Below are 71,536 nucleotides of genomic sequence, written 5' to 3'. Positions count from 1 at the left end.
ACCATAATACTCAGCTGGTGAAACATTGGGATATGAACAAGTCCAGAAGGAAAAGATAACATGGGAAGTGAGGAAAGTATATAAATGGAAAACAGTTGGTACCTATATTGCAGCAGTGCCTTTTATGTGGAATGTCTTAATGGTGTGGCTGTCTTTTATATGCTTATTCTGTGTGTTCCTTTGCAGTGTATATTCATTTCTGCAAATGGAGAAGTGTGCCTAACTAAACACAACCTTAGGCTATGGTTTTGTTGTTCAAAGTTATATACCATAACTCACTGTCTTCCTTAATTTTAAAGAAATTGAGGTTGTATTATTTCTTAAGCCAGTTCACTCTGTATTCATAGCTGGCCTGGAACTTGGTATGTAGAACCAGGTTCCCTGCAACTTGCAGAAGTCTTCCAGCCTCTGCCTCTACCTCCTGAGTACTAGCATTAGAGGTGTGGATCATTGTGCCTGGGCTTTTTCACTTTATTTGCTTTTTATTGTATTCTTTGTTAAGGCTCAAAACTACTTGAGTGAAGGAGGCTAGAGAGATCGCGCAAAGGTTAAGAGCGCATTCTGCTCTTCAGAGGACTTTGGTTTAGCACTATATCTGGCAACTTCGACAGTTGTAACTGTGGCTGCAGGGGGACCTGTTACCTCTCTCCTCTCAGGGCATCTATGCCCCTAACCCCTCCCACCCAAGAGAGCCAGTTTTCAATTTTCTGTTGTGAATATATATTTTGACATTTGCTTGAACCACTTACTCATAGACACCTAGGCAGATTCTGTGTCTTGGTCAATGTGAAAAGTGCATCAGGAAGCATGAAGTTCCTATGTCTCCTTGACATACTTGTTTTCTTTCCTTGGTTCTATTTGTAGGTTTTTGAGGAACCTTTTATATTGTGTTTTGGCTATACAAATAATCTACATCTTTGGTATGACAGTTACCTTTCTCTTCATCCTTCCTAAAATTTGTTTTTGTGAAAATAGCTCTAAGAGATTTAAATTTCGTGTGCGTGTATGTGTGTATGTATATATTCTTGTGGGGGCATAGATGCCAGACATGGGTGCCAAACCAAAGCCAAGTCCTCTGAAGAGCAGAATGCGCTCTTAACCTTTGTGCGATCTCTCCAGCCTCCTTCACTGAAGTAGTTTTGAGCCATAACAAAGAATAAAATAAAAAGCAAATAAAAGTGAAGAAGGTCCGGCACAGTGATGCATATATTTGTGAAGGCCAGACCTCAGCACCAGGTGTCTTCATTTAGTCTCCATGTTTGTTTGTTTGGAGACAGGGCCCTGTTGGTCTGGAACTTGATGATTCAGTTAGACCAAGTGAATTACTAAGTTTAATGTATTCATCTCAATTTACTTGTTCTGCAGAGTGAACCAGAAGAAATGCCTCCAGAAGCAAAGATGAGGATGAAGAATATCGGAAGGTACCACAGATTTTCATAATTACTACAGAGCTATAGGGAAATGAAGGGAAGAGTACATTGCACACGTTACATGAATCTATACTCTCCCACCTGAGCCCACAAAGATTTAAATCTATCCATGATTTACATAGGAGCAGTCCCGGTGGCTGCAAGCCTGTCATCTTTACTAGAGCTTACAGTAAGGACGATATCCGATCCTGTTACCAGGTCCAGGCGAAGGACACACAGTTTTTATTGTTCTATTTATTTAGCTTTAGCTCGATATATAGACTGGGCTTGACTTGAACTCCCAGAGCGACATCTGTCTCTGCCTCCAGAGTGCTGGGATTAAAGGTGTGCACCATGACATTCAGTATACACACGGTGAAAGTGAAACACAAGTTCACATAGAACGTAGCACTGCACGTTTCTGTGTTTGACACATCTTTGGATTTATGTTTCGTTTTTACATATGCTGGTGATAAGCCACCCAGTTAACTTTTTAACCTTGTTTGTGGGCTTTAGGTCACTTACTGTGCTACAGATTAGTTTGTTTGTTTGCTGCAGTGCTGGGAATTGAACCCAGGGTCTGGTCATCTGGAAAAGTACTGTACAACTGAGTTTATACCTCCAGCTCTCTGGCAGCAGTTTTAGAGCTAACTGTGTATTGGCATTACCTTAAATGTGTGTTAAAATCCACACATTTGGTTATGGAATGGAGCTCTTGGCCAAGATGCACTAGGCCCTAGGCTTTCCACAAAAGGAAAAAAATATGAGGGTGGGCCTAGAGTTGCCTGCCTTTCATCCTCACACTCAGAAGGCAGAGCTAACAGGTACGGTCTTGAAAAGTCAGAACAGTACAAAACACCAGTCTCCCCTTTCCACTCCTGTCCTTGCTGCAGACATACTGAATATAGAGAGGACATTTAAAATCTCTGCAGGAGTTTCTGATAGTCTGTATTTATAACAAATGTCAAGCAAATATATATTAATAAGTTTAAAACAAACCAGGACAACAATTTGAATGAATTGCATTTCTTTTTAACACAGGGACACACCAACATCGGCTGGACCAAACTCCTTTAATAAAGGGAAGCATGGCTTTTCCGATAATCAGAAGCTGTGGGAGCGAAATATAAAATCTCATCTTGGAAATGTACATGACCAAGACAATTAAATGAAGTGTTTTGAGATTGGGGTGTGGGTGGGTGCAGTTAGAAGGAACAGTCTCCTTTTGTAAAGAATGGTGTAAGACTAGCTTTGGAGCCGGTTTTTCTTTTCTTTTTTTTTTTTTCTTTTTCTTTTTTTTAAGATTGAGTGGTACACTAATAAATGAGAGTTTGAAATTAGAGGTAATTTATGTTTTATATACAGATTTCAAGACATTTGCTAATTTTGTAGTTTCATGTGATTAGTTTCCAAAGGTTACAGATAATAAAGAAATCAGAAGTGGTACCTTTCTAAGAATTGCATATTTTTTTAGACACAACTATTAGCACATTAAGAGGGAAGCCAAAAGTTATTGTCTACTTAAACTGAGCAGTTCCTCTCCTGACTCCACTCCCTCATTACCTGGACTGTCTGGCTCCCAGGAGCAGCCTCGTAGATAGCATTGGATTGAGAAGACGATGTTACTGGACTATCGCCTGAAGTAAATTTAGATAAAATTAAAATAAACCTTTTCCTATGGGCATTTCATTGTTCTGAGTTATCATATACTAGTATTGCATTGCTATCAGTGGGTACGGACGCTTTGCTCTTTAAAAAAAAATATTTTTTTTGTCAAAAATTCTAATGTGAAGTATTAAAAATAGCCCACTTGACTTTAATGGAGGTTGTCTCCGTTCAGGAGTCTTCAAAGAACACTATTTGCTACCAAAGTAAATCAGTATTTTGAATGTGCTTCTCTTGGTTTTTATTCTAGTTCCTATACGCATTTCCACCAGAACTTGAGGCGAATCGTAAGGAAGCGGTTTCTTTTAAAGTAAAAACCCCACCAAAAACATCAGTGTACATACTGCTTTAAGTATTTAAAAGGTTAAATACCAAAAAAGGAAAAAGAAAAAGTTATAACATTGTATGAAGACAGATAAGGCAATGCACTTTCTGTGACTTTTGAAGCATTTGAGTTACTAACTTATTAGATCCAATTTGAATTGAACTCACAAGATTGATTTGTACAACTCCATGGCTTATTTTAAGTATACACTTGCTGACCAGTGATTTCAAAAGCACACTTTAATGACTGAAAGAGGACAGAAAATGCTTCTTCAGACACATTTTCATTAGGAAGTCTCTCACCACATCTACTCTTAGATTTGTGTATTGCAGGGTGTTTGTTTTGTATTTTTGTATTGTATATGGACTTTTTTAATGTGACAGTTAATGCATCTTTAATAGTCACAGACAAAAGAAATGGTAAGATTTCCTTGAAAATTACAATGTTAAATTGGGAGGCAGCTTCAGTGAGTTTCATTGGTGGTAATTATTCACTAGGCATTTTTTAATGTAATAACTTCCAAGAAGCAGCCTGCGGATATTCCTAACACTTTGTTCACTACATTTAAGTTTACTTAATAAGCCCCAAGGAAAACAATGGAAATGTACATAGCACTGTTAGTTCTTACATGATTTAAGTATATCAAGATACATAAATTTAACTCTTATGTAGGCAAACTGTTCATTTGTCCATTTTACTGTTTGTTGAAATAACATCTCTCCGACATATTCTTTACTTGACTCAAATGGCATATTAACCTGAGGTCAAGATGAGGAGAGAGAGACGACTGAGCTGAATGTCTTTACTAAAATTACAATAAATTTTGTCAAACTTGGAAGTGGTCTTATTTTCTATTTTATTTAACAATTTCTTACTGCGTCTTTGAAAAACATTTTTAAAATATTTTGTGTGTATGGCATACTGGCATGGTTGGGGAAGTGAAAATATTACCTTTATAGATGCTCATTAGACAGTTGTCAGGATGGTCTATTAATTACTCTGCCTTACACTGTTCTACAGATCTTCACACTCCATTTACAACACTACTATACCCCCAGTGCAAGAGACACTTCATTGTCAGTTCCTGAGTAGCCTCTGTTTACTCTTATTTCCACATGTATTTATTGTGGGTGCCTGGAGCCTTAACTAATAAATAAAAGAAGTCAGATATTGGGGTAAGAACCTGAAAGATCAGAGAAGCAGGGGAGCAGCCAACAGTGACTTCCTACCCTTTCGTTCCTTCCTCCAAAAAGGATCAAGATCCTCTCTCAACCAAGCCTTACAACTTCCTGTCGCCTGTCTACAGTCCTCCAAACCTCTATGGTTAATTTTGGGCAGCTAGCTCCCCCCTAACTCCAAGCAAGCTTGTCAGACAAAATCAAAATATCACATAACAGATGCCCATGCGCATGTGCTACTGTATACATGTCGAAGGTCAGAGGACGGCTTGCAGGAGTCTGTTCTCCTAGCCTGTGGATTTCAAGTCAATACTTGAGCCATCGGGCTTAGCTGCAAGCACCCTTTCCTGTTCTTGCCAGCCCCTAGATTCTTGGTTTTTTATTTTTTCCGAGATGGTTTCCCCTGTGTAGCCTTGGCTGTCCTGGAGCTCACTCTGTAGACCAGGCTGGCCTCAAACTCTGAGAGATCTACTTGCCTTTGCCTCTCACATGCTGCCAAGGGATTAAAGGCATGCGTGCACCACCACTGACCGGCTTCCCTAGATTCTTCAGTAGAACATACAAAAATGCTCATCTTTTTTGTTTTCAATTTTACTCCGACTAGACTCAAAGTTGCCTCAGCCTCTCAAGATGCAGGGTTGACATTTATCTTCTATGCCCTTGTGGAAAAGTGTTGGCCAGTTATATACCATAGATCCCTCCATTAGAGGAGTGCATAATATATCCTTATTAAATTCACTTAGTGTGCTTTGGGTAACACCACTGATCCCTGTCTTCTTAGCAAGTGCATAGTGTCAGTTGGTTCTGTTGCTGTTTGGTTTTGGTTGGGCTAAGGATTGAACCTAGGTGCTCATGCACATGAACTGTGTCGTCAACCTCGTCAGCAGTGTTCACTTGTAAAATGGTGGTATCCTGTGATAGATTTCTCCATGAAAGTACAGTAGTTGTACCCTTGCCGAATTCTTTCTCGTTGCCTTTTATACTGAGGTTAAAGATAAACTCACCCCTAGTTTTTCAGTGTTTCCATTTTTCAGAGTTTACACAGACTTTTATTTTGAGTATATGATGCAATTTGATAGGGGTATTAAGCAAAAGTGGCTTTTATGTCTTTCAGGAATGAATGTTTTCAATTACTATAGTAATAAGCATTTTGTCATGCTGAAATTGCTACCTGATCCTAATAAATGCTTTTGTCAGGAGTGAATGTTGAATTCTGTTAAAGGCTTCTTAAGAAGTGATTTAATTAAAGGACCCAACCTAAGAAACCCCTGGGGTAGCAAAGGTATCAAATGTAGGAAGAGACAACTATCCTTGGGTTAGGAAAAGAGGCAACTGAATTAGAGAATAAGAGAAAATGTATAATCTTAGGGCAGAGGCTGAGAGCTTCATTGGGAGAGTGCCTAGTACGCAAAGAGCTCTGGGGTTGATCCTCAGTACAGCAAGACCCGGGCGCTGCCAGTGATTCATACCTGGAATCCAGAACTTGGGAGGTGGGAGCTGGCGTGTTGAAAGTTCAGCGTTATCCTTGACTAGATAGACATTGAGGCCAGCCTGGGTCACAGGGACCCATCTTGGTCAGGAGGTTGTGGTGGTGGTAGTGGTCAAAACTGAGAAAGGGTGCTGCAGGGAAGAGCTGTCCATCACAATGAAAACAGACTCTGGAAATGCGGTCCAAGCTCTGTGTAAGATCTCTGGTGGTATGTAGCTCTCCGCCCTCTGGGTGGAGGGGCAGGGTGTCCATCATTAATTAGGAATAGTACTGTTGTTACAGCTCTTTCTGTATAATCCTGTTCTATGTTGGCCCCGCATTATTGGGTAACTGGGAGACATGAGAGGAGTTGTCTGTAAAGTGAATTAGATCAGCCGTGAACTAGGGTTCACTTAAAGAGAGTTGACAACTTTGAGCAATGGCTTTGAGGCACACCATAGTAGCCATCCACCTAATTATCACACAACTCCACATTTTAAAAATATCTTAAACAGCTCCCATGTCACAATGTTGGTCTTCTAGCTAGATAGCTGACAGTGACCTTGAACTCCTGAGCTTCCTGCCTCTGCCTGCTCAATGCTGTGATCACAGTGCATTGGTTTTAGTCTGTGGTAGGGACTGCCCGGGACTTCATGCACACTAGGAAAGCACTCTACTCACTGAACAGCCAGTGCTCTTTGTTTGTTTTGTCCTTTGAGACATAGTCTCTGTGTAGCCGTGGCCGACTTGCAACTTGCTGTGTAGACTAGTCTGGCCTCCAGCTTAGAGATTCCCCTGCCTCTGCCTCCCAAGTACTAGGATTAAGTGTAGGGCCTGTGTACATTTCTTATGTAATAATACTAATGTACCTTGGGTTTCTGTTTTTCAGAGATCATGTCCACTTTGGGGACATTTTTGAGGCAGGTTTTCTCTGTGTGACCCCTCTAGCTGTCCTGTAACCCCTCTAGCTGTCCTGGAACTCGCTCTAGAGATCAGGCTGGCCTCAAACTCATAGAGATCCACCTGCCTCTGCCTCCTGAGTGCTGCGATTAAAGGTGTGCACCACTGCCCAGCTGGGGACATTTTATTTACAATATCCATTGAACTCACATTATTTGTAAAAATGACTTCGGAGAGGAACTAAAGGTAGTTCAGATAGAGATATGGCAGTTAACAGGTTCAGAAAATAAAAAATTCAATTTTGGTAGGCCTGGTGGTGCACACCTTTAATCCTAGTAAGGAGGGAGAGGCAGGCGGATCTTTGTGAGTTCAAGGCCAGCCAGGAAGACAAAACTCCTGTCATCGTTCCCCCCGCCCCCCCCCCCAAAAAAAGAAAATGGAGCTAGAGAGATGACTTAGTAGTTAAGAGCACTGGCTGCTCTTCTATGGGCCTGGGTTTGAATCCCAGCACCCACATGGAGACTCACAACTGTCTAGAACTTCCAAGGGGGTCTGATGTGCTCCTCTGGCCTGTGCCAGCACCAGCTATGCATGAGATAAAACAGACATACATTCAGGCAAAACATTCATACATGCAAAAGAATGACATTTTTTTAAAAATTCAATTAAAAAAGATCCCAATTTTCTCCAATCTTATTTATACTCAAAAATTTTAAGTTTAGGTAAAATACAAAGAAGTTTTTTATTACAGATTGAGAAGATAATTTTAAAATTCAAGGCAAAATGAAATAAAGGGGTAACCAAGCATGGTGGTATAGGCTTTTAATCCCAGCACTTAGGAGGCAGAGACAGATCTCTGAGTTCAAGGCCAGAGAGGTCTATCTGCATGGTGAGTTCCAGGACAGTTATAGAGAGGGCTATGTAGTGTCTCAAGAACACCGCCCCCCTCAAAAAAAAAAAAAAAGCTAGGCTTATTCTACCAGATGTCAAAATTACCATAACACTATAAGACTATGTTATTGAGGATCAGAGATGGAAAAAGAGCAAAGCTGAATAACGAGTAAAAGCCTACCCTTGTATGAGTATCTCTACAGCTATGGCACACACACAATTAAAAACTTCAAAGAAACAAGCTGAGTATAATAGTGCTGCACACCTTTAATCCCAGCATTTGAGAGGTAGAGGCAGATGGATCTCAGTGAGTTCAAGGCCAGCCTGTTTTACAGAGTGAGTTCTAGGACAGCCAGGGATACACAGTAAAACCCTGTCTTGAAAAACCAAACAATAACAACAGCAAAAAACAGTACTTGGAATCAGCAAGCCCTGGCTGTCCTGGAACTCACTACGTAGACCACACTGGCCTCAAACTCACAGAGATCTACCTGCCTCTACCTCCCAGTGAGGGGACTAAAGGTACGTGCCACTATGCCTGGGTGAGATTATTGGACTTAAAGGCTTTTAACAAATTATGAAGATGACTTGGGCCCATACAAGCCAGTGAACAACACTCCTTCTCTCAAAGTGTAAACCAGCTTAAAACATTCACCAACATTAGAATGGCATTAAAGTGGGCCTGTTCTCATATTGCTGAAGAATTCAAATTGCGGTTGCTCACTAGGGAGGTCACATGCTGCAGAGTTCATGTAAAATAGTCTCTTGAGCAACCCAGCAGAAACAAGCCAACTGACCAGGAAGGACCAGTCCTGGACATCGGGGTAACGGCTCCCAAAGGTAAGGCTTTGTGCTGCTAGGGCAAAATACCAGAATGGTAATTTATAGATAAGAATATAGGTCATTCTCTCCTAACGGTGGAGGCGGAAGTCCATGATCTAGGAACTTGCGCCTCTGCATCTGCAAGATGGCACTTGCTGTTACTAGGCTGAAGTCAGAAGGGCCAAAACCACCTAGGCCTGTTAGAGCACTAATTTACTTGGCGGAGGTGGAGCCTTCCTGACCTAATGATCACCTTCCAAAGGCTACTACTTTTTATTTCCTTTTCATAGATGGGCGTTTGGCCTCCATATGTGTCTGTGCACCTGACAGCCACAGAAGCCTCTGGAAGACACTGGATCCTCTGGAACTGATGGGACAGATGCTTGTAAGCTGCCTTGTGGTTGCTTGGAACATGAATGCTGAATAACAGAGAAACATTCAAAATAGAGCAGACCCTGCTAGAGCAGAGCTCATATCCCTTGAGAAAAGTCCAACAAAGTAGCAACAACCTCCAAAACTTGAGAAAAAAGTACATTGAAAATCATTACTTAAATACCTTCACACCACACATTTCAATAGATTTACTAATAAATCTATTGAAGGCTAACATTTATTTTTTATATTTATTTATTTTTATTTTGTTTTTGTTTTTGTTTTTCGAGACAGGGTTTCTCTATGTAGCCTTGCACCTTTCCTGAAACTCACGCTGTAGTCCAGGTTGGCCTCGGACTCATAGAGATCCGCCTCCCTCTGCCTCCTGAGCACTGGGATTAAAGGTATGCGCCACCACCGCCCAGCACACTGGCTATTCTTATAGAGGACCCAAGTTCAATTTCCCAGCACCCACACGGCAGTTCACAATTATCTTTAACTCCAGTTCCAGAAAATCCAACACCCTCTTCTGGCCTTCATGGGCACCAGGTACCCAAGTGGTGCACAGACACATACAGGCAAAATACCCTTATACATTACATGAAATAAAATCCCAATCAGTAAACCCTGGAGATGTAAGTTAGCTTCACATCCAGAAGTTTAACCTGGAAGTTACCTGTAGTAACCTAGAGAAATTCTGCAAACAATCACCGCCCTTTGTAATAAGTAGACAGAGAAAGATAGATGTTATGGTGACTCCTATAATCCCAACAAGCAGGAGACTGAGGCAAAAATGTGAGTGCAAGACCAGCCTGGGCTATAAAGACACACACACACACACACACACACACACACACACACACACGTTAGAGGATTAGTTTCTACTAACAATAGAAGCATTACTTCACTAAGACCAGTGATACAAACTGCTGTGGCAGCAGGAGCAGTAACAGAAAGGCTGGGGATGTGTAGCTTGGTTGGTAGAATGGCCTGGAATGTGTCTGTAATCCCAGTACTGGTGATGTGGTAGGAACATCAGAAGTTCAAGCTCATCCTTAGCTACACATTTGAGTCCAAGACCACAATGGGCTACAGAAGACCCTGTCTCAAAAACAAAAACTAAAGATGTTTCTTCGGGTACTCAGATTTGGTCAGGAGACAATGCATCTGACAACCAGGTCATGTTTCTGAACAGAATCACTATAGATAAAATACAGACTTTTCCATATGCTATCATTACAGCTGTACTGGGCTGGTCATGTTGGCACACACCTGTAATCCCAGTACCCCAGAGACAAAATCAGAACGGATGCTACAGGTTTGACACCAGTCTGCCTGGTCTGCATAGCCAGTTCCAGGCCACTGGAGGCTACCTCGTGACACCTGCCTCAAAAACGAAACACGAACCACAGGGATGGTTAAGTGTTTCAGAGCACTTTGGAAGTTGGGTTCCCAGAACCCAGGCTGGACAGCTCATAACCACTTAATTACAGGGGGTGCGACATCCTCTGGCTCCCACAGGCACATGCACACACATTCAAAGTAAATAAATCTACAAAAGTCACAAAACAAACTCTGCTTAAGTTTGGGAAGCTTCTTAATTTGTTTTGATGTACATATGTGTCGTTATGGGTTTGTGCATGGTCATGCAGTTTCCCCAGGAGACAAGAGTGATCAGGTTTCTTGGGAACTATAGTTACATGTCATGAGCAGGTCCTTTGCAAGAGCGGTATGAGCTCTTAACCGATAGATCATATTTCCAGCCCCTAATTGTACTTCCCCCTCCCTCGCCCTCCATTTGTTTTTTTGAGGCAGTGTTTCTCCATGTAGTGCTGGCTGTCCTGGAACTTGCTCTGTAGACCAGGCTAGCCTCAAACTCAGAGATTCTCCTGCCTCTGCCTCCTAAGAGCTGGGACTAAAGGTGTGTGCCACCAATGCCCCACCCCTAACTATAAATTTAACATATCTAAACTTGGCAGTTATTTGCTCTCCCATTAACTTTGTCATAAGAGTCAACTTCTGAGTAAGAAGTTTTTTTTTTTTTTTTTTTTTTTTGGTTTTTCAAGACAGGGTTTCTCTGTGTAGCTTTGCGCCTTTCCTGGAACTCACTTGGTAGCCCAGGCTGGCCTCGAACTCACAGAGATCCGCCTGCCTCTGTCTCCCGAGTGCTGGGATTAAAGGCGTGCGCCACCACTGCCCGGCTCTGAGTAAGAAGTTTTAATCAATTGTTTTCCCCTAACGGCTACTTGTAACATGAATTACTAAACAGTCTTATTAAAAAACCTGGAGCAAGATATTGGGGTGAAAGCTGAAAGATCAAAGGGATAGAACAGACCAGCCACGAGCTCTTACCACTAGGAAATCTTCAGCCCAACAGAGAGCTACTTCCTGTATACTCACGCCTTATATCTTTCTGTGCCCTGCCATCTTACTTCCTCTCTCCGCCCAGCTACATCACTTCCTCTTTCCACCCAGCTCTATCACTTCCTGTCTGTCTGTACAGACCTCCAGACCTCTATGGTTAACTAGCACTTAGATTAAAGGTGTGTACCACACGTGGCTCTATTCCCAGTGTGACCTTGAACTCACAGAGATCAGATGAATCTTTGCCTCCCAAATGCTAGGATTAAAGGCTTTTGCTATCACTGCCTGACCTCTATATTTAATATAGTGGCTGGCTTTTTCCTTTGATCTCTAGGCAAGTTTTATTTATTAGAGCACAAAAAAATGCCACAATTACTTTTAATACATGTTTATTTTTTTTTTAAGATTTATTTATTTATTATGTATACAGAAGAGGTGCCAGATCTCATTACAGATGGTTGTGAGCCACCATGTGGTTGCTGGGAATTGAACTCAGGACCTCTGGGAGAGCAGTCGGTGCTCTTAACCTCTGAGCCATCTCTCCAGCCCAAATATGTGTTTAATTTCCTTATTCTAGAGACTGAGAAGATTGCTGGGGGGCAGTGGGGGAGACATTTAAAATGCAGCTGTGTGAGCAGGAAGACCTGGGTTTAGATTCCCAGAGCACACTTAAAATCTGGGCATGGTAATGTGTTGTTTAATTTTTTTGGCTCTTTTGGGGGTCCCGCCACCCAGCTCCAAAGAAAATCACACATGGAGGCTTATACTTACTTATGAATGCTTGGCCTTAGCTTGGCTTATTTCTTGCCTACTTTTCTTAATTTTAAATTATTTCATCTACCTTCTGCCTCTGGGCTTTTCCCGTTCCCTTACTTCTGTAAATCTTAACTCTTACTCCCTGGCTTGGCTATGTAGCTGGGTGGCTGACCCTTGGTGTCCTCCTCTTTCTCTGGTTACTTCTCCTTTCTCCCAGATTTCTCCTTCTATATATCCTCTCTGCCTGCCAGCCCCAACCTATCCTTTCTCCTGCCTACCTATTGGCTATTCAGTTCTTTATTAGACCATCAGGTGTTTTAGACAGGCAAAGTAACACAGCTTCACAGAGTTAAACAAATGCAACAAAAGCACAAGTAACACATGTTAAAATAATATACTACAACAGTAATGTACATCTGTTGTTGTATCAGTGCTACGGGGTGAGGCATGAGCATCTACGCAGATTCCAGGTCAGGCAGTCTAGCCAAAGCAGCAAGCTCCAGGTTTAGTGATACACTTTCAAGAAAATAAGGTGGAGGGCCAACAAGATGCATTTTTTTTTTCCTCGAGACAGGGTTTCTCTGTGTAGCTTTGGAACCTGTCCTGGGACTGGGATTAAAGGCGTGTGCCACCACCGCCCGACACAAGATGACTCTTTCGTAAAGGCACATGCCACAAAGACTAATGGACTGAATTCAATCTTTGGGACCCACATGGTGAGAGGAAGAGAACACTCCCACAAGTTGTCCTCAGATCTCCACACGTGTGCCCTGGCATGTGTATCCACACACACACAGACACACCACAAATTTAAAAGTGAAAGTAAAAAATAAACAAATAAGTAGAGAACAATAAAGGAAGACACCAGATAAGGTTGACCCCTGGCTTCCACACTTGCACGAATAGGTAAGTGCATTGCACAGACCACACCCACAAAAATAATTTCTGTACCCTTTATAACATGTTAGACTATATTATCTGGCATAGATTGAAAATGATGTCAAGGTCAACTCCAAAGTTGCTTTTAACAAGACTGAACCTCTTTTATTTACATATTTCTGACATACATGAATGATCTTATATGTTTAACCAAATCTAACAATAGTGAAAATGGAACATTAAAGACAATTTCAAACTTTAATTACATTGAAATACTTTTTCACTAACTGATGGACATGACCAGTGAATAGCCTACATGAAGTTGTAGGCTGTATATAGATTCACTTTTAAAACTGAAAGCCACACAGCTATTAAAGCAACAAATTTGCAAATGCACACATTACATATGCAAGAAAATGCATGCAGGGCTATTATATTTACTCCTTAACCTTAAAGCCATTTTGAAAGTAAACTGGAGTAAGCATCTTAATATTATATATGTACATCAAGGCACATTCATTTCTTGTGCTTTAGGAATGATTTACATATGATTGTTTATTATCTTAATTTTATACTTTAAGAAAGCTTCTATAACCTAAAAGCTTAATTTTAACAATTATAGCTTGAATGATATTTATCTAGAGAGAAATGGCCATCTCCCCATAGTTATTTTCAAAATCTGAATCTGACAACTCAGAAAGGTGAGAAATTTAAAAAAAAAAAAAAAATCGAACACATGAATATAATTTAGTCTTAAGGTAACTTTCAAAATACTTTCAGCAAATAGTATCATAATCAATTTTTTATGTAACATAGTATAATGAGGGCTGCAATAAGAATTTTCAACATTCTGAAATTATCTAACAATTATATAGCATCCATATTGTCACAATAGATGTAGTTTTTCAACAAATTTAAACAAACATGATACAAAAGCTAAAACATACCAAACTTAACTTCTTCGTTAACTTGTTCATTCTTCAGCAAAAGAATCAGTTTTTTTTGTTTCCATTTATAGTCCAATGTTATCAAGCAGAAACTTCCCATCAACAGTGTTTAATAACAGTACTCTTTTCTCATGGCCAATTACTTGCCTTAAAGAGATAGTATAGTAAGGCTTTAATAGGCATCTCATGCATTTTAATGGTATTTTAAAATTAGCTTTGCATTTGTGGGTCCCATACAGACAAATAAATTATGCAAACTTGATTACAACACATAACTAATTAAGTGCTTCAAGACAGACTAGACTCTCTGACTTAGAAGCAGTTCAAATAAATAGTAAGTCAAGAATCACAGATCTAAAGCATTTTTAAAATGTAATATACTTATGCATCTTAAGGATATGCTTTATATTAGAATTTTTTAAATCCACAAACAACTAGTCACAGAACCTCTGTATTTTGAGAATAAAACACAAGAAAAGCCAACCGCGCAGCCTTTTAAATTCAAAATATGTAATAAAATAATGTCAAAATATAAACGAAACTGCACATCTTTAAATTTTGTACAGTTATTTATAAACATTAATTCATAAAAGGCATACCATGATCAACAACTTCCATCCAACAGGTTTTTGTTTTCAATTTCTTTACAGAAAGTGGACTTTCCTACAGAACTCACTGGCCAGACAAGAAGTTAGGAATGTCACCACAGCCCAGTTCCACGTGAGTGGTCTAGTGGCTGGTGACACACACTGTAAACACGTGCTCTGTGAGCTCAAGGGGCAGTCGTCTCTCTGCGGCTGCAGTACTCACTCTGCTTCCGGCATATGTGCAACTTCAACTTCAACAGTCTGAATGGCTTCTGCAACTTCAGACAGCTTCTGTCCTTGCTGCTGCGCCAACACGTAGTTAACGACTTGCATAATACTTTGGTCAGAAAGGGTGGATACTGATGGACACTCTTCAGTAGCGGCAACGGCTTCCAGAACTTCCATTGTTTCTCCTGTCACCACCACAGTCTCAAGTTCTTGAGGCCCACTGCTTTCCTGTTCCTGCATGTCTGCAGTTAAGATGCTGACAGCATGCTCCACTTGAGTTCCCTGGTTATGAAACTGCAGAGTGTCTTTTTCCAGCATAATTTTGCAAGGCACATAGTCTCTGTGGAATTTAGTCATATGCTTACGAAGGGTGCGCGCGTCTATGTACGCCTCACTGCACACGGGACACACATAGGGCCGCTCACCAGTATGTGTTCGGACGTGACGTTTCAGTGATCTGGCATCGGCCCACGCTACTCCACATGTTAAGCACTCAAAGGGCTTAACACCTATCAAAAAAAAAAAAAGGAAAGAAAAGAGGGTTTGTGAGGTAAGGGTCCAAATTCCAATATATATAAAAATCATCTTGGAAATGTTTTTAAAGTACAGTAGTCCACACCCATTTCACTTTTAGTACTATAATCTTTTAGTTAGCATCTAACAGTTTTCAATGGACTAACCAAGGTTTTGCGCTATAATTCCTCTAAAGTGTTCTCTCATAATAAAGTTACTTATGAACTGTGAGTTTGCCGTGATCTTATCCTTTAACTGCAATCTGATATTCTTAGGATAAGTCTCCAAATCAGTTTCAGACTCAGTATCACATAAATAAATCTTTCAAGATACTGGATTTATCTACCAAGTGAGAAGAAAACAGGTAAAAGAGCCGACAAAATAAGAATGCTCCTCTCTCTCCTAGCAGGACAATACACTACCTTCATGGTTGTTCATGTGTCTTCTGTACTCTCGCAGCTGGGTGAATTTTCTTCCACACTGATCGCACACACGCTCCAGGTTCTGCTTTGCCCGTCCTTTCTTCCCATGGGTGGCTTTCTTGACATGTCTTCTGAATAAGGCTTTCTCATAAAATTCTTTGCCACATATATTACACCTAAAATAGAAAAGTCCCAAACTGTTTTCCTCCGAAGAAGAAACGGCCATAAGAATCAGCTCAAAGAGGCTGGATTTCTTGCTGGGGTCAGCTCCCCGCAGATGGACTCACCTGTACGGCTCGGTGACGGAGTGCGACTTCACATGGGAGTACCAGTCCTTCTTCCAGCTGTAACACTTATCACAAAACTGGCACTGAAAAGGCTTCACCCCGAGATGCTTGTTCATGTGTTGGCGCAGGTCTCTGGCTTCAAAGAAACTCTTTTCACATCTGTAATAAAGGTGAAGTACCCAATTGGACCACCTTTAAAACAAGTCTCCAAGAATTCACTATATTAATTTTTTGAAGCTTCATAAAATTATTCCAAATTTCCAACATTAGAGAGAGAGAGAGATCTAATTTTTCAGTCTTGCATCAAGGATGCAAGGTTTAAATTCTTTTTAGAATATTCAAAATGCTTGAGAAGGCATCATGCAGAGTTCCCAAAACTTGCCAAAGTGAATTTAAGGTTCACCTCTCTTTCTCCCTCTTTTTGCATCCCCTTCATCCCCTTCTCTTTCGTCCATGTTAGGAAGGTCAGTTTCATCATTGACACTGGGAATGAAGCAATGATTCAGGCCTAATCAATTATAGTAACAGCATTCCCTGGGGAGCAGCAGTCAGCTCAGGGATGCCAAATGACTTAACTTGATCCAATCAGAGTGAAACTCGGGACTTTTACAGGAACTACCAGAAAAGAATCTTGACAATTTGGAAGTTGAGAGGATGAGAAGCTGAAACCACTGCCAGACTTTGTCCATACGGAGCCTGAGAGAAACCAGATACTAATCAATCTGAATCCAACTTAGACCAACCACTCAGACCTCCAGACTTGACTTTCATTCAAGGCAGTTAGGCTGGATTTTCTTTCACAGATGATAACAACCAAAAAGTACTGACAAAAAACTGTACCTGGGGCCAGGTGCTGGTGGCACATGTCTTTAGTCCCAGCACTTCAGGGACAAAGGCAGGCAGATCTTTGTGAGTTCAAGGCCAGCCTGGTCAACATAGCAAGTTTGAGAATAGTCAAGGCTATTATTATGACTGTGTCTCAAAAAAAAAAGTCCACCATATATTTGCTGAATTATTATTATTTTATTATTACTATTGGTCATTTGAGACAGTTTCACTTTGTAGCCCAAGCATATCTCAAGCATGCAATTTTCCTGCAACATATGACACAATGGCTAACTCTACTTTAAAATAAGAAACCAGCAAATACAGCAGAGTAGGACATGGAAAAACCCATTTATCCATGAAAGTTTTAGATCAATTGGCTTCGGAAGTCTAGGAACTTATCAAAAGTATATACTGAATCTGGGTGTGGTAGCATATGCCTTTAATCCCATCATCCTGGAAGCAAGCAGTTCCAGGTCAGCCAAGGAGTTACCCAAGCAAGCCAGAGCTTACACATTGAAACCCTGTCCCAAAAAACAATGACACGGAATGGCCAGAACTAAATAGAAAGACCCTATTTTAAAAAACAAACAAAAAAGAAAAACTCAAAGACGAAAAAGCTTATAATGGCCAGCAAATGGTCAATCAAGAAGAACAATTCCTAGGGCTGCATAGACAGCTCGGCAGTAAAGACCCTTTGCTCCTGCAGAGGACTCGGATTCGATTCTCAACATCCACACAGCAGCTCACAACCATCTGTAACTCCAGTTCCAGGAGATCCAACATCTTTTTCTGGCCTCTGCATGAACAAGGCACAGTCATGGTACACATACACACATGCAGACAAACACACATACACACACAATAAAAATAAATACGTCTCTAGGAAAAACAATGACTGTATACCTAAGGTTTCAGGGCATTTTAAATTTATCCTAGTTCCCTAGAGCTTAGCAGCAGCCTTGAAAACAGCCTGCATTCCTAATGAGGGTTCCTAGTACTACACGGACCTATAGTTAAAAAACTATGACTTGTTTTGTTTTGTTTGTTTTTTGGAAACAGGGTCCCAATATGTAGTTCTGGCTGTCCTAAAACTCACTATGTAGACCTGCAGGCTGGCCTCCAACTCACAGAGATCTACTACCTAACTCTGCCTCCTGATTGTTGGGACTAAAGGCGTGCACTACCAGGCCTGTCCTAGAACTATGACTGTTTAAAACTATTGGCTAGCTCTCTGAAGGAGCCCATCTTTGCCTTTTACTTATATCCCGACCCTCCCATAACTGTGTGGTTGGAGTAGAGTTGTTTGTTGAGAACATTTAAAACCAAATACAGTGGCCGGTGTCTCTTGGAGACAAGGAATACATGTTGTAGAAACCCAAATATCCCAAGCATGAGAGTGAGGTGCTTGGGGAATAAGAACTTTGAAAATTCTTTCTCTCTTTCTGGAATCAAGCTGCAGGATGCATACACTGGAAACATGCCGTGACACATCTGCACAGGCGCTGTGCTGTCGCTGGCTGACCTGAAGCTGCACAACCTGCCAGTGAATGCTAAGAGAGATGGCAAATTGTTAGGCTGACTACTGGAAGGATTCTAGAATTAGTAATCCTCTTTGTACAAAACTATGAATGTATTAAAAACTCCCTTTAAGGTGGTTACTTTCCTTTGGTTGTTTGTTTGTTTTTCGAGATAGGAGTTTCTCTGTGTAGTTTTGGTGTCTGTCCTGGATTTCACTCTGTAGCCCAGGCTGGCCTCGAACTCAGAGATCTGCCTGGCTCTGCCTCCTGAGTGCTGGGATTAAAGGTGTGCGCCGCCACCATCCGGCTACTTTTTTTTTTTTTTTTTTAAAGACAGGTCAAACACTAGATTTATTCTCACTGTGAATTGAAAACATAGTAGTGTTCCTTGCCAGCTGTCCGAAAACCAGTGGGTACTTAGTGATACCTAGATGAACGGGATGACCCCCAGATGCTGGCAGGTGCATCTGCAGCCTACTCAATGTGACATAATGTGATCACGTTTTGATTTTATGAATTTAACTTCAATTGAAAAACAGGTAATTTTGGAAAGTGAATAGAGAAGATTCATAAGGAAGGAGAAACAGGATACAGTGCCTCAAGGAACCCTACAAAGGAGCCTAGCTAGTTGTACACCTCTCCCTACTGTCTCCACCCCAGGTAGGAAGGACCTTGGAAAGTTTCTTTCAATCACTCTTTAAAAAACTCTGAAAACAAATAGTAAGAGCTAGGCAGACTGATCACTCAGTATGCTGAAATTACAATTAAATGTTATCTTATAAAAAAAAAAAAAGCAATATTCAAATAAGCCAGCCGAGATAAGTGAAATGAATTTCACATATTAAACACTTACTGAGTACAATGATAGCCTCGAACTTCAGGCTTTGGCTGGTGTTTCTTAAGGTGCTTGCTAAGTCCGGAGCCCCTGTGAAAAGACTTTCCACAAACTGAGCAAAAGTACTTGGACTCTCCTGTGAGAAAATGAAAAGCCATGTTATAAATCGTGTAAGTAGGCCCTCTTTTCAACATAATTTAGTTATATTTCAGAAGTTCAAATTTTATCAAGATAAGAGAACACAGAAACAGTGTCATTTTACAAAAACTTGGAAAAAAACTTCATTAAATTTTCTATTTCCTTTCAAAACTATAGCATCATCAAGAAACTTAACATATTGTGATAGTACTGTGTCCCTGACACAAAACCTTTGCAGGTGAGAGGTGAGTCACAGCCCTGAAACATTCCTAGGAGAGGAAGGAGGAAAGAGGACAGGAGCCCTCGATGGAGAAGTGGTGAACAGAGTGGTGAAAGGAAAAGCCATTCAAAGGAAGTGGAGAGGGGAACCTCCAGGCTAAGAGGGGTGCTACCTACCAAGCTATTACTGCCCCCTTCATCTCTGCCCAGCCTCCCATCCTCCAACCCCACACAGAATGGGAATCCCATACTTGTGGCAGCTCGGCTCTCCCTGACCCAGACTATCTGTCACTGCTATGAACAGGTTGACAGAAACAGATTTGGAACCAAGACTAGGGTCACTGCCATGACTACCTGATGATGTGCTTTAGACATTTTGGGAGGCATAATGGCACATGCCTTTAATCCAAGGACATAAGAAGCAGAGGCAGGAGGATCTGAGTTCTAGGCCAACCTGATCTACAGTTCAAGTTCCAGGACAGCCAGGATGATGAATGACTATACTAGTAAAGGCCACTGTGTAAGAATATACCATGTCTGAGTAATTTATGAACTGTAATAGTAATTGGGTTAAACAGAAGTTCAGCAGCATTGGCCATTCCTACACTCTTGCTAATTAACAGCACACTGAACATAAGTATGGGAGGCTTGGTGGGTAAAGCACTTGTTGCTAACCCTTTCCACTTCTCTTCAATTCCTGGTACCCACATGATGGAGGAAGTGAACTGACTCCTCAGAGTTGTCCTCTGACCTCGACAAACATATGCTATATATAGTACCCAATTGCCACACACACACACACACACACACACACACACACACACACACTAATTAAGTGAATTTTTAAAAAAGATCATTTCTAAAAACTGTATTTAAGAAAGTTTTAAAATTTTATTACTAACTAAAAGATTGCACATATTAACTTATGAGCATCTTAATACAATTACTTTTACTTGGGGGTTAAGAGAAATTGGAGACAAAGCCCAGCTATGTAGAGCAGACTAGCCTAGAACTTTTACGAAGCCCAAGCTGGCCTTGAACTCATCATCCTCCTGCCTCATGGTCCCAAGTGCTGGAATACAATGTTCCGATGTAATTACAGTATAACCAATTAACATAATACTAAATTAGAAATATAAAATATGTCAATAGTTTTATAATTACCTGTGTGAATACTCATATGTTCCTGAAGACTCCGTTTGGTAACAAATGACTTGACACACAGTTCACACTGGAACTGCTTTTGTGACTGATGGAGACTTTGATGTAATTTCAGACCATGCTTATAGATAAAAGTTTTTCCACAGACCTAACAAAGAAATGTGTAAGGCAGTGAAACAGAAAAGAATTTATTTTTGAAGATTGTATACAAAAAATGCTAATATTACTGTAAACAGAAATGTTAAATAACTAACTATAATTTATTATGTTAAAGTTAGCAAAAAGACAATGTCAAAGATAAAGCCACAAATACCAAAAATCTTAGCTAGCTGATTCCTTTTCTTATTCAGTACAAAAGTGCACACAATAGTAGGAAAAACCATTGTGTTATCCTTGCCAGCCTGACAAGGTACACACCTTAAGGAGGCATGAAAGCTTAAGAACTCTTCTTGTCTCCCAAGACACCATATAAAATAGTTCTTCTCAGACTCTGGATGAAGAACAAATTATTTTCAATTTGCCCAATCCCTTGGGAAATTTTCTTGTTAAGTACAACAAATGTAGCAATGTCAACAGCTCCGAGAGCTTTCCTACTCTTATTTCTGTGTTTATTTTCCATGGAATACACATTGAGTAGTGTTACACTCAAGAACAGATGCTAAAACTAACGCTCAGTGTTTAAACTGATGAATGAGCAACTTTAGAGCTTAATCTGAAAAATAATTGCAACAGTGAAGAAAAAAATAGTGAGTGATAATAAAAATAAAACAGACTGCCCAGGAGCTGGTAAATACTAAATATTGATGAAAGGTTCTCTCTCTCTCTCTCTCTCTCTCTCTCTCTCTCTCTCTCTCTCTCTCTCTCTCTCTCTCTCTCTCTCTTTTTGGGGGGGGGGGGTCGAGACAGGGTTTCTCTGTGTAGCTTTGCGCGTTTCCTGGAACTCACTTGGTAGCCCAGGACGGCCTTGAACTCACAGAGATCCGCCTGCCTCTGCCTCCCGAGTGCTGGGATTAAAGGCGTGCACCACCACCGCCCTGCGAAAAGTTCTCTTATAAGGCATTTTATTTTCATGTAGTAAGATGCTTAAAAAGAGACCTGTGGCTGGAGAGGTCATAGAGCTCAGAGACCCTTCTACTGCCATTTTCCTAAACGAGTATATTTTCTAACTATTCTAAAATACTTATTTTTATTCCTACAGATAAGTGTAGCTCCTTTCTACATTAGATGGAAACTATTATAGAGATCCAAAAGAGGTCAAAATGAAGTGTAGCTGGAGAGTTTCTCTCCAGCTCCCAGCTCCCACCAAACCCGCCAGTCTCGGAGCCTACTTATAAAATAAATAGAGACTCTTATATTATTTAAACTGTTTGGCCTAATGGCTCAGACTTCTTGCTATCTAGTTCTTTTATCTTAAATTAACCCATTTTTATTAATCTATACGTTGCCACGTGGCTCTTGGCTCACCGGTACCTTACATCTGGCTTGTCATGGCGGCAGCTAGCAGCGTCTCTCTGACTCAGCCTTCCACTTCCCAGAACTCTCCTCTCTCCTTGTCCCGCCTATACTTCCTGCCTGGCCAATCAGTGTTTTATTTACTAACCAATCAGAGCAATACATTTGTCATACAGACCGTCCCACAGCAATGAAGAGGGTAAATAACTATGATTTCCCAACTCCAATCAATATAACTCGGGGAAAATCTCAGAAAGGTGGGGGACTGGATCTGTGAAAACCAGAAGACTAGGATGGTGTCTTCTCCATCTGTCAGGGAAGCTACACCCACTGACTCGCAACAATACAGTTAGCTCCGCAACGACAACATCAACTGACAAGCCAAAAATAGACAGGTACAATTCCACGTGGTCCCACCCCTATACGAAGAGCTATGGATGGGGTGAGGGGGTAATGGCTGCTGAGAGAGGGAGAGTCAGTCTCCTCCAGGGACAAATTCCCACATAAGATGTCCAATCCCAAGTAGTCAGCCTTAGACACATGTATGTACATATGAGCAAAGCTAAGTGGACCCAGGTTATATGTATGCACACGTGTGTGCATACATACAAATATAACAACACACACACACATATAATAGTAATTAAAGACTCAATCATAGATGAAGGGGGCACAGGAAGAGTTGAAGACAGGAGGAGCGGCAGAAGCAATGCAGATGCAGCGCTCATGTATGAAGTTCTTAAAAAAATTCAACAATAGCCGGGCGGTGCTGGCGCACGCCTTTAATCCCAGCACTCGGGAGGCAGAGCCAGGCGGATCTCTGTGAGTTCGAGGCCAGCCTGGGCTACCAAGTGAGTCCCAGGAAAGGCGCAAAGCTACACAGAGAAACCCTGTCTCGAAAAACCAAAAAAAAAAAAAAAAAAAAAAAGGAAAAAAAATCAACAATAACAAAACTATATTGGTTATGCAATTGTTTGATAATAAAAACAGATCGCCATGTTTAAATGTAAGGCTATCGGTGTTGCTTAAAACTGTTCCATGTTCCAAACAGCCCAAAGCTGGATAATCACAGGATTCTTTAACCCAGAGTTTTGGCTTTTACTTCCCCTCAATCCTCAGCAACAACAAAACGATAGCTTAGGAAGGACTTTTCCTGAGCTGTATTTGCTTATGCCGTACATTTTTTTTTTTTCACTCCAGGTAATTTCTACTAAAGGCTAAGTGATGGTATGGGTGATAAACAGCTATTCTCACTCAGTAGAATACTCTGGACACCAAAAATTTTTAAATATAACTTCAAATTAAAGACGACAACAGGGAATCACATTTAATGTAGGCAACAAACCAAAGATAAATTTCCCTAACATTTTAGAAGAGTAAAGATAACTTCAGAGAATACATATCAACCCATGTCATCACTACAGTTATCTCCAATCTTCTTTAAGTAGTGAAAGAAACAGGCCTTTACCTGGCATGCATGTGGCTTTACCCCTGTGTGCTTCAGCATATGTATTCGGAGAGAGTATAATTTAGGTAATGTCCTTCCACATATGGAACATATAAATTCTCTTTTGGTTCTTCCCTTCTCAGATGATGCTCCTGACGCCTCATTCGATGTGGAATTGGATGAAGATGAATTGGGTGAATCCTTTCTCGTATGTCGTATAAGGTGTGCTCGCAATGAGGCACTATACTGAAACTGTTTTTTACATAACTAAAAAAGAAAAATGAAAGTTCTTCCTATATAAAATGTTAAGTGAAAATTCACATTTCTGTTTGCCAATTCTGGTTATAATTATAAAAATAAATAAACAAATACACGGCTTAAAAGTTAATATATATGGAATTGGGGAGATGTCTCAGGGGGTTAAGTACTTGACACACAACTCTGATGCTGGGTGGCACACAATCACCTACAAATACACACAAAAGATAGCCTAGGCCATATGAGACCCTGCCTCAAAATAAATAAATAAATAAATAAATAAATAAATAAATAAATAAATAAATAAATAAATAAATAAATAAAAAGTACTAGGTACCAGATTATAAACACGAGAAGGATAAGACTCTGGAGAGAATTAAGTATTTAAGAGGGCATAATCAGAGTAGATTTGAGTTGGGTCTTAAAGGAATAGCAGAGTTTTTATGTTACTTGGGATACAGGGCTTGCTTAATCTGTGTGAGGTCCTGAGTTTGAATCCTGGCACAATCACCAAGAGACTACCCCAGAACACATGCAGAAAGTATTATCAATATATAAACACCAAGAGTTTTCGGTGGAAATGAAACAGGGACTAGAAAAAGTAGAAAAGTTAAGACTATGAAAGTCTTCAGATTTTATCTTATAGTTACTGGGGTTCAGGAAAGCTCTTATGTGCTCATAAATTGAGGATATATATGCTCACCATATTAAAAATTTATTTAAAAAAAATTTTATTTAAAAAAAAAAAAAAAACCAAATCTCCTGACTCATCATTTCTGTATTGGCCTCTAGAATTAATTTTTACTGTCTCTTAATGTTTATTTTCTAATACCAAGTAGAGTGCATTTAGATTCGTCCTATGCACACTGTGTTATTGATTCCCATCATCTCACTTTAATAATCCAGTTATGTCACATTAATTACAGTTAGTTCATATAAAATCAGTTTTGTTTTGTTTTGTTTGTTTGTGTGAGACAGGTTCTCTCAGTCTGCCTATAACTTACCTTAAAGTCCAGGCCAGCCTGACTCTTCTCCTGCCTCAACCTCTGAATGCTGGAATTAGAGAGCCACTATACTTGGTTATTGGTTATGAATGCTATCAATACTTTGCTGCATTATATACTTTGATCCTTTCACTTTTTATTTTCTGTTTTGCTTATGTCTCTTTATATTACCAACTGACCACTAAAAATCTTCACCACTATAAATTTAAACAAACTGTCCCCTTGTCTTCTAATTTTAATTTTTGTCTTTCTGAATTTCACTGTTCATCCATGTCCCCAGATACAAACTTCATAGTAATAATCTTTTCATATAGGTTTCTTCTTGCTATCCAATGTCTTAGGCACAACCTTTTTGTGTGTCTTTTTTTTTTTTTTTTTTTTTTTTTTTGAGACAGAAGGTGGGGATCTGTGAAAACCAGAGGACTAGGATGATGTCTTCTCTTTTTTTAGTCCCTCTGTGTAGCTCTGGCTTGCCTCCATTTCACAGAAACCCATCTGCTGCTGTTTCTGAATGTTGGGATCTAAGGCAGGCGCCAACATGCCTTGCTCTAGATTTAATATTTTACGATGAAAACATCTGGCTTTTTCTCCCCTTCTTTCTATCCATACTCTAGAAACATTTCTTTAAAACTTCAAAACAATCTAATCTTCCTATTTATTTTCACTCCTGTTTTCTGATTCTCTTGCTCTATTTTCTGGGACATTTATTCAACTGTACACACCAACTTTTCTGAGGTATTTGTTACTATCTAGATGTTCTTCCATTTACAGTGGGGTCACATCATAATAAAGTTAAAAGTCTTCCAGTCAGATCTGTTTGTTGGAGACATGGGTATTTTATTTAAAAGCTGCTGTTTTCCTCAGTGTGCCTTTGCCCCTGGGTGTACATCTGACACTCTCTTGACTGCTCTTCCTGGTGCTGTGACAAAGGACAGGACAGGTGATGAAGGGGGAAAGTGCTGAGCAGCAGCCCTTCTTCAGAGTGCTCTGCTTCCTGACTGTGGACCTGATGGGACCAACACTTACTTCAAGCTCTTGCAGCCAGAATAAAGCCTTTCCCCTTCAATTCCTTTGGTAAGAGTATTTTATCGCCAGGCGGTGGTGGTGGCGCATACCTTTAATCCCAGCACTCGGGAGGCAGAGCCAGGCAGATCTCTGTGAGTTCGAGGCCAGCCGGGTCTACAAAGTGAGTTCCAGGACCACCAGGACTATTACACAGAGAAACCCTGTCTCAAAAAAAACAAAACCAAAAAAAAGTTCTAAGGAAGAATAATGAAAAGACCTGTACATGTTTAGTATAGGAAAAAAATTGTAAACATTTTAAAAGTTGTGTTTATGTGAGGAGGATTTTGTCTACATGTCTGTATGTACAAACACCACGTTCATACCTGGCGCCTGCAAAAGTCAGAAGAGAGTCAGCTCCTCTGGGGTTACAAATGGTTGTTAGGTATCGCGTGGGTGCAGGAAACCAAACGTGAGTCCTCTGCAAGAGCAATAAGTGCTCTTGCGGGCTGAACTATCCCTCTAGCCCTGCAAATATTTTTAACATGCACTGTTTGAATCTGTGGGTATGGAGTCTATCAATACAGGGGGCTTGACTGTATTTGGGTGTTTCACAGATGCAACTTATTTTTTACATAAATCATATTTTGTGGACTTTATTTCTTTTGGGGGACAGTTTCTCATTTATCTAATCAAGGTTTTCCTTGAACTCACACTCTTCCTGCCTCAGCCTCTATATGCTATGATTACAAGAATATACCACCACTCCTTCTTGCTTGGGAGAGGGTTGTTTTTTTTTTCATTATCAAGATCTTGGATTCCTCAACCTTTCTTGGAATCTTTTGTCCTAAGATTTGTGTATAATTGGGCAGAAAACGAAACAAAAACAAAAACAAAAACAAAAACCTAAAAATTTGTGTATAATTGTTTTTGTATAATTGGGCAGAAAACGAAACAAAAACAAAAAACCAACTAACTGTGGTGCAGTATGTAACTAGCATGTGCAAGGCCCTGGATGCTATCCCCAGCACCAATCAACACTGAAGTAGAGGCAGGATTTCTCAGTATCAACCCAAGGCTCTGGAGAGCAATACCATTAGGTCTTTTGTTATTAACCTTCAGATTTCTCTATTTGCAGAGAAAACATTTTGTTTTAAGGTTAAGGGTTTGAGTCCTAACATCATGGGACTTGAGTAAGGAAAGAACTTGAAAGGTTTCAATTTTCAGTAAGTAAACTCCTTTTTCTGGTTTGGGGTAGATAACTACCCTCACTGTACACTGTCCTCCCCAGGGCAGTTATAAAATTCAAATTCACAGAATCACTTTAAACATTTATTGGCAGACAGAATTTAGTTGCCTAGGTCTCCTCTTCTGCTACCTTACCTTTTAATGTTTTTTTAAATTTAGATTAATTTTTATGTGTGTGACTGTTTTGCCTGCCTGTATGTATGTGCATCAAACATGTGCCTACAGATGGTTGTGAGCTACCATGAGGGTGCTGGGAACCACAATTGGGTCCTCTGCAAGAAAAACAAATGTTTTAAACTGCTGAGCCATCTCGGTAGCCCCAAGTTTACTGTTTGTAAATTACAGATGGTTGTCAGCCACCATGTGGTTGCTGGGAATTGAACTCAGGACCTCTGGAAGAGAGCAGCCAGTACCCTTAACCTCTGAGCCGTCTCTCAGCCCCACTGTCCTCTTCTTGAGGATGCACAGAAGAAAGAGTATTCGGGTGGGGCAAATAATAACACGAATCAGAATCTTTTAGCAATATAATAAATGGTTAGGGGTGTGGTTAGGCATGCCTGTTATCCCAGTACTTGAAAGCCTGAATTAGGAGGACTGCCTCAAATCTGAGGCTAGCCTGAGTCACAGTGTAAGAGTTCATCTTCTATTTAGCTACACAGAGAAACCCTGTCTCGAAAACAAACAAACAAAACAAAACAAAAACTGTAGTCGGGATAACAGAGCAGATGAATTCCATTTATGAATGTAGGGTCATTTTCAGTTAGCTTTCCAGGTACTTACCGGGCATTTGTAATCTCTAGCTCTTTCATGTTTCAATGTGTGCATTATAAAGGCATATCGTCTTTGAAAAACCATTCCACATTCCCCACATTTATGAGACGTTTCTTCAGTGTTCTCCTTAGCATCCCTTTTGGGTTGTTTCATCTTTTTCCCTCTTTGAACTAATTTCTGGGCCACCTGAGCAGACAGAAAACACAATCTAAGAAAATACACTCATTATTTTTCAAGACGTGGTCTTGGTAGCAGTCCAGGCTGGCCTGGTATTATGCAGCCTAGATTGGCCTCCAACTCACAGCAATCCTCTTGCCTCACATGCAACACCATGTCTAGGCTCAGTATCATTTTTAAAGTCATGGGATTTGTAATACAATACTTCAAGCAGTAAACTGCTTCCCCCTTCCCTGCACATCCCCCTCCTACAATTCTTTCTGTAGGCACGAGTTCGTTACTAGAATGCCCTCAGCTAGAGGGACAAAAACCACCTATTTCACATCATACCTGCTGAACTGCCGACTTAGAAATGGCTTTCCGCTTCTGTAACTTTTTCTCCATGCCCTTGTGTAGCCGGATGTAGCCCCCTTCATTAACAGACCGCTGCCTGAGCCTACTTCTGTAAGTATCATCCTCTGGGCCTGAGTCTGTCTTTTCTGTGGTCTCAGTCGGAGCTTCCTGATCTTTTAGAGGCTGGTCGGGGCTCTTACTACCATCGGGAAAGTCTTTGGCACTGATGTCCCCAGGCGATGTGTCACTTCCTGGATCACTGTCCTCTTGAGAAATATCGACTACATTCTCTTTTGAAACGTTAGGATGAACATTATCAACTGTGCCCTCCTCTCTGATGACTGCAGTCTCTATTTCTGTTTGGTTGGTATTTGTTTCTAAGCTAGCAGTCCCTATTTCAGAATGGGGATTAGTTATACACTCTACAGGGGACACACTAGCTTCAGCCTCTGGAGAAACCTGCGGCAGAGGCTGCTGTCCTGGCTCCCCACTCTGTTCGGTTTCTGGCAATTCTCCATTTACCAGCAGTACAATTTCACAATGTCCAAGTTCACTTGACAAAGCTGTGGTTGCTTCATTCCTAATCACAGGTGCTGCTGTAGTTCCATTGTGTGCTGGCAAGTCCTGAGTAGATGCGACCGTTTGTACTTCACCTTTCTTATACACTGTTAGCTGCTTTTCTTCCATTAGTTTATGCACACTTTCACAAATTTCTAAAACTTCTGACATAAAAAGATGGCGAGCTAAGATAGCTACATCAGCCATGCTGCAGAAGTCAAAACTTAGTACAGAGGTATAGGCAAATTCCAGCAAAGGAAGGAAGCTTGCTTTACAAAAACCTGTATGAAACAAGAAAAAGCAAAGAACAAAAAAGTCAAATCATTACAAAACTACTTTCTATGAATAATATAGACTTGTAACAAGAATATAGTGAAAAGCCAATTGCTACCATTACTCTACAATTAGTTATCAGTGGATTTTCTCTAATTTCTGGTTGCTATTAAACAACCTTGACTAACTCACATCCATGAGCTGAGTTTCTAAACCACTATAAAGAAGAAAATAATAACAGACTTATACCTCAAGAGTTGTTATAAGGCAGCCATTTTCAAACTGTACTCCTTAGAACCCTGGGGGTTCCACAATGCCCTTCAAGAAACAGTTGCTGGAGAATAGAGGGTAAAAAAGGGGAGGGGGTAGGAAAGTGAATAGACAGGGACCAACCAACCTGTCCCTCTCTTCACTTATTATAGATAGCTATATTTTCTAATAGTAGTAATCCATATAAAAATGTAATTGAACAAAGTGTTTTTCCTGTGCACATTAAAAACTGAGATTTGGAGCCAGTGAGAAGACTCTGGTAAAGGCACTTGATAACTTGAGATCAATCCCTAGAACCCACATGATGAAGGAGAGAACCAATTTCCACAAGTTGTCTTCAGACCTCTACAACTGTGCCTTGCCTGGCACACAAATGCCCCCACACCTACACCCATACTAAACAAGTGTATTAAAAAACAACAACCTAAATTTTGAGCCCAGGGATGTAGATATAGCTCAGTTGCTAGAATTCTCGACTAGCAGGAGCCAGTGGGTTTGATCTCCTTAACACATAAAACCAGGTGTGTGTGGTGTATCCCTGTAATTCTAGCACTCAAATTGGAGCAAGGAAGGTCAAAGTTCCAAGTCATCTCTTGGGCTACGTAAGGTTCAAGGCCAGCCTGGGATATATAAAAATCTTACCTCCAAAATAACAAAAACAAAAACTACAATTTAAAGCAAGGGGTACTAAATACTTTCTGCAATGAATCAGGGGATAAATACTGTAGGTCATAAGGTATCTGTCAGAACCACTCTGCTTTGAAACTGTAGCTGAAAAACAGATTAAATGGGTATAGATGCCCAACTTTCATTACAAAAAGAGAAAGGAGGATAGATAACTGGGTTAGATGGTTTATCCTAGATTCAAGGAATAAAATAATTATTGTATAATCATTAGTTAATACTATGAAATATTGAATTATTTTCTTGTAACAGGGTAAGTTCAATTTGCTTCTCAGTGCTTTACTTTCAGTAGTCATTTTAAATTCACACACACACACACACACACACACACACACACCCTAAAAGGTAAGAGAAAAGCACTCTGCAGTGATGACTGTAGTTCTATTTTCACAGATGGTGAAGAAGCTGTACAAGACAGCAGGTGAAAGTCAGCGCACAGCACACCTGCGCAGTCCTAGACCCAACACCGCTTTTCTCTTTCCCTTGTCCTAAATCCAACACCACTTTTTCTTTCCCTTGTCCAAAAAAAGGTGCTTATCTTTCTGGAGTTTGGCTTTAGGTTAACAAGCCAAGTTAGGGGTTTCATGTTGACTACTCTCTATGCATGCTTATACTTCATTCTTTCACTGTGGTCTCTACTAAACACCTCCCTCTTCAGACAGATGATTCCCTTCCTCCTCCCAAAGCCCCCTTGCAGTCATATGATACTACTCTATTTCCCATCTCCTTTAAAATGCCTTCCTTTCCTCTTCCTTTCTATTTTATGATCATCAAGCATACATACTTTAAATGTAGGGGATGAATGAGAAAAAACATGTATTTTGTTGTTGTTCTAACTTTTTTTTTTTGGAGACAGGGTTTCTCTGTGTAGTTTTGTTGCCTGTCCTGGATCTTGCTCTGTAGATCAATCAGTCTGGCCTCGAACTCAGAGATTCGCCTAGCTCTGCCTCCCGAGTGCTGGTATTAAAGGCGTGCGCCACCACCGCCCGGCAGAATTTCTTACTTTCTTTACAATACTTTAAACACACCACTTATTTTAGACACTTAGTCATTTGGAATTCCTTCTAAGAGGAATTTTTATGACTAAATTTTCCCCTTGCCTTTTAGATCTTTGAACTTAGAAATTAAAAAGACATTAGGTAAAAAGTCAAAATGGATTATTGTTAGTATATGATTTAATGACTTGTCTGTCTATGTATATAAAAGCCCCACAGTTTATATAGTTTGGATAAAAACACTTGCTTTGTCTCTATGTATTAAATCGGTCTAACAGTTTATCTCCGTGTTTTAGGAGGATATACTGTTTTATGAAAGAGCAGAGTGTAGACAGTGTGTATAGGGGGTGGAGAGGGGATAAGAATACCTGGATGACATAAAGAAACTTGACAAGACAGGAGATTGAAAGACCTGCCATACAAAGGGATTAGCAGAATGAATTTTACAAAATTGGCTACATTCTCAAATCTACAGATTCAACATAATTTTCATCATAATTCAAGAAACCCATGGAATCTATTTAATGAACAAAGGAATTTGTTTAAGGGTTAACTCACTACGATGGGAGATTTATCATAAGGTCCCGCTGATTTGCCTAGTCCAATATCTCAGCATCCAATATCACCAGGAGGCAAAGAGAGGCGCCTATGCATCCCAGGTCTTGAGGGTCTCCCTGAGCAGCCACGCCCCAGGGACATGTACTTCAAGGTCATAGGCAGGAGTAACAGTTACCTGCTACCTCACTAGGGGCGGTGCTTCAAGGCTAGAACAGCTATGCACTACACCATCAAAATCCATGACATTCTTCACAGAACTTGGGGAAAAAACAAAACCAAACTAAAATTCATATGGAAACAAAACAATGCAAGCAGCAAAAGCCATTCTAAGCAGAAAGAGCAGTGCTGGAGATCCAGAGTACCGAGCCTGGGTTACATATATTACAGAACCAACGTGACAGAGGACATTGGGGACAATGGAATTCAATAGCAATGCACCCATATAGTTAGAACTTTATTTTGACAAACAGACTTTGGAGAAAAACAGCTACTTTAACACAGTGTTGGGCAACTGGGTTTGCTCAAGAAAAATGGCACTAGATCCATATCTTGGCAAGGACTCTTTGACAGAATTGAAGAGTGAGATTTCTTGAAATTGAAAAGCAAAGGGAAAGGCCAGGTGGTGGTGGTGGCGGCGGCGGCGGCGGCGGCGGCGGCGGCGGCGTATGCCTTTAATCCCAGCACTCGGGAGGCAGAGCCAGGCGGATCTCTATGAGTTCGAGGCCAGCCTGGTCTACCAAGTGAGTTCCAGGAAAGGCGCAAAGCTACACAGAGAAACCCTGTCTTGGAGAAAAAAAAAAAAAAAGAAAAAGAAAGAAAGAAAGAAAAAAATGTGAGACAGCATACAGAGTGGGGAGAAAGTCTGGCAATTATATATCAGACTGAGATTAATAACCAAAATACATGAAGAACTACAAAAATCAAACACCCTTGATATACAGAGAGAGAGAGAGAGAGAGACAGAGACAGAGACAGAGAGAGAGAGAGAGAGAGAGAGAGAGAGAGAGAAAGCTCCTCCCAAATCTTTCAGCCAATTAATGGATAAATGAATTGAATACAGTTCTCAAAAGAAGAAATACAAAGGCTTGAGCCTTTGTACGAGATAATTGATGACTCCACTTTATTTTTACCTTCAGCTTGTTTACACACACACACACACACACACACACACACACACACACACAAACACACACACACACACATTCATCCTTCCCTCTCCTCTCACCCCTCTCTCCAGAACATTTTAATCAAAATCAAGTAGCTAGAACTACTAGGGCAAGCTAGCAGGCCAGAAATAACTTCTCCGTGACCTAGTGTGTGTGTGTGTGTGTGTGTGTGTGTGTGTGTGTGTGTGTGTGTGTGTGTGTGTGTGTAAGAAAAAAAAAAGGTTGAATAGTGGTGACTGCCTTTAATCCCATCAGGCACTCAGGGGCTGTGAGTTTGAAGCCAGAGCTGTTACACAGAAAACCCTATATTGAAAAACAAAAACAGGGAGCTGGAGAGATGGCTCAGAGGTTAAGAGCACTGGCTGCTCTTCCAGAGGTCCTGAGTTCAATTCCCAGCAACCACATGGTGGCTCACAGCCACCTGTAATGAGATCTGGTGCCCTCTTCTGGCCTGCAGGCGTACAAGCAGGCAGAACACTGTATACATAATAAATAAATCTTTAAAACAACAACGACTCAAGTACAAAGAGAATGAGAACTTCTAAATCCACAAAATCAACACAGTTCAGCCATGCAGCTCCTTGTGGGGTGGGCAGGGAAGCACTTTCAAAAGGTAAGCTAGGTAAGGGATGGGCAGCCTGCTCTCAGTGCACACCTCTAGCAGAGAAAAGAAATCATTCCACATTGTCCCTGAATAACTCAGAAAGCAGCAGCTGGGCACCATCTTGACAGAGAGCTTGTTATTAAACCCTGAGCTCCCATGGATGCCTAAGAACAAGAACGACTGAAGGCAGGAAGCTTCAAGCTGACCAGATCCTAGCTAATCCCAACATTCCTCAAAATGTTTATAAAACAGAAAGGAAGAGACACTACGCCAAGCTCATTCTAAGAAACCACCATTACCCTGGTATAAAATTGGATAAGAACATGAAACAAATGAACTAATAAATAATAAAATAAAAAGTGAGAGATGACTACAAACTAATTATCCCGGTGAACACAGACAAAAATTCTGAGCCAGGCACAATGATGCATGTTTTTAATCACAGCACTTGGGAGGCAGAGGCAGGCAGATCTCTATGGGTTCAATGTCAGCCTGGTCTACATAGTGAGTTCCAGGACAGCCAGAGCTGCCCCTGCCTCCAAAACAAAACAAAACAAAAAAGAAAAGAATTCTGAACAGTATTGTTGTAAATTGAACACATTAAGGCACCAGGTGTAGACAAATACTTTGATCCCAGCACTCAGGAGGGAGAGGCAGGGAAATCTCTTTGAATTTGAGACGAACCTGGTCTTCACAATGAGTTCCAGGACAGCCAGAACTACATGGTAAGACACTATCCCCCACTCCATTCCCAAGTGGTTTCATCCAGGGACCCAAGATTGATTCATCAAATGCAAACCAATAAAGCATACGTAATACAGCACATAGACTTAAGAATAGAAACAACAGGAGAGCAGGGCATGGCAGCCCATGACTTTACACACAGGAGGCAATGGCATGTAAATCTCTGTGAATTACAGTTAGCATGGTCAATTTAACAAGTTTCAGCAAAGCTTTGTAGATACACCTTGTCTAAAAAAAGAAAGAAAAAAGTAAGTAACCCAACCACTTTATAATCTCAATTGATAGCAGGAGGACCTTCAACAAAGCTCAACATGCCTTCAGGACAAAAAAGCCCCAAATAAACTAGGAATAAAAGGAACATACCTCAACATAATAAAGACTATCCATCTACAACAAACCTATAGCCAACATCGTACAAAAGGGAGACTTTCTAGAATGAGACCAGACTGGTGTCTACTCTCTCCATTTTTTTTTTCCCCGAGACAGGGTTTCTCTGTGTAGTTTTGGTGCATGTCCTGGATCTCCCTCTGTAGACTAGGCTGGCCTTGAACTCATAGAGATCCACCTAGTTCTGCCTCCTGAGTGCTGGGGTGGTGCCTGGCTTCACTCTCTCCATTCTTAATGAATATTGCTTGAAGTCTTAGATAAACAATAAAGCAAGAGAAAAGAAATTACAAATCAGAAAGGGGAGAATGAAAAAAAAAAAACCTATCCTCATCTACAATGATGTGATTCTTTACTTAAAAGACTCTAGAGCCTGGAGAGATGGCTCAGTGGTTAAGAGCACTAATTGCTCTTCCAGAGGACCCAGGTTCAATTCCCAGCATCCACATAGCAGTTTAGCTGTCTATAACTTCAGTTCTAGGGGACCCAACACCCTCACCCAGGCAAACATGAAACAAAATACCAATGCACATGCCAAAAAAAAAAAGACTTTAAAAACATTAGAAACTCTTAGAAAAACATTTTCAGACAAGTAGCAGGACATACACACTATTAAAGTCAGTAGGTTTTCTATATACCAATGACAAATCTGCCAAGAAATTAGAGGGAAACCTCATTAATAATAGTTTTCCAAGCAAAAACAAAACAAAAACTAGACCTCTACAATTAAAAACTTCAAGACAGTGAAGGGGGATAAAAACTGAAGACACTATTTAACCGCACTATTAACATGGAAGCCCTGTTCCTGTTCATAGACTGGCAGAACTAATACTATCAAAATAGCTGTTAACTGAAAGCAGTACACAGATTTGACACACTCACAAGGACAGTCCTCATATAACTAGAAAGACAATCCTAAATCTATGTAGAAACACACAACACCTCATGATAACCCAAGGTATACTAAGTGGGAAGGACAATGCTGCAGGGATCTTAAAATCTGACCTGAAATTCTGTTAGAGAGCCATAGTAACAAGAGCTACAACAAAACCCACGGTTCTGGCACAGGAACAGAGCTGGCAACCTCAGTGGTGTTTGGGGGAGTTGGGGAGAGAATGGAAACAGAATGGCCCTGCAATTCATTGGCCAAGCAACCTGGCCCAAATGATGAGCTTCAGGTATGGTGACTGGCGTGAGACTTGGTCTCAAAAAATAAATATGGGGGGCTGGAGAGATGGCTCAGAGGTTAAGAGCACCGACTGCTCTTTCAGAGGTGCTGAGTTCAATTCCCAGCACCCATATGGTGGCTCATAGCCATCTGTAATGAGATCTGGCACCCTCTTCTGTGTACATAATAAATAAATAAAAATTAATTAATTAATTTAAAAAAAATAAAAAAATAAAAAAATAAATAAATAAATATGGAGAGCAATAGAGAAAAAACACCTGTTGTAGCCCACTATACATGCTAACAAATACATTCACCACACACACAAAATTATAATCACACACAAGTACAATATCTAAAGTCCCATTTTTCAGAACACAAGATATTAAGCAGGCAATTTTTAAATTATTATTTTCATTCAATGTAATAATACTAAGTTGTAGATCTCTCTGTTTCATTCCAATTCCAGAAATAACTCTACTACAATTCCCTGACCTTAAGAGGCAGTGCTAAGAAATGATAGCCTTTCTGCCAGGCGTGGTTGCACACACCTTGAATATCAGTGATTGGGAGGCAAAGTGAGATGGATCTGAGTTCAGAGGCCAGCCTGGTATATAGAGTGGGTTCAAGGACAGACAGGGCTACACAGAGAAACCTTTGGAGGTGGAGGGGGGACACAACACCCCCAAAACAAAACAAAAAATAACAGTCTTTCCACAATCATCTTAGAAGCCTTGCTTTAAAAGGACCTTTCCCATTGAGAAAACAGACCTACATTTTGACATACATCTATTTGTTTGAAAGATACATATGTATTTCTTTTCTAGAGTATGCTTATTAATAAACAGCAAAGGGTATTAGAAAAATCTTACCAGAAAGATCCACGACCGCCTCATGACTAGAAACAGCTCCCTTTTCAATAAAAAGATCTCGAAAATATTCACTATTTGCTGACAGAACAGACTTATGAGCTTTGTATTCTTCTCCTTCAATTAACAATGTAACATCACAGAACTGGTTGGAAAGCCTCTGTTCGTTCAGCTGTTTCAAAACTGCCTGGCAATGTTTTGGAGAAGAACGTTTTACCACTCCTTTGGTGTCAACCTGTCAAGATATGTTTGAGATCAAGAGATATATTATATATCACCTGTATATATATATATTATATATATACACCCCTAACAAAAATCCATTACTAATACATTACTATTTTCTGTCTTTTTTAAAGACAGGGTCTCTCTACGTAGTTTGGCTAACCTAGAACTCACTATGTAGACCAGGCTGGCCTAGAACTCTCAGAGTTCCTCCTGCCTCTGCCTCCCAGTGTTGGGATTTAAGGTGTGCGCCACCACACCCAGCCACGCTGCTTTACTTGATGCTAGCAAAAACCTATCCTACTCCTTGTTTCCTCTTCTTTCTGGTCAAAAATGTGATAATGTGGGATACTGATTTAGCCTGAAACAAAACCAATCAACAAGTAAGCAAACACAACCAAAACCTAGCCACGAATTAAGGTATGGTGGGACACACCTTTAATTTGGGGAAGCAGAGGCAGGAGGATGTCTGTGAGTTCTGGGCCATCCTAGTTTACACAGAAAGTTCAAGAACTGCCAGGGATACAATAGAGACCCTATCTCAAAAAGAACACAACAAATACCTAGCAAGGGCCAGGGGGTGGTGGCAGCGGCGGGGCCTGCCTCTGATCCCAGAGCGAGTTCCAGGACAGCCAAGGCTACACAGAGAAACCCTGCCTCAGAAAAACACAACCTAGCAAGGAAGACAGTGTTTCCTAGCATGTATGAAGGCCTAGGTTTCATCCCAGCACCTCACAAAGCACAACATGTCTGTGATGCCAGCACTGAAGCAGGAATATCACAACTTCAAGGTCACCCTCGCTTATGTCACTATTTCAAGGCCAGCCTTGACTACATGAGACCCTGTCTCAAAAACACCAAACAAGCAGAAGTCCTAATTCAGAAAAATATTCTGTAAACCTGGGCCAGTGTATCATTAAAAAAAGGAGGAGTTGCCAGGCGGTAGTAGTGCACGCCTTTAATCCCAGCACTCAGGAGGCAGAGGCAGGTGGATCTCTGCGAGTTTGGGGCCAGCCTGGTCTACAGAGTGAGATCCAGGACAGGAACCAAAACTACAGAGAAACCCTGGCTCAAAAAAGAAAAAAAAAAAATTAGGATCCTAATTAAGAACAAATAGGATACTACTAGTATACACTTAGCTCATATCACATAGTAGACAATCAACATGACTTAAATAAGCTTTACTTTAGACCAGTGGTTCTAAACCTGTAGTCTTGACCCACTTGGGGGTCAAAAAACCCTTACACAGGGGTCTCATCTCAGATATCCTGCACGTCCAATATTTACATTACTATTTATAGCAGAAGCAAAATTATAAAGTAGCCACAAAAACAATTTTATGGTTGGGGTCACCAGAGTATGAGGAAGTATATTAAAGGGTCTCAGCATTAGAAGTTTGAGACCACTGCTTTAGACAAATACATCCCCTCAGTCTCAGCACACTCATAAGTCAAACAATATTATAGAGACTTGGAAAAACAAACAACCACAAAATCCTTTAAGATAAAAGTTGGCTAGAAAGCACACTTACAAATACAAGTTCATGTTTCGATACTGGCTTCTTTTTTGAAGACTTGGAGGCTGTGGTTGGAGGTGAAGTGAAATTGCTCAGGTCATCCTCTGATTCATTACTTTCTTCTCCAGATTCAAGGTCCAATCCCAATTCTTCCAACATTTCTGAAGCATCTGATATTGGACGGGAGCGATCAAGCTTCTCCTGGCATTTGCTACACTGTTTTATGTAATCTTTAACTTGCTTTAGAATACCTTCAGTCCAGAAAACAATAACAACAACAACAAAATTAACATCAAATGTAAGTGTTCCTACTTGAAAGTTGAAGAATGTTATCATTTTATGTATACACTAATTTATGTCCAGATGCATATAAGCAGACTCACACCCATAAAGAATGTAGAGTGAATTCTTCAGAAAGTGAGACATATTGTCTCAAAAATATAAGTATATGATTATAATTTGCTTCTACATTGAGACAGACTTTTCTTAATTATTATCAGGTATTCAGTTTCCCCTAGCATGAGATGATTATATATCCTTGCCCATTTCTTTGTGCATTACAAGGCATCCATGCAATAAAAGTTCTATTTTGCAGAATGATGTTTCTGTCAGCTATGGACCAAATATATGACAATGCTACTGTAATATAGCCCATACCATCCAGATTCACAGAAGTACATTCTACGTTCATAAGACCACAAAATCACATTCCTCAGTATCTACAATATACCCGATGCTAAACACACGAAACCAGTACTCAACTGCCTTGACCTACACAGACAGTTAATATGGCTGAAGCCACAATGAGAAGTAATTTTTCCAAACTGTTTTTAAAATTGCCACTATACCTCATGCAGAAATAACTATATTGGTCTGGAGAGATAGCTCAGCAGTTAATTATGCTCACTGCTCATCCAGAGGACCTGAGTTCAGTTCCCAGCCAGTCAGGCAGTTCACAACTGCCTGTAACACCAACTTTAGCAGCTCTCTTATGGCCTCTGTGGCATCCACACGTGGCATACATGTACACATACTCACACATATACACACAATTAGATCTTCTTTAGAAAGAGAGAGAGAGAGAGAGAGAGAGAGAGAGAGAGAGAGAGAAAGAAAGAAAGAAAGAAAGAAAGAAAGAAAGAAAGAAAGAAAGAAAGAAAGAAAGAAAGAAAATCTTGACTTTAAGCTTCTCAGACACTAGCACACAACTCTGTTGGTCTCTAAGTCTATGCCTTTGTAAATGTTTTTGAGTAGTTATACTAAACCTCAACCCATATATTTGTGTGTGTGCTAGTTTGTTTAGCACTGCTTTATAACAGAGCATCAAACACTGAGTCATTCCTAATTTGAATTTATTTGGTCAGTTCTTGAAGCTGGGAATTCAAGACTGAAAGCCAACATCTGATGAAGACTGGCCTGATACTTCATAACAGCAGAAGACATGTGGCAATAAGCAGCTAGAGAGGCTGACCCCTCTGTCATTCCTAACCTACTCTCCATAATGAACCCTACTCTTGTTATGATGGCAGAAATTACTTAAGGATATTGCTATTAACAATACTGCATAGAGGGGGCTGGAGAGATGGCTCAGAGGTTAAGAGCACTGGCCCTTCTTCCAGAGGTCCTGGGTTCAATTCCCAGCACCCACATGGTGGCTCATAACCATCTATAATGAGATCTGGTGCCCTCTCCTGGCATACAGGCATATATGCAGGCAGAATACTATATACATAAATAAATAAATCTTAAAAAATTTCTAACACATGAATTTTGGGTTGATAGATTCAAACCATAGCAATTTAGTCTACTGTGAGCCAACAGATATGGCAAATTCCTAGGTTCAGTAGATCACTGCAGACGCAAGAGTTTTTAATATATCTATTATGTATCTGTAAAATGAAAACCTATGGGTGCTGGAGAGATGGCTCAGAGGTTAAAAGCACTGGCTACTCTTCCAGAGGACCCAGGTTCAATTACCAGCACCCACATGGTAGCTCACAACTGTCTATATCTCCAGTTCCAGGGGATCCAGCACCCTCACAAAGACATACATGTAGGAAAACAGCAATTCACTTAAAGTAAATAAATAAAAAGAAAACCTATTTCAGAATTTATTAGAACAGTGACAACATTAATTTTTTCTTATAAAATGTATTTATTTTACTATGTATGTGCTTGATCACGCCACAGCACATGTGTAAAAGTCAGAGGACAGCTTTCACGAGTTAGTTCTCCTCTTTCCTGTGGGTTCCAGGGACTGAACTCATGCTGTCAGGTTGGCAGCAAATGCTTTTATCTGAGAAGCCTTCTGCCCAGCCTTATGCAGTGACTACTTAAGAAAATTTGTCAAAGACCACTCCTTAAAAAAAAAAAAAAAAAAAAAAAAAAAGATTTATTTATATTTTACGTGTATGAGTGGTTGGTTGTGAAGGGCTCTAGCAAACAAAGATTACATCCCTAAAACTAGCCACCAAGGTCTGTTCCCTTATTTGGATACTTTCTTATGCTAGACTCATTCTTAAGGCTGATCACCAAGGTCCAACAATCAAAGTAATAAAGTTGAGCAATCAAAAGCCCCCTTTATGCTACCCCAATTAACATGCTCAATCAAAATATACCACCAAATCCTGATCCATTCTAACATAAACCATCCTCTTTTTCCTCTTAAAAATTCCCACCTGCCGGATCTCTGTGAGTTCGAGGCCAGCCTGGGCTACCAAGTGAGTTCCAGGAAAGGCGCAAAGCTATACAGAGAAACCCTGTCTCGAAAAACAAAACAAAAAAAAAAAACAAAAAAAAAAATTCCCACCTGCAAGGTCATTTGCTGCTGTTTTCTGTCTGAGTCTGAAATCAGCCATTTTACTTTTCTTCCCTGGTTAATAAAAAATCTGTGAAAATGGGTGTTTGGGGATGATTTGTGCTTAATCCGGGGTCTGGGAGGCAGCACCCCGTTGTGTGTGGGTCCCTTCAGGTTGCATGTATGTATGTACATCACATGTGCCTGGTGCCCATGGAAGGCATAACAAGAGTGTAGAATCTCAAGAACTGGAGTCACAGATGACTGTAAGCTAACATACAGGTGCTGGGAACTAAATCCTAGTCTTCAAGATCAGCAAGTGTTTGTAACTTCTGTGCCATCTCTCCAGGCCCTCAGTAAATACTTTTAAGTATAGGGTATAACACAGTTGGTGAAGGTTGAAAATATAATGAATTTGGGGCTGGAGAGATGGCTCAGGTGTTAAGAGCTCTTATTACTGCTGTACAATAGTCAACATAGAAATGCATAGTTAGTGTTTGGGGAGAGACACTGGAAGAAGGGAAGGGAGCTCTTAGCAACCTGTCGCTCTCTTTACTAACAGATTCCAAACTCCACTTTTCATCTGAAAATGAAAACCAGATAAACTGATACCGTGTCTTTTGTTTGTCTGAGACATCTTGGCTAGCTCAGGTTAGCCTCAAACTCACTATGTAATAGAAGCTGGTCTTTAACTCCTGATCCACTTCCCTCTCAAGCCACAGGATCACAGGCATGCACCATCATCCTAGTCAGGAATCCCCACCTTATTTAAAGAGTTCCACTCTAACTGGTGAGTATAGATATTATTACTCTCCAAATCGACTCCAGCCCAGAATTGTATTAAAATGTACATTGCTATAGCCAGGCGTGGGGGAATATATGATTATATTCATTGTGTATACATGTACACAAAATCCTTATAAAGTGGTGGTGCACACCTTTAATCCCAGCACTTGGGAGGCAGTCAGGCGGATTTCCATGAGTTCAAGGCCAGCCTGGGCTACAGAGTGAGTTCCAGGAAAGGTGCAAAGCTACACAGAGAAACCCTGTCTCGAAAAACAATAAATAAATAAATAAATAAATAAATAAATAAATAAATAAATAAATGGAAAAAAATAATTTAAAAAGGAGTGGGGTGGGGGAGGTTTGAAAGGATGGCTCAGTAGTTAAGAGCATATTTGTAGCTAGAGTTTTCCTGCTTTGCCCACAGTCAGGACAAATCTTTGTCACCCGCCAGTCCCACAGCCGCTCAGACCCACCCAACCAAGTAGACACAGAGACTTATATTGCTTACAAACTGTATGGCCGTGGCAGGCTTCTTGCTAACTGTTCTTATAGCTTAAATTAATCCATTTCCATAAATCTATACCTTGCCACGTGGCTGGTGGCTTACTGGTGTCTTCACATGCTGGTCGTGTCGGCGGCTGGCAGTGTCTCTCCACCTCAGCCTTCCGCTTCCCAGAATTCTCCTCTCTCCTTGTCCCACCTACTTCCTGCCTGGCCACTGTTCTTGCAGAGGACCCAGATTGGTTCCCAGCACCCATATGGTGTCACACAACCATGTGTTACAGAATCCAATGCCCTCTTCTGACCTCTGTATCAAGCATGCACATATACACATGCAGATAAAACACTCATACATATAAATAGATCATAAAACACACACACACACACACACAAAGGTATTAGCTGACTGAATTCAAGTAGCACTAGAGAAACTTCATCAAAAGCATCGAATAAGGATGAAAATGGTAAGAAAAACTACATCCCTATCTACTACAAGACCTGGGAACTATATTACAACTCAACCCTTAGGCCCAGCTCCTAAGAGAGAAGGACAAGGAGATGGAAGAGCAGCTCCGCCAATGGGGAATTGAGAAGCCAGATGCAAAATCAGGTGAAATCTACTTAGATTTGCCTACCTAGTATTTTCTTAAGTTAGTTCACTATAAGAACTTTCTCTAAAAATTTCTTTTAAGCTGGGTGGTGGTGGCGCACACCTTTGATCCCAGCATTTGGGAGGCAGAGGCAGGCGGATCTCTGTGAGTTAGAAGCCATCGTGGTCTACAGAGTGAGTTCCAGTACAGGTTCCAAAGCTACACAGAGAAACCCTGTTTCAACCCCCACCCCCCACCCCATCCCACCCCCAAAACCAAAACAAAACATTTGAATTAGAAAACAGCCTGGCTTGGGGCTGGAGAGATGGCTCAGAGGTTAAGAGCACCTACTGCTCTTCCAGAGGTCCTGAGTTCAATTCCCAGCACCCACATGGTGGCTCACAACCACCTGTAAGGAGATCTGGCACCCTCTTCTGTATAGATAATAAATAAATAATTCTTTAAAAAAAGAAAGAAAAGAAAACAGCCTGGCAAAGAAAGTCCCTTGTCTGAAACAATCAAACAAACAAAACTATTCCTAAGCACTTCCGTCAAGCATGGAGTGGGTACTCATCTAACAAAACAGCAAGAAACAGTTTCTTGCTCTAGAACAGGATTTTTGTTTGTTTTTGAGACAGGTTCTCATTATGTAGTTCTGGCTATCCTGGAACTCACAGAGAACTGCTTTGCCTCCCAAGTGCTGGGATTAAAAGTGTGCACTACTATGCCTGGTCAGGGTTTCTGAACCCTAGTAATATAAATGCTTGAATTTATGATGGGATTATAATCCCAATAATCTCATTGTGAATTGAAAATAACCTTAAGTGTAATACATGTTTAATTCACCTAATCTATCAACCATCATAGTTTTGTAGTGCATTGTAAAGTATTGGATGTTTATTAGTTTTCACCTGCTGACTAAGAATTTTGAATCAAGCTGCATGCATAAGAAGGTTATATTAACATATTCCTACCCTGGGGGGGGGGACAAAATTCATACAGCAGAGGCAAGTAGTACATGAAATTAGTGAAGTAAGACATTGATAGCCTTCTTTTATTTAGAGAGGGTCTTATTGGGTAGCTCTGGCTAGCCTCAAACTCAGAATATAGATCAGGTTGCCTCTGCCTCTCAAGTGGTAGGATCTGTTACCTTTAGAATTCCCTTTAATACACCGTAGGTATTTGTTCAATAATGTCTGTCCAAACCAATCTGTACAAAATGCAGCTATGACTAGTTTTACTCTTCACAACTCTATCCCTTTGGAAACTTAATTCCAAATATTTCTTGGGGAATGGAGTTGAGACAAGTTCTCCCTACGTAGTCCTGGCACTAAGTATGTGGGTCAGATTGGCCTCAACTTTGCAGTGATCCTCGGGACTCTGCCTCTGTAACAATGGGATTGCTGGGATCATAGGCATGGCTTAATTCAGATTTTTTTTTTTTTAAATTCCATTCATTTATTTCATTGTTGTTGTTTTTAGAGACAAGGTTTCTCTGTGTAGCCCTGGCTGTCCTGGAGCTTGCTCTGTAGACAGGGCTGGTACCATACTCAGTGTCTGCTTCTGCCTTTCCAAGTGCTGGGATTAAAGGCGTACACCACCATATCCCACTTAATTCCAATGTTTTTTAAAATATAAAACAAAGGCTGGAGAGATGGCTAGCAGTTCAGAGCACTTGTTCTTGCAGAAGACAAAGTTTGATTCCCAGCACCCACAGGGTAGCTCAACCATTCCTAATTCCAGTTCCAAGAGATCCACTTATACCTTTTTACCTCTATGGGCACCAGTGGGCACACAGACATACAAGCAAAACACCCATACACATAAAATAAATAATCTAAAAAAATGAAATGTAAAGAAAATCTGTATGAGATTAAGATAAATCTGGACTGTTATCCACAAAGGAATTCTCTAAGGAACAAACGGACTACCAAAAGTTTTTAAAATAGGCGTGATGACAAAGTTAATAAACCTACCAAAAATTAGAATCTAGAATAAATGAGTTAACTGAACAAATAAAGGTCCTTGCTGCTCATTCAGACCACACAGTACAAAAGTATAACCTGCCTGTGCCCTGCATGTACACACACATTTAAAAATCGTGCACATACATATATACAGGGAAAAATATTCACATACCTAATTATTTTAAAATTAAAAAAAAAAAAACCAACAAGCTTTTCTGCTCTCCTGTGCTTCCCAGGGGATCAAGAAATGTTAGGGTTATTATTTTCTGGCTCCCAAATAATTACTTAAGTCAGGTCAGGTAGCACAGGTTTTTGTTTGTTTTTTCCAGACAGGGTTTCTCTGTGTAGCTTTGCACCTTTCCTGGAACTCACTCTGTAGACCAGGCTGGCCTCAAACTCAGAGATCCGCCCGCCCAGCTCTACCTCCTAGTGCTGGGATTAAAGGAGGTAGAACAGGTTTTTAATCCATCCAGGCTACTAAGACATTCAGATACTTACATTCAAGGACAGCCTAAATAACAAAGTGAGATCTTTCCTCAGATAATCAGTCAATGAATCACAGTAACCTTATATTTTTCTCAAAATATATAGTGTCTCATAGTTCCCGGGGCCATTTTGACAAAATCAAAAGAATGTAAGATAGGCTGGGTGTGGTGGCATATTAATTTAATCTCAGCACTCAGGAGGCAGAGGCAGGCAGATCTCTGCGAAGTTCAAGGCCAGCCTGGTCTGCAGAATGAGTTCCAGGATAGCCAGGACTGTCGTACTGCGAAACCCTGTTTTGAAACACACACAGAGAATATTAGGGAACAGGATCTGATATCACCGTGATTGGTGAGCCAGGGCTGTAATCTCAACACTTGAGAGGCTGAGGTGGGAAGACTGTCATACTCAAAACAAGAAAAAACAAAACAAACAAAACAAAAACAAATGCCCAAAGAGGCATAATTCTGACTAATAAAAATCTCTTATGATGATGTGTCCATCTTGTCCCGTCTCCCAAGAAAAAGAAGTCTCTGACAGTCTCTAAGGCTACCTAATGCTCTAAAAAAGGGACTCAAGACCACTGCTAACAATTATTCCTAATAACCGCGCTATTCCATTTTTATGTCGCAGGGGCAGAATCGGAGAAATGCGGGCAAGGGGATCCAGACATTCCCAAGCCCTCTGGCCAAACCGAGCGGCCCTCACTGCAGATCGCAGCCCCTGCAGGGTTCAGTGCTGAGTGAGAGGAGAGGGTCAGAGCCTCAGCCTCCCTCCCTCCTGCCCGCCCGCCCGCCCGCCCACTCCTCCCTAGGGGCCTGAGGAGGCGGGCTCAGGGGCCTGGCCACACCCTCCCTCGGCTGGCCCTGCCCCCGGGGAAGCCCCCGAAGCCCCACCCCGGGCGAGGGTCCGCCCCCAGCCTCCCGGGCCTCCTTCCTGTGGGGAAGTGCGGCGGCTTTCGCGTCCCCCACCCGCTCGGCTCGGTCCCGCGGCCGCTGCGCAGCCGAACGCCGGCCGGCCGGGGGGGACCGCCGCCCGAGACCCCCCCGGGCTCGCGAGTGCGCACGCCGGCCTTGTCGCGGGGCCGTCGGCCCGCAAGCCTGCCCCGCCGAGCCGGCCCCCCTCCGCCCGGGCCAGCCCTCACCTCGCCACCAGTACGTCTTGGACAGGTCATGCCAGGTCTGATGTCGGGTGTGGTGAGTGCCTCCGGGGCCCAGGTGGGCCGCCTCGATGAGGCCCTGGCGACGCTCCGGCTGCAGCACTACCTCCAGCTCGGCAAACGTCTTGCGGTGCCGCTGCCGCCGCTGGTAGTACAGAGTCCCGCCGCGCACGACGTAGCAGGCGGCAGCCTTGCGGATTTTACGCTTGACATTGCCCTCGGTGCCCGGTGCATACGGCTCCCGTTCGTTCGTCAAATAGCGCAGGATGGCCCGATAGCTCTCCTCGCTTGACATCGCGGGGGGCAGCGCCCTGAGGGCGCCTGTCAGCGCTAGGGGAAGGCAGACAGCGCTCCGGCTCCGGGTAGCTGCAACCGCAGCGGCAGCACTTGGAGGAGGGACGCCGACGCCTCGGGTGGGCGCTCTTCGAGGGCGCCCGCGGCGCCAAGGAAGAACCGACGGCTCGGTAACCAGGGGGAACTGCACTTCTGCAGCGCGCGGGATCCGCTGGCGACTGACAAAATGGCTGCTGCACCACCGGAAGTGACGCGCGCGCGGGGCGTGGCCTCCGGCCTGATTGGAGCGCGCTGGGTTTCTGGCTCGGAGGGAGCGGGCGGAGTGACGTCAATACTGCGGGAGGACATTTTGGAAGAGGGTACGCTCTTTCTGGCAGGCGCAAGGGTCTTCGGCGGACATCTTAAGTCCTGGCAGGGTTTTGTTTTTTTTTTTTTCCCCTTCCTTTTCCCACGCTCTCTGGAAAGCCACGTGTTTGAGCTGTTCGGTGTTTGTTGCCCTGAGACCCTCCCCCCAAAGGGTAAAGGAGACCGTTTTTTTCTGTCTACGTTGAGACTCGATATACTCAATTCCGCCGGTTTGAAAGAGTCGTTTGCCACTGCGGGCCCTGGGCCAAAGATAGCCTCAGTATTATCAAGCATTAAGTGTCTCAGTGTTAGGAATTAACCTCTCAGAACTGTTTCCAAACCACTCAAGGTAAGATTTTTCTAGAATCACCATGGTGATGACTACGCAGGCCCAGATTATTTAAATAATTAAATTAACGTGGAGAGGCAATCCCTCCTTCCTGGTGTCAATCTGATGTGCCCTTGGAATGCCGGGACACTGGTGTGCTTTGCCGAACTGGAAGGTTCCAGGCTTCCCAGCCTATGGGCTTTGCCTGAAAATGCTATTATTTTTTTTTTTCAGCCTGGAGGATACGGATCTATGAGGGTTTTAGACCTTTAAGGGATCTTGGGTGAGGAGCAAGCCGAGGGCTGTGGGCTCACAGGCAGGGTTTCTCTTACTATAATGGAAATGAAGAGAGCATCCTTCTATGGTGATGCAGATATCCAAACCCATCTAAGGAATTTGGTCTGTACTGGGTGTGGCCTCACGACTCCAATACTAATTTAAAAATGTTACCAAGATTTTTGAATAAAATCTTGAGAATACAGGGAAAATGAGCTGGTAAGTCCAAGGAAGATCCAATTAATTTACTTTAAATCTTTTAAGCATTTGGAGGCAACAGAAAATATTACTAGTATTTTTGTCTTAGTGATCCAACAATTTTCTTCCTAAGAGAAGTCAAACCTTAACCTTTTTTATTTCTAGATCTTTGTGGATCACCTGGGCTATAAGTCAACTGCTCTTCAAAGCGATTGTCCAATTATGTTCTTGCAAAGATCTGCATTGTGTTAAGACTATTTTTTACACAAATTAATAGCTATTTGGGGGAAAGATCTTGTTAACTAGGCTGGTCTCAAACCCTTAACAATCCCCCCTCCCTTTTTTTTTTGGTTTTTCAAGACAGGGTTTCTGTTTTGGTGCCTGTCCTGGATCTCTTTGTTGACTAGGCTGGCCTTGAACTCAGAGATCTCCCTGGCTGTGCTTCCCAAGCGCTCGGATTAAAGGTGTGTGCCACCACTGCAGGGCTAATCCTCATTCTTACATGCTGAAACTAAAGGCAGCTGACTACACCTGCTTCACTTTTGTATACACCTATTAGCAGGCTAACCAACCGGGGCTCAGTTGCAAAGTTGTCAGTTGAGAGGTTCTCATGTACTCCAAGCTTGACTCAAATTCATTACATAGCCAAGGTGACCTTGAACTTCTGAGAAAATTTAAAATTTGACAAGACTTTATTCAGTTCAAGAAACAAATACATTATACCACAGTTAAGCAATACTGAGCTGGGCATTGGTGGCACATGCCTTTAATGCTAACACTTGGGAGGCAGAGGCAGGGGCATCTCAGTTTGGAGCCAGCCTGGCCTACAAATCAAAGTTCCAGGGTGCCAGAACTACAGAGAAACTGTTTCTAAAAACAAAACCAAATCCCCCCAAAAAAGGCTAAACATGGTAGCACATGCAAGTGTAATGCAAACACTCAAGAAAATTACTTAGCTGAAGGCCAGAGTAGGCAATTTATCCCTTACCTTTCTGCCCCCCACCCCCTAAAAAACTGAGTGCAGTGGTGCTTGACTTGAAACAAGTTTATTTCTGGGAATTTCAGGATAGCCAGAGCGACAGATGTCTCAACAAAAAAGCAGGATGTATTGGTGCACTCACTATATATAATCCTTACACTAAAGCTGTAAGACAATCTTGAGGTTCCAACGGTCTTCAATCTAAAAACTACACAAAGCAGCAATGACTTTCACTGAAGCTCATCGTGGAAGTACAGATTGATAGTTTAACTTCTAACAGCCAATGATAACTGAGGTACTAATCAATATAAGGCCAAACCCTATATGATTCTACCCATTATGATTCTAATCACTAAGAAAAGGTGTTGAAGTTTACCAGTTGAAACAAATACTGCAACATCCTAGGATTGAAAGCTTTCTAATGTTAAATATGCTTTTAATGCTTACCTTATACAAGAAAACCCTACATTTTTTAGGGGTAATGAGGAGGTAAAGAGGTTTCATGGAGGCTGGGCTTGAACTGTTTTCTTGTCTCCCAAGCACAGGGATCATAGCTGTGCTCCAAAAAACATTATTGCTGAGAAAGAAACTTGTAAGTTTTCCAGACAGGGTCTCAAGTAGTTCTGGCTGTCCTGGAACTCACAGGTCCACTTGCCTCTGCCTCCTGAGTGCTCAGATGAAGATTAAAAGTGTGACAGATACCATAGTCAGTAAGAAATAAAACACTTAGTTGGAGAATGACTGTAAGAACTCAGGCAAGCTAAATAAATAAACAGTCTGTGACTAAGCTGCCCCACCCACCCCAAATACAACTGCATGTTTTATTAAAGAAAAAAAAATACAACACCTAGAGTTAGAGATTGATCTTTATTCAAAACTCTGATCTACCAAGTTAGCGTTTTCCACCAACTCGGGGAGCAGAGACCTTCACAGGCTTCACAATCTTTTGTTTAGGTGCTGCTTTGGTAGGGGCCTGTAAAAAAAGAACAGGACATTATTCAATAGGATTTTGCCACTTTGCCCTTATGGTTGATTCTTTACTACCTGTCCTGTCCTAATAATTTAACTGTGTTATTACCAACGTCAAAGTAACCTATGCTTAAAGTTCATTTCCATCATATAATAATATTGTTACAGATTGGACACTAAGAAGATACAATGTAGTACGGGATCCAGAACTGTTAGTAACAAGTGGGTATTCTTGAAAGACATTCCGGCTGTGGCCTTGAACTGTTCCTGTCCCCAGTCTTCACAATGCTCCGACTGGAGTCTCACACTACTTACTACACAGCCATTTAAGAATGCTGTATTTCTTAATTTACTTTGGATGGGGCACACCACAGCACACATGTAGACAACATGTCAGAATTAGCTCTCCCACTACCATAGGCCCTCCAAGATCAAACCAGGCTTTGCAACAGGTGCCTTTACCCACTGAGCCATCTTGCTGACCCAGAACCATCACTGCTTTAAAATGTTTACTATCCTTGAGGGGGCAGGGTCTTGCATGACACCTGTGTGCAAGTCAGTTTGGTACAACTCACAGTGTTGGTTCTTTCCTTTCACCTTGTGGTCTCCAGGGCTACACTAGGGTTGCCAGCAAGGGCCTTTCCCGGCAGAGCCATCTTGCCCACTCAAGAATGAAAAACTGGAGACTCCAGCCAGGCGGTGGTGGCGCACGCCTTTAATCCCAGCACTGGTGGGTGGGGGTGGGGAATGGTAGAGCCAGGCGGATCTCTGTGAGTTCGAGGCCAGCCTGGGCTACAAAGTAAGTTCTAGGAAAGGCACAAAGCTACAGAGAAACCCTGTCTTGGGGGGGGGGGGACCTAAAAAAAAAAAGAGGAGGGGGGTACTGGAGAGAGATGGCTCAGAGGTTAAGAGCACTGACTGTTCTTCCAGAGGTCCTGAGTTCAATTCCCAGCACTCATATGGTGGCTCACAATCATCTGGTAATGAGATCTGGTACCCTCTTCTGTGTACATAATAAATAAAATTTTTTAAAAAAAAGAATGAAAAACTTGCTAACTTTCTGGCTTTAATTTTTTTTTTAATTACTAGAAAAAGCTGGGTAAACTCATTGTACTGTTGTATAGTTAGTCCAAGTGTAAAATTACTTCAAAGTCTTAAAAAGACAAAAGCCAAGCTGGGAACAAGGGACCATACCCATAATCCTACTCTCTAGGCAGCAGGACTGTCCTTAAATTCAGACAAGTCTTGTTCATAGTTCTAAACCAGCCTTGGTTATAATGACACATCTCAAATAATGAAAGAAAGCTATCTTCAATTTCTCTTCTTTAAGGCATCTAAAATTAAGACTCACTAGAAATTTGAGATATGTATAACCATTCACCTGGAAATTAGCTACAACCATTTCCAATAGAAACTTGCACCTGTCATTTACTAACCCTTGTATTAAAGATACCATTTCCTACTGTAAGAAACCCAAGACCCCCCCCCAGTTACCTTGGCAGCAGCCATTGCTGTCTTCTTGGACGCCTGCTTAGCCTTTTTTGCTTCCTTGGCAGCCCTGTAGAGTCATAAGCAACAGTGAGCCAAAGACTTTACTTTTTAAGGACACAACTTAGTGGTAAGGAGCCAGAGTTTTGGACAGGTGGAACCATCATATTCTTTCCCCATATTTGTGAATGAAATCCAAAATCCAGAACCAGGCTCAATGGTACAAGCCCAGTTAAACACGTACAGCCCTTGAGGCCATGACAGGAAGATCATAAACCCTGGGGCAGTGGGGCTTCACTGGGAGAGCTTAGCAAAGAACCCCACAAAACCAGCTCCAAAGAGTTGTCAATAAATTCCATTACCCAAGTCAGCTTAACATGTGAAACTGTACTGACTCCCGAGACTCAACAAATTAAAAAGTATATGCCTGCATTAAGCTCCTAACAACCGACAGTCCCATGAGATTAGGGTCCTGTACCAGAAAAACCATCTAGTCACCCCAGTAGCTGCCATGTTCATGGTGGAGCATTTCCTTACCTGATAGCCTGTTCTCGCTGAGCTTTCCTAACTTCGGGTTTCTGATTCCTCTTGGCCATTATATCAGCAAGAGATGCACCAGTGATAGCTCGCTGGAATTTGACTGCACGGCGGGTTCTTTTCTTCTGAATTTCTTCCTACAGAGCAAAGAGTAGGATTGATCGACCTGACTCACTGACTTTGGAAGTGGGAATTAAAGTCAAAGAACAGTTTCCTCTGTGTGTGTATGTGTTGAGACAGACTTCTCTGTGTAGTCCTGCTAAAACCCAGCGCTGGGATTAGGTGTGTACCATGATGCCTGGCCCGTTGGGTCACAACCACCTGTGATTCCAGTACCAGGGCCCCAACACTGTCTCTGACCTCTGCAGGCACCAGGCACAAACACCGCACTTATAAGCATGTAGGCAAATATCACACACACAAGAGTACTTCTAAAGGCTATTATAAAAATGACTTAGCAAGACTGTTTACAGACTTAAGAAATCTAGTTATGAAAGTGGCTTAAGAGAATATTAAAACCTCCCAAGCTTTAATATCCAGGAACCCAAAGTTTGCTGTAGATTCTATACTGCAAGTCTATACTATAGTTATTATGAGAAACAAGATCTCGTAGTATAGCCTTGTAGTAGTAGTAGTAGTAGTAGTAGTAGTAGTAGTAGTAGTAGTAGTAGTGGTGCATGCCTTTAATCTGAGTTCAAGGCCAGCCTGGACTACATAGTGAGTCCCAGGACAGTCAAAGCTCCACAAGGAAACCCTGATAAAAAATTTTTTTTTAAAAAACGAAGATTGGATCCTACAGTAGAAAAAGCCAAAATTTGTTTCATTTCTCATCCCAAATCCTTCCTAAAACAATTAATTCTCAAAGGGTGGTGGTAGCACACACCTTTAATTCCAGCACTGGGGAAGCAGAGCCAGGCGATCTCTGAGTTCAAGGCCAGCATGGTCTACTCTCAACCAAAAACCCCAGAGCGGTGGTGGCGCACGCCTTTAACCCCAGCACTGGGAAACAGAGGCAGGCGGATCTTTGGGAGTTAGAGGCCAGCCTGGTCTACAGAGCAAGATCCAGGAAAGGCACTAAGCTACAGAGAAACCCTGTCTCAAAAAACCAACCAAAAAAACAAACAAACCCCATTCCATTCCCCACCCCCCCTCCTTGTGTTTCAGCCTTTATTAATCTACCTATTCTAGGCACCTCATAAAAGTGAAACCTTTTGCCTACCCCAGCTCAGTGGTTTTCAACCTAGCTTACCTAAGACCATCAGAAAACAGATATTCACATCATGATGCATAAAAAGTAGCAAAAAATTTAGTTATAAAAGTAACACCAAAATAATTTTTTATGGTTGGGGGTCACCACAGAAGGAACTGTATTAAAGGGTCACAGCATTAGGAAGGTTGAGAACCACTGGTCTAGCCTATTTCCTCAGCCTATCTTCAAAGCCGGCTGTTTTTCACCCTTTAAAAGGCTAAATATCCCACTGCATATGTATGTGGCTGCATATTCCTAACCAAATACTTGCCTTTGAAATTGAAATGGGAAATTTCAATTTCAATGCTGAGTTCATGTGAAGGATTGCTGACAAAATACAGGTTAAAAAAAATCACCGATACACTCAGAAAGACAAACATGGTATGTACTCACTCTTAAATGGATATTAGACACAAAGCAAAGGATAACTAGGCTACAATCCACAACCCCAGAGAAGCTAGATAAAAAGGAGGTCCCTAAGAGGGTCACACATGGAGGGCTCCAGGAAGGAAAAATAGTTAAGATCTCCTGGGTAAACTGGGGGGTGGGGAGGGATGGGACTGAGATGGCAGAATGGAGGAAGGGATGGAGGGAGAGCAATGAAAGGTATCTTGGTAGAGGGAGTCATTAGGGGTTAGGAAAGGAGAAACCTGGTGCAAGGGAAATCCCCAGGAATCCACAAGAATGACACCAGCTAAGACTCCTAGCAATGGAGAGGGTACCTGAACTTAGCTTCTTCTCATTACTCTACAATCAGATTAGTGACTACCCTAATTGTCATCATAGAAACTATATCCAGTAACAGATGGAAGCAGATGCAGTGATCCACAACCAAACACTGGGCTGAGCTACTAGACTTCAGCTGAAGAGAGGGAGGAGGGATTACAAGTGAGGTCAAGATCATAACAGGGAAAACCAGAGACAGCTGACCCAAGCTGGTGGGAGCTCATGGACTCTGGCCTGTCAGCTGGGGAACATGCACTGGATTTAACTAGGCCCTCTGAATGTGGGTGACAGTAATGTGGCTAGATCTGTTTGGGGAGGCCCTAGTAGTGGGATCAGGAATTATCCCGGGTTCATGAAATGGCTTTTTGGAACACACTCCCTAGGGTGGGATACATTGCTGAGCCTTGACACAGTGGGGAGGGGCTTGGTCCTGTCTCAACTTAGTATGCCAGATTTTTTGACTCCCCAAGGGAGGCTTTACTCTCTCTAGGAGCAGATAAGGGGGTAGGATGGGGTGGGGGAGGGGAGGGAAGGGAAACTGGGATTGGTATGTAAAATGAAAGAAAATAAACTTTAAAAAAAAATAAATACTGCTTTAAAAAAAAAACAAACCACTTTTAGGCTAGAAGAGAAGTAGAACTATGTTTTAGACTTGGGTCCCATCACAAAAAATCTTATGTACATGCAACCATTTTTAAGAATCCCAAAGCAAGCTGGCAGTGGTGGTAAATGCCTTTAACCTCAGCACTTGGGAGGCAGAGGCAGAGCGGACAGTTCCAGGACAGCCAAGGCAACACAGAGAAACCCTGTCAAAAAAAAAAAAAAAAAACCAAACCAAAAAAAGAATCCTAAGTGGCAAACTTTCTAGCTTCAACATTCAACCCATAGTACCCGCCTTTTTGGAGATAGGGTTTTACTTTGTAGCCTTGACTAGCCTCAAAGTCAATTCTCTCACCTCAGCAGTCCAAGAGCTCAGTACCAAATTTTATTATTTTAAGTACCTGCTTTCGAATACTTAGAAAGTACCTCCAGATGTTACAATTAAGGTTTTTAACTGCTCTATAGTTCCAGGACTACAGAAAAACCCTGTCTCAAAAAAACAAAACAAAATTAACTGAGTTACACAAAGTTCGCCACAGCAGCTGCGTCATCTCACTTTAGCAATGTGTTAAACTTCAGGTTTCTCTACATCCTCACCAACACCTGTAAGACACCCACTGGGGCATTCAAAAAGATCTAGTAAATGAAATTAGAAATTAATCCTTCCTTCCACTAACCCTGTGTGTTCTGCTTGGGAAACAATGTCTGCTTAGGTTGACCTTGAACTACTCATCCTCTTGCTCCCGAAACCTCCCAACACTGGGATGACAAGAGTGGTGACCATGCCCACATGACGTATTTCACGTCTGGTGATATTTATGTACTATAACAGATAGCTAAAACTCGTAAGACCCAAACATGCCAAGCCTCCTGACGACCTAAGCTGTAGTCCTACCACACCTCTATCCACTGCAACACCATACATCCTAAGGGACTCCACAACCCAAATGAAACCCTAGAGGGGACCCTTTCAAACCTCCACACACAGCCCGGACGGAGTCTATGGTATACAAGGTGACACTAGTTCTGTGATCTGTCACTCGCTTGATGCTTTCAATTTTAATTCTCATAGTCTTATTTAATCGAGGTCTAATGTGGCAAAATCTGACAGCGCAACTTTAAGAGGCTAGCAAGCTGCACTCCACTTACCGACTGTCCCTTCTTGTGTTTTCTTCTGTAGAGGACAGTCCAGTTTATCTGCCGTGGATTCCTCTTGGAAAGGAACGCGGACTCGCATTTTGCATTAAGAAACTGGAAAACCTGGGGTCAACACATTCATGCATTAGCCACTCCTTTTATACAAAGTCTAAGAGGCTGAGATCGAAAAAACCCTTATCCAATTTTTATTCTAGTTTCCTCGTTCCGGTCGTCGGTGACACGAGCGCCAGGTAACTTGGGCAGCATGAAGGGTTCTCCACATTTCATCTTTTCTCAGGAGCCGGCGAACCTACACTCGTCCCGACCGAGGGTCGGATGGCGTGACGATTTGAGGAAATCTGGCTTCTAGCCCGTGACGAAGCCAGGTCCCTCCGAGTCCTGGCCATTGCTCTTTTTCCCACGGCTGTGGATCGTTAGCCAGCGCGCTCGTTTCCATCCACGCTCACCCAGGGTTCCCGCCCCACTCGCGGTCCCGCGGTCCTCCCTCCACGGGGGCCGCCGGGGGCCCGAGCCGGCCCAGCCGCCCTCTTACCTTCCCGTCGGTCCTGGCGTAGCGCCGCCCGTGCCCGGGGTAGATCTTGTAGCCGCTGAAACTGCACAGCTCGACCCTGGAAGGAAAGCCCAAAGCCCGTTAGGGTGTGCGCGGCCAAGGAGGGCCCTCCCCGGGCAACTCTGCCGCAGGATGGGGGCGGATGGGGGGACAGGGAGCCCGCTTACTTCATGGCGAACGCTGCCGGCCGGCCGGAGGGAAGATGGCGAAGAGGAAGGGTGAATCATGGGAAAGGACCTTATAGGCGGGAGGGAGAATCTCCTCCCTCAATCCCCTTCCCGGGCCCCGGCGCCCCGTGATGACGTCACGCCCAGAGGCCGGCCCTCGGTTTCCTAGCAACGGCTTTCTTCCCAAACTACGGACCGACGCTGTCCTCCGGAGTTCCTCTGTAAGGCCCGGGGAGGCGGAGGCGGCCGTCAAAAAGACAGGCTTGACTTTGCTTCTGTGTCCTTCCATTCCCCGCGGGCAAGTGTTCTCGAACCTAGAGGCAGCCTTTCGCGGGGAACAGGGACAAAAGACAGGGGTGTTGCACGTGTCTTTTCTCTTCTTAGGAAGGTCACATTATGCCTTTGCTTTTTGAAACAAAATTAAATCGTAGCGGCCGACAGAATGGCCCAGAGATAGCGCGAGTGGCACGCAAAACCCTGGGTTAAATCTCCAATTTCAGAAAAAAATTTAATCGTTTGAGCCCGGCTCGGTGACGCGAGGTTTTTAACCCTAGCTCTCTCTGGGAGGCCCCCTGCAGGCCGATCTGCATAGCAAGAGAGGGCCCAGGCTGCATGGTGAGAGCCTGAATCAAAAAACTAAAAATAGCCACTTGTTTAAATAGAGAGCCCCGGCTTGTAATACCAGCACTCAGGAACTAAGGCAGACAGACTGCGCAAGTCACGAGTGTACACACACACACACACATAAGTTAAACTTTTTTTTCTTACTTTTTTCTTCAGAAAAGCTATTTTAGGGGGCTGGAGAGATGGTTCAGCGACTAAGAGCACCAGTGGGTGGCTCTTCCAGAGAATTCGCCTTCATTTCCCAACACCCACATGGCAGCTCACATTTGTCTATAACTCCATTTCCAAGGGATCTGGCACCCTCATACACATATATGCAAGCAAAACACTAATGCACATAAAGGTAAATAAATTTGAGAGACAGAGAGAGAAAAGCTTTTTTAGGCCTGGAAAGATGACTCAGAAGTTAAGAGCACTTGTGCTAGCCGAGGACAGGTGTTTGAGTCCCAGCATCCACATAGTGGCTCACAACCTTCGGTAATTCCAGTTCCAGGGAATCCAGCTGTTTGATGACCTCCAATTGGCAGCAAGAGGGCATATGGTGCATGTACATGCATTCATACAAAACATTCAGACACATAAAATAAAATGAATAAATCTAAAAATAAATAAAGCTTGTAATTAAAAAATCTATTTTTGTCAGGCAGTGTTGGAGCAGGCCTTTAATCCCAGTTCTAAGGGGGCAAAGGTAGGCAGATGTCTGTGAGTTCGAAGCCAGCCTGGAACTCGTTCCAAGACAGTTGAGGCAACACAAACTCTGTCTTGAAAAACAAACAAACCAACAAACAAAACAGCCATTTTAAAGAACTTCCTGGCCAGATAGTGGTGGCACACGCCTTTAATCCCAGCACTGGGGAGGCTGAGGCAGGCAGATCTCTGTGAGTTCAGGACCAGCCTGGTCTACAAAGCTAGTTCCAAAACAGCCAGAATACATACAGAGAAACCCTCTCTTGAAAAACTGAAAAAATAAAATAAAATAAAAATTACTTAAAGTTGTTGAGATGGACCAGCAGGTAAAATGCTTGCCCTTTAAGCTTGCTGACCTGAGTTCAATCCCAGAACCCACGTAAGTGTGGAAAGCAAAGACAACTTCACATAGTAGTCCCCTAACCTCCTGTGCTTGCTGTGCTGTACACATTCTTGTACAGACACAAGGAGACATTATACACACAGAATAATAAATTTTTTTTAATTTTAAAACCACAAAGTGAAGATCACTGGAGGAAGATAACCAAGACTACCTCATAACTCCTGTGTGTGGGTCAGTGCACCACACACATGCATACACATTAAAAATAAAAAGTCTTTAGCTAAGGTTTTGTTTGTTTGTTTTTCTTTCTTTCTTTTTCTAATGCCGAATGTCGTCTATTGAAGGAGGGAGGAGTTCTTAAATACAGGCTTACAGCACAATGGGAGAACCCTGGAAGGCAGAAGTTCGCTACTGATGTTTTATCTATAGCTAAGGTTTTATATCTACCAATTTTAGGGAATACAGGTGACAAAGACGTGTCAAATGTCTCCACAGGAATGCAATTCACAAAAATTAACGTAAGGAACAAGACAAAACAAAACCAGCTCTAGCTGTATTCAAAGAGAGAAAAGGAGATGTATACAGGGCTGGCAGCACACATGATTTGCAAGGTCCAGTGTAACACCAAGGGGTTGGAAAAGGTGCCGTTAGAAGAACTAAATCTATTCTCTTTCTTCCTGAATGTGTTTCTCCATCTTCAGCAGCACTTTCTTTTTAATGTGATATTTTCTCACACCAAGACACAGAAGGGCAACCGCCTTTACTGCTGCCTAGGGACCTGATGATATGTCTGTTCAAAAGGCCCACTGGCTGATCCCTGATCTATCAGCTCCCTTTTTTGTTGTTTCTCTATGAAACAGCCCTAGCTGTCTTGGAACTAGCTCTGTAGCCCAGGCTGGCCTTGAACTCACAGAGATCTGCCTGCCTCTGCCTCTCAAGTGCTAGGATTAAAGGTGTGTACCACCACCGCCCAGCACTGTTTCACTTTTGTTGTTGTTACTGGTTTTTTTGTTTGTTTGTTTGTTCGTTGTTTTTGTTTTTGTTTTTTTGGAGACAGAGTTTCTCTGTGTAGCCCTGACTGTCTTGTAACTCCTCTGTAGACCTGGCTGGACTAGAACTCAGAGATCTGCCTGCCTCTGCCTCCAAAGTGCTGCGGTTAAAGATATGAGCCACCATGCCTAGTGTTCTCTCTCTCTCTCTCTCTCTCTCTCTCTCTCTCTCTCTCTCTCTCTCTCTCTCTTTCTCTCGGTTTTTGACACAGGATTTCTTTGTGTAGCTCTGGTTTTCCTGGAACTAACTCTGTAGATCAGGCTGGCTTGAACTCACAGAGATCTGCCTGCCTCTGCCTCCCGAGTGCTGGAATTAAAGGCGTTCACCACCACCTCCTGGACAGCCAGGGCTGTTATACAGAAACCCTGTCTCGAAAAAGCCAAAACAAATAAACAAAATAAGACATACAACAAAAGATGATATAACACCGGTGGTGGTCTACAGAGTGAGTTCCAGGACAGCCAGGAAATGAAAAAACAAAAAAAAAAAAAAAAAACCCAAACAAATAAAAAAGAGAGAGAGAAAGAGAAGGAGGAGGAGAAGGAGGAGGAGGAAGAAGAAGAAATACCATGAAGTCTAGAATTGCCTTAAGGGTTGGGGATTTAGCTCAGTGGTAGAGTGCTTGCCTAGCAAGTGCAAGGCCCTGGGTTTGGTCCACAGCTCTGGAAAAAAAAAAGACAAAAAAAAGGAATTGCCTTAAGACAACTTGAGAGGGTTACAGGTAGAGGCACGTGTGAGGAACTGGTTGGCCATGAGTGGGTAATATCTCATTCTACACCTGTCAAAATTAGCCTATTGAGGTGGAGTATAAGAGCAGTGGTTCGGGGCTGGAGAGATGGCTCAGAAGTTAAGAGCACTGACTGTTCTTCCAGAGGTCCTGAGTTCATGAGTTCAATTCCCAGTAACTACATGGTGGCTCACAACCATCTGTAATGAGATCTGGTGCCCTTCTGGCTTGCAGGAATATATGCAAGCAGAACACTGTAAACATAATAAAATATATATATAAAAGAAGAGTGGTTCCTGCTAGTTGGGAGTGGGAGTGACTGGTAAGGAGGGCACTTTGTGTGTTAATGGTAACATTCTATATTTGGGTTGGTTCTGGGCTAATTCACTTTGTCTAAACTTGGGAAATGTTCATTTAAAATTAGTTGATTTCACTGTACATAAATTTTACATCTAAGTGTTATTAGGGAGTCTCTTAGTTCTTTTCTGGAGCTAAGGAATCGGTCGGAAGGCTCACTTTAAGCAGAAGTTGATTTAACCTTGCAAAGCAAGCATTCCAAAGACAGATTGGCGTGGAGGGGACAGGAGGAGAGGGTGTCTGGGAGTTGTCAGCCCAGTCAGCTCTGCCTTGGGAGGTGTAAAGAAGGTTTATGAATATTTATGAGGCGGTTAGCATATTCATGATAATGCTTTTTCCCTTCCCAAATCACGGCTGACGGGACCTCCCTTTTATGGTTTTCCTCTTCCCCTGTTTGTCTAGAAACGCCCATAGGAGTGGGGATGGCAGCAGTAATTGGACATACACATCCCTCCTCGGGGTATGTGTGTATCTTATGTGGCAGGAACAAGCTCCTGACCATTGGACATAGCACTAAGATGCAGCTGTGGTTTTCTTGGTTATCTTCTTTTTTGTTTTATTTTTGTTTTGTTTTGTTTTTCAAGACAGGGTTTCTCTGTGTAGCTTTGCGCCTTTCCTGGATCCCGCTCTGTAGACCAGGCTAGCCTTGAATTCCCAAAGATCCGCCTGCCTCTGCCTCCCGAGTGCTGGGATTAAAGGCTTGCGCCACCACCGCCTAGCTCTTGGTTATCTTTTAATTATCTAATTCTTAAAAAGATTTTTTTGAGATTTATTTATTTGAGTGTACGAGTGTCTTGCCTGTATGTATGTCTGTGTACCATATGCACGCAGTGCCCATAAAGGCCAGAAGAGAGCATTGGATCCCCTTGAATTGGTATTTCAGATAGCTGTGAGCCACCCTGTGCGTACTGGAAATCTAACCCATGTCCTTCGGAAGAGCAGTCAATGCTCTTACCTGCTGAGCCAACTCTTTGACCCTCTTTTATTTTATTGTTTATTTTATTTTATTTTGAGACAGGGTCTCTCTATGTAATCCTGTCCGTCCTGGAACTCACTATGTAGATCAGGATGACCTTGAACTCACAAAGATTCACCTGCCTCTGGCTCCTAAATGCTGAGATCAAAGGCATGTGCTATTATACCAAGCCCTTCTTCTTCTTCTTCTTCTTCTTCTTCTTCTTCTTCTTCTTCTTCTTCTTCTTCTTCTTCTTCTTCTTCTTCTTCTTTTTTAAATCACAAAAGGTCCCATGATTGGTCTCATGACTGTCAGTAAAACATTTTCCTTTAGTTTTGTTTTGTTTTTTGAGACAAGGTCTCTTTACATAGTCCTGGCTGTCCTGGAACTCTGTAGACCAGGCTGTCCTGGAACTCACAAAGATCTGCCTACTTCTCCCTCCTGAATGCTGGGATTAAAGACATGCACCACCATGCCCGGCTCATTTTGTAATTTTTTGAATTTAGGTTTTATAATGAAAGTTGGCATAAAAAAAGATCAGAGCAAGGTGCTGGAGAGATGGTTCAGAGGTTAAGAGCACTGGCCATTCTTCCAAAGGACCTGAGTTCAATTCCCAGTAACCACATGATGGCTCATAACCACCTATGATGAGATCTGGTGCCCTCTTCAGGCATGCAGGCACATATGCAAGCAGAATAGTGTATATATAATAAAGAAAAGCTTTTAAAATAATTTATTTGTTCTTATTTTATGTACATTGGTGTTTTGCCTGCATGTATGTCTGTGTGAGGGTGTCATATCTTGGAGTTACAGATGGTTGTTAGCTGCCATGTGGGTACTGGAAATTGAACCCTGGTCCTGTGGAAGAATAGTCAGTGTTCTTAACCCCTGAATCATATCTCCAGCCTCCATAATGAATAAATTAAAAAAAAAATCAGAGCTTTGATGGTTGGTCCCCTGGTACCCCAACTCCATTGCTCAAGTCTGTCTTGTAAGTAACAGAAAGACTAGGGTCACATTCTAATGGTATTAATGGATTGTGGGAGACCAGCCCCCACACTTATTTACTCCAGGAACTCTTTTTTTTTTTTTTTTTTTTTTTACAGTTATCTCTGTCTATTTAATTGAAATAAAACTGGGATACAGCAGCTAGGTTTGGTGGCACAGGTCTGTAATCTCAGCACTCAGGGGACAGATGCAGGGGGATCTTGAGTTTGAGGGCAGTCTAGGCTATATAGGAAGATACTATCTTAAAAACACCCGACCAACCAATCAGGAAAAATTGGGATGCAGTAATAGATGGGATGTTTAATTATAGGATTGATTTATAAAATCTGCTATTATCCAAAGCAGTGAGAAATAGGAGCAGTATTTCAGATGCCTGTAAACTGTACCATAAAAAGTAAGGGACTTGCACAGGTAAGGACTTTTACCGTTGGTTGGTTGCCAATGTTCATTGACCGGGAATAAATAAAGCTGAACGTCAGTTAGAGTGAAGGTGTAACCCTTTCCTCCATCAAGCTGGTGGAGGTGCCTGATGGTTATCCATGGTAAGAACGCCCGCTTTGCAGGGGGAGGAAATCCTGAACCTATTCAGGACACCCCAGGAGAGGCTGAAAGAAGAGGCGTGTGCTCACAGTCTCCAGAAATTCCTCCTGCAGCTCCGCAGACTTCCTCGGGTTCTTTGTCGTCATGGAGTTGTTGCAGGTCCCCACGCTAGGCTGGCGAACTCCTCAAGCCAGCTTCTGGTTTTTTTCTGACAGGCAGCAGCTTCTGAGTTGTATTACTTTGAGTGTTACTGCAAATCCTTAACGTGTTTAGATGAACAGTTCATGTCATTGTCCTCCACCTTGGGGGCTAGCAGAGTAAGACAATGAGGAACAGTCAGAGGTTGGGGCGACTTGTCTATTCTGTTGATGGAGCAGTCTTGGGGGGAAGACCTCCTCGGCCAGCTGTCCATTCTTCTTCAACTTGCAGGCCTCGTGGTCTGGGGGTGAGATGGGGGGCTGTGTGGGCGGAGTATATCGTTACTCGGAGCCATCTTCTAGATTCAGAGGGTAACTGCGATCCGAATCGTAGGCGCTGAGGTCCCCACAGGTCACAAAGGGCACAATAATACGGGTGGGCCCATCCAGCTGGTTGAAATCGTACGAGTGGTCCAGCAGGGGTCTGGTCAGGTCCGGAATGAAGCCCTCAGGAGGGTCATAACCCTGACAAACAGCAAAGGCCTCCATGCTGGAGTTCCGGCTGCTCTTGGGCTTGGCACAGAGCACGCTGGAGAAGAAGACACGAAGCTGGCTGTAGAGAAGAGATACATCCCGGCCTCGGAATATCTTGGTGACAAAGCAGCCCCCTAGCTTCAAGACATGCGCAGCAATGTTGAGAGCAGCTAGCAGAAGCTGGGCCTGCATGTACTCATCGACATCATGGAGGCCAGTGACATCAGGAGCCCCGTCACACACTACTAGGTCGGCGGGGCAGCCCTCAAAGTGCTGGATGATCTCCTTGGCGGTGGAAAGCTGAGTGATGTCCCCCTGTATCTGTATCACACCTGCGAGTGGAGCCATAGCCTGCAAGTCCACAGCCACCACCTGACCGGAACTCGGGCCCCCAACCTTCTGGCTCAGCACTTGGCTCCAGCTGCCTGGGGCCGCACACAGGTCAACTGCTCGTTTCACACCTTGGAAGAGTTGGAATTCCTCATCCAGTTGAAGTAGCTTGAAGGCACTCCGGGCCCGCCAGCCATTCTCCTTGGCCAGGCGGTAGTAGACATCCCGTTTATCTTTTGACGTCCGTCCCATCTCACTCTGCTGATAGGCAGCGAGCTGACGCTATCCCAGAGGCTGTCGCAACGTGGCAAAGTTTGCAGTGTGAAACAGTTCTAGGAACTCTTGAGGAACGAGGGATAAGAGACTTAGTTAGAAATAGGGAGAGTAGCCGGGCGGTGGTGGCACACGCCTGTAATCCCAGTACTCGGGAGGCAGAGGCAGGCGGATCTCTGTGAGTTCAAGGCCAGCTCTACAGAGCTAGTCCAGGACAGGCTCTAAAGTACAAGAAAGAAAGAAAGAAAGAAAGAAAGAAAGAAAGAAAGAAAGAAAGAAAGAAAGAAAGAAAGAGAGAGAGAGAAAGAAAAAGAAAGAAAGAAAGAAAAGAAAGAAAAGAAAGAAAAGAGAATTGCTTTTATTGGTATAAAGTTTATTGTTATAAATAGTTATAACAATGCCAAGGGGTAGAGCAAAGGACCTCCCCCTTGCTAATTACAGTCACCTGGTACCCAGGCCCGTGGTCCAATCAACCTCTTATGCAGTCCTGCTGGGTACAGCCGCTAGGAAACCTGGTGGGCTCCAACCATGGATGCAGTTGTCTAGCATGCCTAAGGCCCCAGTACTGCAAAAATAAAAACAATCAACATTAAAAAAAGGAAACTAGATAATTTGTATTACCAATAAGTGCAATACATGCTGATCTATTTTAAGAAAGGTGTAGTCACCTATCCAAAACATGATTTATTGATAGATGAGTAGATATGTGATTAAAAAAAAAACAAGTATAAAATGTTGGTGATGAAATCAAAGTGATAAGTATATAAATGGCTGCTGTAAAGTTCTTTCAAAATTTCCTTTTGGCTTTTTCTATTTCAACAAACTAAATAAAGGGAGCCCTCTTCTGGAAGAATCCGATATTACAGCTTGGCTCAGACAAACACGGGGGAAAAGGAACGCTCTATGTTTCCCAAGGGCCTAGTATGCAATACTTGTCTATTCTTTTTCACAAACTCCGTTGGCCCATCCTCATGTGCCTAGTCTGTCCTTTTTGTTTAGAAAGACTTTTCCCTTTTCACTGGCTAAATTCTTACTTCCATTTTACTTCCTCTTGGATAAGGAACGGCAAATGTCTTCTGTAAAAGGCCAAATAGCTACACAGAAAAACCCGGTCTCGAAAAACCAAAAAAAAAAAAAAAAAAAAAAAAAGCCAAATAGCAAATACTTTCAGCCTTGTTAAGAGGAGAAGTTGGGCTGGAGGGATGGCTCAGAGGTTAAGAGCACTGACTGTTCTTCTCGGGGTCCTGAGTTCAATTCCCAGCAACCACATGGTGGCTTACAACCATCTGTAATGAGATCTGGTAGCCTCCTCTGGCCTGTAGACATGCAGGCAGAACATTGTATGCATAATAAATAAATAAATCTTTAAAAAAAAAAAGAGGAGAAGTTGACGATATCATGTTGGTACATATATGGCAAAGGGGAAAAAAACAAGTTTACACAGCATTCTTACTGACACCATTTCTAACATAATGAATACAGCTCTAAAAAACTTAACCTTTATTTTTATTTTATGTATATGGGTGTATGTACGTCTGCGCACAATGTGCAGCGAGTGACCACAGAGGTTACAAGAAGATGTCAGATGCCCTGGAGTTACAGACAGTTACCAGCAGCCATGTGAGTGCTGGGACTCAAACCCTGGTCCTCTGTAAGAGTAGTCAGTTCTCTTAACTGCTGGGCCATTTCTCCAGCCCTGAGTACAGCTTTTTTGTAAAAACAAATCTGCTAGCCTGTGAAATGGCTCATGGGATGAATCTCAGGCTGCTAGTCCTGACAGCCTGAGCTGGAGCCCTAAGGTCCACATAGTGGGAGGAGAGAACTGATTCTGTAAGTTTTCCTCTGATCTCCACACATGTGACATGGTACACATGCACACCTCCTCCTGCACACACACACACACACACACACACACACACACATACAAATGTGATCAAAAATTTAAAGCCTACTAATGGGAATTAAATTATTTTTTACATCTCTATCTTTTCAGAATGATTTTTTTGTTGTTGTTTTTTGTTGTTGTTTTTGTTTTTCGAGACAGGGTTTCTCTGTGTAGCTTTGTGCCTTTCCTGGAACTCACTTTGTAGACCAGGCTGGCCTCGAACTCACAGAGATCCACCTGCCTCTGCCTCCCGAGTACTGGGATTAAAGGCGTGCGCCGCCGCCGCCGCCGCCGCCGCCGCCGCCGCCGCCGCCGCCACCACCACCACCACCACCCGGCGAATGATTTGTTTTTTATATTTCAAAGTTGTTTATTGCCTGTCATCAAATTAATGTTTACTTGTCAGTCATGATATGGAATGTGATTTTACAAAGTTTTTCTTTGAAAAGCATTTTTGTGTGCAGATAGACTCCACACAATTTTGATAACAACCTGAGCATGTAAGTTGGCATATTAATTGTTGTACCCACTTGAGACACAAGAGAACGCCACTCAATGAAGGTCAGGTTAAGAGTCCCTTATTTGTTGGAGGTCCAGAGCAGGCTTTGACGGAAAAGAACTCTTGGTCCAGAGAAAAGCAGGGTAGGGTTTATAAAGCCAAACCCCACAATCACATCATGCCAGAGGCAGGCCAGGGTGTAGCCGATTTAATTGTCTGAGTTGAGTTGATTAAAACAATGTTTTGTGTTGTGAAGCAATGGTGTTCCCAGGAGTGCAGGGGCAGCTGCCTGAGAATGCAGTGCTCAGCAGGATGTGGTTAGTGGGGGCTGGGAGGATGGGTTCGCTCAAACTAGGACAAGACGATGTCACCTTGGGCGATTCATTACATGGGAGTCAGTAACAGAAATATAGTATTTGGTTTGAACAAACAAGCTGGGAAGAACATTAGGATACCTTTGGATTTTTGATGACACTAGTTACTGTTAATTTTTGTCATATTGTAATAAAACTGTTACTCTTTATCTTAGCCTTGGTTTTTAGAACTACATGTTAAGTACTTAAAGATGATATAACAAAGTCTACATTTGCCTTAAAATAATGCAAGAGAAGGGCCAACCACAAAGGCATGTGTGAAATTGATTGGTCAGGAATGGGTAATGATTGAAATATCAAGGTTCACCAGAATAATTCATATTATTCTCTCCAGTTTTGCCTAATGGTAATCAGTTCTTCTCTCTCTCTCTCTCTCTCTCTCTCTCTCTCTCTCTCTCTCTCTCTCTCTCTCTCTCTCTCTCTCTCTTTTGTAGTTTTGGTGCCTGTCCTGGATCTCTCTCTGTAGACCATGCTGGTCTTAATTTCACGGAGATCTGCCTGGCTCTGCCTCCTGAGCGCTGGGATTAAAGGCATGTGCCACTGCTGGAATTTTTACTGGAAATTAGGTGAACAGAGTTAAGTTTATTCTAAAATACAGAAATTTCCTTTGTACTTGCATGGAGGTCTGTAAAACACTGCTAAAACCAGTAGTGATGTACCCCTGTGGTTCCAGTGCTCAGGGGCTTGAGTTGTGACATCAGGCTGTGCTGTACTGGCTTAGTATTTCTACTGCTGTGATGAAATACCATGACCAAAAAGCAACTTGGTATTTGGGGAGGAGAGGGTTTATTTTGCTTATACTTCCACATCACAGTCCATCATTGAAGGTAGTCAGGGCAGGAAGTCTAGGCCGGAACCTGGAGGCAGACACCATGGAGGATTGCTGCTTGCTGGCTTTCTATCCAGGGCTTTCTTAGCTCTCTCTCTCTCTCTCTCTCTCTCTCTCTCTCTCTCTCTCTCTCTCTCTCTCTCTCTCTCTCCCTCTCTCACTGAGATTCATTTTACGTTGGTTTTGGTGGCCCACACCTTTAATTCCAGCATGTCAGAGACAGGGGTAGGTAGATTTCTGAGTTTGAGGTTAGTCTGATCTACAGAGCAAATTCCAGAACAACCAGGGCTACACAAAGAAATTCCTTCTTTAAAACAAACAAATAAACAAACAAACAAAAACCTCAACAAACACAATTTTATGTTACTATTTTATTTATATGTTTTGCCTGCATGTATGTATGTATATACCACGTCTGCCTAGTGCTTTCAGAGGACAGAAGAAAACATCAGATTCCCAGATTTTGGAGTTACAGATGGTTGTGAGCCACCATGTGGATGCTGGGAATCGAACCTGGGCCCTCTGCAAAAACAACACATGTTCTTATCCATTAAGGCAACTCTCTAGCCTTCAGTCTGTTTTCATGTACATCCCAGGACTACCTGCTCATGGGTGGCACCACCCACAGTGGCTAAGTCCTCCCACATCCATCACTAATTAAGAAAATGTTGGGGTTGGGGATTTAGCTTAGTGGTAGAGCGCTTGCCTAGGAAGCGCAAGGCCCTGGGTTCGGTCCTCAGCTCTGGAAAAAAAGAAAATGTCCATGAGCTTGGCTACAGGCCAATCTTATGGAGGCGTTTTCTCAATTGTGGTCCCCTCCTCTTAGATAACTTAGTTTGTATCAAGTTGACAAAAAAAAAAAAAAAAAAACTAACTAGCATACATGTCATTAAATTCCTCCAGATTTTGTAAAAAGAGTGGTTTTAAGGCTCTGATTAGCTCTGGTGACTCCATCTTACAAACAACATTAGTTCCATTTTGGGTGCAAATGCAGAGGCAAGGCAATGATATACACTGTGCATGCAGGTACCACGGCCTAGCACCACCAACCAGGCATGGGCTAACAAATAACTTTTTTTCTTTTGGAGATACGATCTCATGTAGCCATCCCAGGCTAGCCTTGAACTCACTTTGTAGCTGAAGATGACCTTGAACTTCTGATCTTTGTCATAGTTATATTGCTGTGAAGAGACACCATGACCAAGGCTACTCATATAAAAGAAAGCATTTATTTGGGGGGCATGGGTACAGTTTTAGAAGGTTAGTCCTTGATCATCATGGTGGGAAGCAGACGGCATGGTGTTGGAGCAATAGCTGAGAACTTTACATCCTGATGAGAATGATTGAGCTTGATGTGGGCTTTTGAAACCTCAAAGCCCACTTCCAGTGACATATCTCCTCCAACAAGGCCACACCTCCTAATTCTTCCTAAACAGTTCTACTGACCGGGTACCAAGCCTTCAAATGTATGAGCCTATGGAGATCATTTTCATTCAAACCACCACAGTCCTCTTATCTCCACCTTCCAAGCATTGTGATTATAAGTGCTGTGGTTATAGACATATAATTCCATATAAAGTGCTGAAGAATCAAACCCAGGACTTGATGTGTGCTAGCTATCCTTAGCCTCCTAAGTTATTCTTTTTTAAAAAACTTTTTAAATTTTTATTTTATGTGTATGAATGTTTTGGCTGCATGTATATCTATGTACCACTGTGTGTCTGGTGCCCATGGAGGCCAGAAAAGGGTGTTGGATCTCCTGGGACAGGAGTTACAGATGGTTGTGAACCACTATGTGGGTGCTGGGAATCAAATGCAGGTCTTCTGGAAGCTGCTAAGCCATTTCTCCAGTCCCCTGAAATTTTAATTTCAGGGCATTTTATGTAAAGTGAAATGCAATTCTTTTGATTTTTTTTCCAAGACAGGGTTTCTCTGTGTAGCCCTGGCTGTCATGAAACTCATTCTGTAGATCAGGCTGGCCTCAAGATCCACCTGACTCTGCCTCCTGAGTGCTAGGATTAAAGGTGTGTGCCACCACTGCTCACCTGATTCTTTTTATTTTTTTTAAAGAATTATTTTATACTTTATTTATTTATTTATTTATTTTTGGTTTTTCGAGACAGGGTTTCTCTGTGTAGCTTTGCGCCTTTCCTGGAACTCACTTGGTAGCCCAGGCTGGCCTCGAACTCACAGAGATCCACCTGTCTCTGCTTCCCGAGTGCTGGGATTAAAGGCATGTGCCACCACCGCCCGGCAATTTTATACTTTATGATGTAAGACTAATTGCTAAATGGTCTTATAAATAAAAAACCTAGAGCCAGATATTGGGGTGAAAACTGAGAGATCAGAGGAATAGGACAAGCCACAGCCAACCTCACCTCACCGACACCTCAGCCTCCAGAGAGACCTACTTCCTGTATACCCAGGCCTATATGTCTTTCTGTTATACCATCTCACTTTCTCTCTCCACCCAGCTACATCACTTCCTGTCTGTCTGTACAGACCTCTAGACCTCTATGATTAGTACTGGGATTAAAGGCGTGTGCCACCAAGCCTGGCTCTGTTCCCAGTGTGGCCTTGAACTCACAGAGATCTCAATGGATTCTGCCTCCCGAATGCTAGGGTTAAAGACACGTGTGCTACCACTGCCTGACCTCTGTTTAATATAGTAGCTGGTTTTTTCCCTCTGATCTCCAGATAAGCTTTATTGGGGTGCACAGATAAAATATCACCACATTTTATCTGTGTGAGTGTATGTGTACACATGCATGCAGGTGCCTCTAGAGGCAAGAAGTTGGATCCCTGGAGGTAGAGTTACATGTAGTTATGAGCCACCTGATGTGGGTGCTGGAGACTTAACTCCAGTTCTCTGAAAGAGCAGCAAGTGCTCTCAGCTGCTGACCCAACTCTCCAGCCCCTCTATTCATTTATTTCATGATGAGACTTGTTACCAAGTCTGAGTTCCATCCCCCTACACTCACATGGTAGGAGAGAACCAATTCCCACACAATTCTTTGACCCCTACATGTGCACATCAATAACTTACTCGACAAGTTGCAGCCATCAAAGGTATACTTTTTTCTTTCAGGCATGGTAAATTCAATCCTAATTATCGAAGCACCTTCATTGTATGGCAGATTGCAGTGTCCACAAATGTATCCAGGCATGGTGGTGGTGACAGTAATCCTAGCATGCAGAAGTCTGAGGCAGGAGTATCTTAGTGAGTGTGAGGCCAACCTAGGCTGCAGAGTAGTCCTTCTCTCAAAAAACAAACACACACATGCTATTTTAGTCCTGTGTTGACTTGGTCTCTTAACTGTGTTATCTGAACTTTGTATATAATCCTCTCCTGGAACCTTGTTGGACGTTCCCATGCACTTTTACAAGCCTCCTTCCTGAGCTCGTCTACCTTTCAGTTCATCCTGTTATATGAGCAGTTGAACTTTTCTAAACACATGTTTCTTTGTGTCAGTCCCTCAGTGAAAATGAATGGAATGAATGGATGGTGGGAAGTCTGAATGAATGGTGGGAAGTCGAGTGAGGCCAGCTTTGGTTCGGCCTTGGGAAGTTGAATTTCAAGTAGGCAGTTTTTGAGGGTGAGAGAGATGTGATAAAGGGCATTGTCTTGCTTGGATCATTCCAGTCACCGTGGGCAGATGAAATTGGGAGACAGAGCTGGGGATCGAATATACAGTGCTGATAGAAATGGAAGTAGAGGCTGTGCCTGCCAAGAAATACTACCTTTCTGAGAGGCTTGTGGGTATAATTAGCAGAATTCTCCAACTCAGAAATTGCAGGGCTTAATATTCAGGCAAGAAGG

The 71,536-nt window shown here is 42.2% G+C and overlaps 3 protein-coding genes and 1 pseudogene across 8 annotated transcripts in view; 1 reads left to right on the top strand and 3 right to left on the bottom strand.

Annotated features, from left to right (window-relative positions):
- The window catches only part of Pcnp (PEST proteolytic signal containing nuclear protein), an 11,892-nt gene extending 9,037 nt beyond the window's left edge, over window positions 1-2,855 (top strand). For all 4 annotated transcript variants that reach the window (XM_015989856.3, XM_006996540.4, XM_042259425.2 and 1 more), the window contains 2 exons: window positions 1,366-1,421; window positions 2,451-2,855. In XM_015989856.3, the coding sequence (XP_015845342.1) occupies window positions 1,366-1,421; window positions 2,451-2,577 (183 nt within the window). In that variant the 3' untranslated portion in view covers window positions 2,578-2,855. The remainder of the gene's footprint in view (window positions 1-1,365; window positions 1,422-2,450) is intronic.
- Window positions 2,856-13,168: 10,313 nt separating this feature from the next.
- Window positions 13,169-47,228, bottom strand: Zbtb11 (zinc finger and BTB domain containing 11). Of its 3 annotated transcripts, none has more exons than XM_006996541.4 (12): window positions 46,686-47,228; window positions 38,433-38,668; window positions 36,680-36,911; window positions 28,401-29,242; window positions 27,903-28,079; window positions 23,632-23,877; window positions 20,715-20,859; window positions 19,212-19,329; window positions 16,014-16,172; window positions 15,727-15,902; window positions 14,787-15,300; window positions 13,169-14,123 (listed from the first exon to the last, which is right to left on the bottom strand). In XM_006996541.4, the coding sequence occupies exons 1-12, from the start codon at window positions 46,993-46,995 to the stop codon at window positions 14,042-14,044; spliced, it is 3,237 nt and encodes a 1,078-aa protein (XP_006996603.1). In that variant the 5' UTR covers window positions 46,996-47,228; the 3' UTR covers window positions 13,169-14,041. The 3 variants fall into 3 exon arrangements, with proteins under 3 accessions (XP_006996603.1, XP_076405110.1, XP_006996604.1); XM_076548995.1 differs by lacking the exon at window positions 46,686-47,228 and adding an exon at window positions 42,584-42,878; XM_006996542.4 differs by lacking the exon at window positions 13,169-14,123 and having other exon boundaries at window positions 14,527-15,300; window positions 46,686-47,225.
- Window positions 47,229-49,968: 2,740 nt separating this feature from the next.
- Window positions 49,969-56,703, bottom strand: Rpl24 (ribosomal protein L24). The gene is made up of 6 exons (XM_006996543.4): window positions 56,565-56,703; window positions 56,380-56,455; window positions 55,839-55,949; window positions 52,115-52,251; window positions 51,584-51,647; window positions 49,969-50,093 (listed from the first exon to the last, which is right to left on the bottom strand). The coding sequence occupies exons 1-6, from the start codon at window positions 56,567-56,569 to the stop codon at window positions 50,013-50,015; spliced, it is 474 nt and encodes a 157-aa protein (XP_006996605.1). The 5' UTR covers window positions 56,570-56,703; the 3' UTR covers window positions 49,969-50,012.
- A 5,892-nt stretch (window positions 56,704-62,595) lies between these two features.
- LOC102927202 (tRNA (cytidine(32)/guanosine(34)-2'-O)-methyltransferase pseudogene) lies at window positions 62,596-64,145 on the bottom strand (annotated as a pseudogene).
- Between the last annotated feature and the right edge of the window lie 7,391 nt (window positions 64,146-71,536).

The sequence above is a fragment of the Peromyscus maniculatus genome, chromosome 12, assembly GCF_049852395.1.
Source record: "Peromyscus maniculatus bairdii isolate BWxNUB_F1_BW_parent chromosome 12, HU_Pman_BW_mat_3.1, whole genome shotgun sequence".
Lineage (NCBI taxonomy): Eukaryota > Metazoa > Chordata > Mammalia > Rodentia > Cricetidae > Peromyscus > Peromyscus maniculatus.
This window is presented reverse-complemented; position numbering and strand designations above follow the sequence as displayed.

Coding starts and splice junctions, on each gene's coding strand:
- Rpl24 (XM_006996543.4), bottom strand. Junction 55,950..56,379: donor ACGCCAGGACCGACGGGAAG/GTAAGAGGGCGG, acceptor TGTTGACCCCAG/GTTTTCCAGTTTCTTAATGC. Junction 50,094..51,583: donor CAGCAATGGCTGCTGCCAAG/GTAACTGGGGGG, acceptor CTTTTTTTACAG/GCCCCTACCAAAGCAGCACC.
- Zbtb11 (XM_006996541.4), bottom strand. CDS start 46,995: ATGTCAAGCGAGGAGAGCTATCGGGCCATCCTGCGCTATTTGACGAAC. Junction 38,669..46,685: donor CAAGACGTACTGGTGGCGAG/GTGAGGGCTGGC, acceptor TCTGGACTGAAG/GTATTCTAAAGCAAGTTAAA. Junction 23,878..27,902: donor CTAGAGATTACAAATGCCCG/GTAAGTACCTGG, acceptor TTTCTTTTTTAG/TTATGTAAAAAACAGTTTCA.